Genomic DNA, 72,089 nt, shown 5'->3' with positions numbered 1-72,089 from the left:
TCAGCAGCCTCTATGCCCTATAAATAGGGGCTGCAGTCAGTTTTCTGGAATTAAGACAGAAAGTGCAGAAAACTGAGAGTCAAGGTGATAGAGAGATAAGAACTAGTCAGAGGGGTTTGAGGGATCTGCAATAAGTACTTGTAAACACCTAAATTCTTCATAGTGCTAGTGAATCTCTCAAGAGAGATCACGAAGTGGACGTAGGCTAAAGTTTTGGCTGAACCACTATAAAATCTGCTGTGTTGTTTCTGTTTTCAGTTCATCTATTATTCTGATTTTGCTTAAGTAGTAAAACACAAAGATCCTAAAGGGGGGCTTACACAATAAGTGGTATCAGAGCTTAGGCTCAAGGTGTTTTGCGATGGTGAACGGCAAAGTCATTGTCGAAGCAGGAGATGTGAAACCGTCCATTAAGCCCTTTAATGGCAAGGACAACTTCACGCTTTGGCAAAGGAAGATGAAGAACGTTCTGGTTCAGCAAGAGGTTGATGAGGCAATTGGAGATAAGCCTGCAACAATGACTGAAGCAGATTATACGAAGAAGAATAAGAAAGCAAAGAGCTCCATCGAGCTGCATCTTTGCCGATAATGTCTTGCTTCATATTGGTGAGAATATGACTGCAAAGGAAGCATGGGAGAAGCTTGAAAGCGTCTACAGGGGTAAAACTATCAGCAGCAAGTTACTCTTGAAGGAACAGCTCTTTGGCCTCAAGATGGAGGAAGGGGATGATCTTAATGATCACATATGCAAGTTTCAGAATTGCATATCAAACTTGGAGAAGGTTGGAGCAAAGATGGATGACGAAGACACGGCTGTCATGTTACTTCATTCGCTTCCTCCTTCATTCAAGCACTTCAAAACCACCATGATATTCAAAGATACTATCACACTTTCTAAAGTGTGTGAGAACTTGGAATCATATGTCAAAATGGACAAAGATGAAGAAAGTTCTCAAGCACGGGGACTTCATGTCAGAGGCAAGGAGAGAGGAAGGTCCAGGAATAGAGGTGGTGGATTTGAAGAAAGAGGCAGGTCAAAATCCAAGGGAAAAGGCAAAGAAAAGAAGAATGGTTGCTTTGAATGTGGTTCACTCGACCACTGGAAGAGGAATTGCAAACAATGGAAGGAGAAAAAGGCGCAGATGTTAGGAGAAAGCTCCAAGTCAGCCAATGTCGTTGCTGGAAATTATAGTGACGATGGAGAACTTCTCGCAGTAACAACCAGCTCCAGCGCGCTTAAATATTGGACCTTGGATACAGCCTGCACATTTCATATGTGTGCACACAAAGATTGGTACGATACATATGAAGAGAGGAACACCGGGGAAGTGTTGATGGGAGATGATTCACCTTGTAGGATTATGGGAATCGGAACAGTAAAGATCAAGATGCATGATGGAATTGTCCGAACGCTGGGAAACGTTCGACATGTCCCAAAATTGAGCAGAAATCTGATTTCATTGAGCACTTTGGATAGGGCTGGATTTTGGTATAAATCTGAAAAAGGACAGCTCAAGGTAGGAAAGGGACAAATGGTCTACATGAGGAGTGTGATGCAACCAGATAACATGTATAAACTTACGGGTTCTACGGTGGTTGGTGGAGCTGCAGTTTGTACAGAGGAAGACAAGACTGAGCTTTGGCATAAACGGCTAGGGCACATGAGTCAGAGAGGGTTGCAGGAATTACACAAAAGGGATCAGCTGGAAGGTGTAATGAGCTGCAAACTTGAATTTTGCAAGTATTGCACACTCGGAAAGCAGACCAAGGTGACGTTCAATGTGGGCAGCAGTGAGAACAAATCCAAAGGAGTATTGGACTATATTCACACAGATGTTTGGGGGCCTACACCAACAAAATCAAAGGGTGGAGCCAGATACTTTGTCTCTTTCATAGATGATTTTTCAAGGAAGGTTTGGGTATACTTTATGAAAACTAAAGACCAGGTTTTCACTAAGTTCAAGGAGTGGAAAGCTGAGGTTGAAAACCAAACAGGCAGAAAAATCAAGTGTTTGAGAAGCGACAATGGAGGTGAATATAGAGATAATCAGTTCTTACAGTTGTGCAAGGATGTAGGCATCACAAGGCACTTTACTGTTAAGAAGACTCCTCAACAAAACGGTGTTGCAGAAAGGATGAACAGAACTCTTATGGAGAGAGAAGGAAGCATGAGACTTCATGCGGGGTTGCCTGAAATTTTTTGGGCAGAAGCGGTTAATCATGCATGTTATTTGATTAATCGATCACCTTCTAGGGCTATTAACTTCAAGTGTGCAGAGGAGGTATGGTCTGGAAAGCCAGTTGATTATTCCAACTTGAGAGTGTTTGGTTGCAGTGCTTATGCACATATTCCCAGCGATGAAAGAACCAAACTGAAACCTAAGTCCCATGAGTGCTTGTTCATCGGCTTTGAGAAAGGGGTGAAAGGTTATAAGTTGTGGGATATAGTCAACGACAAAAGGGTGATCAGCAGGGATGTAATCTTTGATGAGAAGACTATGCCATTGAATGAGGAGGTTAATAGCAAGAGGGAGAAGATCGCTATTGTTGAAGAAGAAGCAATCAAGATTTCATTAGCTAAACCATCAGATGAAGATTCCAAGTTCAGGTGGAGCAAATTGAGCAAGTAGGGAATGATCAAGGAGCTATTGAAGAAACAGAGCAGCAACAACAGTCACCAGTTAGGGCTCAGGTGGAGCAATCCCCACAGAGGGGTCGAAATTCCCCTATCCCACAAGCACCTGAGTCATTTAAAAGAAGCATAGCACTTGACAAACCTAAGAGGAATCCAAGAAAGATACAAAGGTTTGGGTTCGAACCAGAAGAAGATGTGAGTCATGCTCTGAGTACAAGTCAAGGAGATCCAACTACTTATCAAGATGCCATAGAAAGCGAAGAACGGGCAGGTTGGATTGGTGCTATGATAGAAGAGATGGAATCTTTGCATAAGAATTCCGTGTGGGAGTTGGTTCCTAAACCCAAAGAAAGAAAACTTGTTGGCTGCAAGTGGGTGTTTAGGAAGAAAGAAGGAATACATGATGCTAATGCCATAAAGTATAAAGCACGTTTGGTGGCAAAAGGGTATTCGCAGAAAAAGGGAGTGGATTATGACGAGATTTTCTCTCCGGTCGTCAAACACACTTCAATTCGGTTATTGTTGTCTATAGCAGCTCAGTATGATATGGAGATTGAGCAGATGGATGTGAAAACTGCGTTTCTTCATGGGGACCTCGAAGAAGACATTTATATGTCGCAGCCGGAGGGTTTTGTCGAAACAGGAAAAGAGGATCTGGTTTGTCGGTTAAAGAAGTCTCTATATGGACTTAAGCAATCACCGAGACAGTGGTATAAGCGTTTCGACACATACATGCTGAAAATAGGCTATACAAGGTGTCTATATGACTGCTGCGTTTACTACCATGTATTCGAAGATGGGGAGATTATTCTACTACTTTTGTATGTAGATGACATGCTAATTGCATGCAAGGATATGTTGAAAATTCAAGAGCTTAAGAAGAAATTGGGAGCTGAATTCGATATGAAGGATCTAGGAGCTGCACAAAAGATCCTTGGAATTGAAATAAGACGGGATAGAAAAGCTGGTAAAATTTGGCTGTCACAAGAAAAGTACATTCTGAGGGTACTTGAATGCTTCAACATGGATGGAGCTAAGGTTGTTTCTATCCCATTAGCTGCACATTATCAGTTAAGTGCAAAGCAAAGGCCATCAAGTCAAAAAGAGATTGATGCGATGAAGGATGTTCCATATGCAAGTGCAGTAGGGTGTCTCATGTATGCGATGATTTGCACAAGACCAGATTTAGCTCAAGCATTGAGCGTTGTCTCTAAATACATGTCAAATCCGGGTAAGCCCCACTGGGAAGCAGTGAAGTGGATTTTGAGGTATTTAAAAGGGACTAGGCAGCTTGGAATCATGTTTGAGAGGAAACAAGAAGTAGCATGTGTGGCTGGTTTTGTGGATGCTGATTATGCAGGAGACTTAGATAGAAGGAGATCCACAACAGGTTATGTTTTTACTTGTGGAGGAGGACCTGTGAGCTGGAAATCAACTCTTCAAGCAGTCACAGCTCTATCTACTACTGAGGCAGAATATATGGCATTAACAGAAGCTTCAAAGGAAGCTATTTGGTTGAATGGGCTAGCAAGTGAATTTGGAATTCACCAAGAAGGCGTGGTAGTGAAGTGTGACAGTCAAAGTGCCATTCACTTGGCAAAGAATCAAGTGTTTCATGCAAGGACGAAACACATTGATGTTCGCTATCACAGGATCAGAGATTGGGTAGAATCTGGAAATATCTCTGTGGAGAAGGTTCTCACAAATGACAATGCTGCAGATTGTCTTACCAAGCCCGTTGCTGTAGAGAAGTTCAAGCATTGCTTGAACTTGCTCAGTGTCACAACATGCTGAGTTGTGGTGGAGCACCTCCTCACTTGAGGTGCGTTGAGGCAAGAAGAGTCTTGCCAAGGTGAAGGTTCTTGAAGGTTTGTTCGGGATTACTTCAAGAAGTTCAAGACATCCTGAAGGTTGCAGCAATCGTTTTGGTATCAACTCACCAAGGTGGAGATTGTTGTGTTTTTGGCTCATTGATACAATCTGAAAATTAGGATGCAGAATTCAAATCCAAGTCTGGAAAGGAAAGAGGTTTGCGCGCAGCTTTTCTATAAGTTCTAGGAAAGTTAGTCTTTCAAGTTCTATTAGGATTTGTATTAAAAGCTTAGTCTATTAGGGTTAGGAATCCTAATCCCATATTGTATCAGCAGCCTCTATGCCCTATAAATAGGGGCTGCAGTCAGTTTTCTGGAATTAAGACAGAAAGTGCAGAAAACTGAGAGTCAAGGTGATAGAGAGATAAGAACTAGTCAGAGGGGTTTGAGGGATCTGCAATAAGTACTTGTAAACACCTAAATTCTTCATAGTGCTAGTGAATCTCTCAAGAGAGATCACGAAGTGGACGTAGGCTAAAGTTTTGGCTGAACCACTATAAAATCTGCTGTGTTGTTTCTGTTTTCAGTTCATCTATTATTCTGATTTTGCTTAAGTAGTAAAACACAAAGATCCTAAAGGGGGGCTTACACAATAATTAGTTGGTAATTCTAATGGTCTTAACAAATCTTCTCATCTCCGTTTTCACTAAATTGCAGTTGCATAACCTTAATTAATGTGAATTTTACTGGTAATTTATCTGGAAAACTTTATTGTGGTAAGTGATTAAATGGTATTCATAATGTTTGGGGGGTGCCAAGGCCACTCTTGGCACTTGTGTAGCTCCACCCCCAGACTCAGCCAAATTCTCTTCCTTGTTTTATGGTATGCAACTTGATGATGATGACAAGTAATGTATTCTTGGCTGACACTATGAATCCTTTTGTAGATAGAATTGTTTTTGCTGTGTGGTTAGGTACTGCAATTTGCATTTGTGTAGGTTGTCAAACCTGCACTTGTCTTTCCCTGATTTCCATTTTTACATATTTTTCAGCTAGCTATATTCTTGGACCTTGTATTTATGTGTCAACATTTCCTAGTGTTGAGGACAGGGCCACACAGTACTACTGTCTGAAAAGTTATGAACCTTTTCTTTGCAATTGGCTCATGAATAAATTGCAGGCTTGTACAACTTTTACAAACTAGGAAGTGGTTGTACAGCCTTGTAGTACCGGAATTTCACTTATTTAGGCTAAGGACAACGTGCTCATTCTGTTGGACTTGTAATTGGCCTGCATACTTGGGAGAAGCTTGCCATTATAAATGAAGAGAGAGTCAAGTAGCTCTGTTTTTAGGTCCATTTTATATTTGCTTTCTGTTTGTTTAGTTGGCGGTAATATAGGGTTGGAAATACCTAGTTCAGATGTTTACAGCAGTCATTATAGTAGTTTAATTAGTAAGTCATGTGATTTAATTGGTCATTTAGGGATCCATATATGAATTACATAGTTAATTTTGTTTGATATGAGGCCTAATCATCCTGTCTTTATCTTGGGTCGTATATGTTGATGATTTTTTTTTTTTATGGAATTAGTAGTAGAGGACTAGCACTATAGGGAACTTGGGCCTGATAATGGGATTCTTCTTAATGTGCTGCTTCAATTTGAGTAATATAGTATTCTTTATCCTCTTAAGTGAAAAAGGTCTTAAAGATAATAAGCTCAGCTGGAAAATAGTCGGGAGATATTGCTATCAGGTGCTCATTCTCTTTGATTTCACTTTCATTATTTGTCTTTTACTGGATATTGCTCTGTGTGTGTGTGTGTGTTCTTGATGAGAGAATTTATAAGTTGATTATAGGTTCTGATGTACGTATCTACCTGGGTACTATTTCGATATTGTGAGACTGAGAAGTAAGAATTTAGGTAAATCTGATTGTTTCTCCTTTTGAATGTACTTCTGCGATTTAAATTTCTTTTGCTTCGTTTGTTTATAAACCAAAACTGGGTTCTTCGGAAGCAACAAAAACCTGAAGTTCCCGATTCGAGTAAGCTTTCAATTTCCTTGATTAAGTCCTCCTTTGCAACCTTGCCCCTATCAGAGACCGGGGAGTTTGTGTACATATTATAGTGAATTACAAAAACACTTTTGGTGTTATTTCTCTCTCGTTTACCATTTCTCTGTAATCCCCAACACCCCCCCCCCCCCCCCCCCCAACAAAAAAAAAAAAAAAAAAAAGCACCACAACAATCTCTTTAGCATCTTCTGTGCTTAATTTGATCGTTCAGCATTTATAATTAGTTGCTATTTATCAGTTTTCTTGTATTGTTGTGTTGTATATGTTGCAATTTGAACTTGTTAAATCACTCATTCTTACCTTTTTTTATTGTCACTGTTGCTAATGATAAATAGGCACTGTTTCATTGCTTGGATACTTATGAGCTGCAGACCGTTACTTGAGGCACTTGGGATCCCAAATGAGTTATCGAACCCGTTATTGGGTTCGGTGTGTGAGAAGCATGCCGAATGCTGAAAAACCCATGTGCTATGAATTTAATTTTAGAGAAAAATTAAACTTTCTAAGATTTGTGTGAACATGTGTGCGTGTTTTTTTTTTTCCTCTCTTCGGGAGTTTGAGAGCAAATTCACTGTTCACCACCGCCAGAATACCAGCTTTTGAACCCCTCCAAGTCTCTAACTAATGAGCAAGCTAGTGCCTTTACCACAAAGCTGAAGGGAAAGCGGGTGTGAGAACCCTTGTTATAGAATGTCATATGTTGCTTGAGGCTTATTATTTGACGTCTTATTTTGTATCTGTATTATTTTGGACATACTACCATCTGCACTAAATATATCTCATTAATTTTGAAATAGGGGATCGTGACGTTGTTCTGAGCAGAACTTGCTTCAAGGAAATGAAAAGCAACTAGGATGATGTAGGTATTGTTTCAATTACTTGAATGGTCATACATGGGGATATTTTTAGCATTTCGGGCATCTTAATGATATATATTATGTTCAGTTGTTGTAATATGTAGTAACATTTTGTGTATACTTCGTTTAGTTGTAATTGTAAAGCATTTGAACGAGAAACATCTCAACTAGCTTTGAGGTGGCGACACTGTTCAGATTTTTGCATATAAAGGGCGAATTGGACAATACCTTATAAAGGGCATGTAACATTGACTTAGTTTCATTGCCTAGCAATCTTTAGTTCCTTTAGTAATTTTGTCTTTTGTAACAATTATAACACATTTTTATGTCATACCATTAAAAGTTATGTTTACGGAACATTTAGTGAGTGATTGTGCATGTTAAAACACAAAAAGGTCTACTGTATGGAAGTTTCATGTCACTTACGAAGTCACAGATCATATCACTGACTAAGTCGCTCACCATGTCACAATTTATGTCACTGACTAAGTTGCTCACTATGTCAAAGATCATGCCACTTACAGTCAGAGATAATATCACTAACCAAGTCGTTGACCACATCACAGTCAAGCTTAGGATGATTAAGAAGGTTTAATTCAGTTTGAGGCCAATATTGGTGGGGAGATTCTGACAACCACAGTAAGATTCACTGGTGTACTTGGGATCATTTATATTTGCCCCAATATAATGGAGGTTTGGGATTACCTTTATGCCTTTAATCTAGCCATGGTGGCCAAACAGGCATGGAGGATCGTTCAGAATCCCAACTCCCTTGTGGGAAAGATTTACAAAGCCAGGCACTATCATTTTTCATCCCTTATGGAGGCCAAATTGAGGGCTGCTCCGTTCCTATACTTGGAGGAGTAATTTTGTTTCTAGTGTGGTGCTTGAGGCTTGGGAGGTCAGGGATGATCATCCTATTGGTATTTGGGAAGACAGTTGGATTCCTAGGGATCATGCTTTTAAGCCAGTGACTCCCCTCAGGTACCCTACTACTATCCGATATGTATATCAATTGATTGATCAGTTTTCTGGTACCTGGAATGTTCCTTTGTTGCTTTCACTTTTTTCTTCTGAGGATGTCATCTTATTCAGTCAATTTCTTCTAGTGTGAGACTTATTGCTGATTTTTGTGTTTGGCACTTTACTTCTAAGGGATTTTTTTTGCGGTGAATAGTGCTTACATAGTAGCCAGGGATGTTATACTTAATGTGAATGCTGGGCCTTCAGATTCATCCTTCTCTGGACTCTCAATTCTGGAGGAAGTTTTGGAGGACAAAGCTACCTAGTAAAGTTAAGCTGTGTATTTGGAAAGCTTTAAAGGGTTTCATTCCCACCCGTAGTAATCTCTTGTCACAGTAAGCTTATATCCCTCTTGATTGTGGTCTTTGTGATGACCCCTATCCTGAAATGATTGAACATATCTTTCGGTACTGTGCAGTATCCAGAAGAATCCTTACTCTCTTACTTGGACAATTGGTTCAGCAACAACTTCCTTTTCCAGCTTGGTTGAAGCTCAGTATGGGAGTGCTCTCCGCTACCTAATGGTCTGAGTTATTGGTTCTTCTATGGTTTATTTGGAAGGCTAGAAATGGAAAGGTCTGGCATGGTAAGGAATGTGATTCTCCTCAACTATGTGGAGGCTTATCCTTGGCTTCCGAATTATCTGTCGGTACATCCTGCTTCATATAAGGCAAATCGTTCAAAATCCAAGTGGTCGAAACCTTTACCAGGTTGGGTGAGCATCTGCTTGGATGGTGCTTTTAATCCTCCTACATTGGAGGGTGGTGTTGGGATTGTTGCTAGAGATAGCAATGGATTATGGCTGGGAGGCTGGGCTAAATACGTTCGTGAAGTTTCTTCAGCTGAACATGTTGAACTATTGGCGGCCTTTGAGGCTTTGCCATTGGCTCAATCTATGGGGTTGCAAGCAGTAACGTTTGAATCTGACCGCTCTCGGTTGGTTCCGTATCTCTACCATTGGAGTTTCAACTAAATCTTAGGTTGCTTTATTTATCTTTGAAATTGCTTCTTAATACTTTGCCTGGTTGTTATTTTAAGCATACTTTTAGGGAGAAGAATGAAGTTGCCCATCATCTAGCTGGTTGGGCTCTTCATTCTAAAGAAGATGGAATTAAATTGATGAGCCAGATGCTTAATTTCCCGAATCAAGACTTTGATACCTGAATACAGTCAATTAACATCTTCGAGTCTCTTTCCACCAAGACATTCTGATAGTGATGTAGACGGCAATCCCTCTCTGAGTGCAGTGACTTCAGCAACAAGAACACTCGCATGACCTAATTTTTATTAGCAGCTATTAAAGGATTAACATTAGAATTTCTGATAACAAAACCTATAGAGGCTTCTCCATTTTGAACCTCCGATATCTGCATGATCCCCAAATTAAAGGAGCCATCAATATTGATTTGGGTTTTTGTCCATTTACCCCATTTGTAGAGATTTTTTTCTCACTTACCCCATTAAGTTTTTTTAATTCTTTCTTACTCAAAACACTCTAAGGAGGTCTTCCATAATACTCTATTAAGATTTTTTTTTTGTTTTTAATTTTTTTAATACCATTTTATCCTCACCCCTTTGAAACTGAGAGAGAGAGAGAGAGAGAGAGAGAGAGAGAGAATGGAAGAGAGAGAAACCATAGGAGACTTCGCCGAAGTCCGGTTACCGGAATTCGGTCAACTTTCGCCGGAATCCGGTCACCAGTCGCCGGATTCCAGTCACCTACTGCCGCCCACCGGAATTTGTTGAAAATCGCACCGGAAAGTTTTTTTTGCCCCCAATAGACATCTATTGCCCTTTAATAGACGTCTAATGCCCCGATAGTCTATTGCCCCCTAATAGACGACTATCAGCCGTGTATTGCCCCCCAATAGACGCCTATTACCCCTCAATAGACGTCTATTGGAGGGCAATAGAGGTTTATGAAACCTCGCTGGAAGTCTCCAAAGAGGTTGTTGTAGATCTCATATGGGGTCGGAGAGGTTTATTGCACCCTGAATAACCTGTATTGCCCCCCAATAGACGTCTATTGCCCCCCAATAGATGTCTATTGCCCCCTAATACCCATTTATTTTTTAAAATTAGACAAATAAAACTTTGATTAAAGAAAAAAAACAAGTAAATTACATCAATTCAAAACTTGTATTGTCCCTTAATAGACGTGTATTGCTCCCCAATAGATTTTTAACAAATCTCTATTGCCCCTCAATAGCCCTTTATTGCCCCCCTCAAACTAAAGTAATTACCATTGATGATCGTAATAATTACCAACTCTTTTACATTTTGAAAAAGATGACATAAACTATTTATTCAAAAAAGAAAGAATGCTTATTAAGTTTTGCTGATAAGGGTGAAAGGAGTACTTCTCTAATTCTCTATTAAGTAAGAATTGAAGTTCAGAGTCAATAATACCATCAGCAAATATATATATATATATATATATATATATATGTATGCGAAGTTAAAAGAACAAAATATAAAAATTTCGTCAATAACTAAAAATGGAATACAAAGAAACTATCCAAGTGAGAAACTATCTATAATTGCATGCATGTAGCCATTAAGATCAATGGATACAGAGAATTGAAGTGTGGGTCATTCATTCCTCAGTGGCTTCTTTGACCATGCATTAAGAAAGCAAAGACAATGCCCAGAAAGAGTGGAGCCAAGTGTACCTAACAAGGTAATCCAAGTGCTTCTTGAGAATCTTCGAGTCAGACACAAGCTGCTTAGTGTTCTTCCCCAACGTATGCCAAATTGCATCCAATTGCCTCCTCACAATCTCCTCAAACGAAAACAGCCCATTTTCGACAGCCAAGTCCTCACACCAACCTTGGTCGTCTTCTCATTTCTTTCAAGCAAGACTTCAAACGTTTTCTAAATCCACCATGTACTTGGTCATCGGAACCCTAATATCCACCACCTCCGGCACATCCCTATCCAACTCATTTGAAACCTTCACATGAAACCTCGGCCACAGATGCAATCTCCTCAAATATAAATACTTCATGGTCCTCTCCGTCTTTGCAAACCCGAAGACCATGGCATAGGGCTTATCCGAAAATGCGCGGATGAACGCCGTTTTTTTGAGGGACCGGAAGATCTTGATGATGAAGGCCTCGATGGAGGTCTCGGAGAGGAAATCGACGGCAAGGATGATGAGGCCGACGATCTGGGAGGTGGGGATTCAGTGAGGGTGACTTGCTCAATGGAGGAATATTCCTCGCCGGAAAGAGATCGGAGAGTGGAGGGGAGGGGAGAGAGAGGACAGAGAGAGAACATTTTCTGATTTTATGTATGATTTGTTATTTCACAGTTCTTTGAAGGCTAAAATTGTCATTTGACATTTAAATGGGATAAGTGGGAATAAAAATCTGTTGGTGGTGTAAGTGGGAATACCTTGGCCCAATTTTGTGCATTGGGTAAAGAACCCTATTGATTTTTTAGAAAATTACACACAAGTGTCATTTTGAAACTTTTATTAGACATAAGGCCACCTAATTTTTTTTGTACACATAAGGCCACTTGCATTCACAAATTATTTAATTCCTGACAATTTTACCCTTCTACCTAAGCCCAATCCCATCAGTTTTACATCAATCACAAATCCATCTCTTTCTCTCTCTCTCTCCCCCCTCGATCACAGTCTCTCTCTCTCTCTCTCTCTCTCTCTCTCTCTCTCTCTCTCTCTCTCTCTCTCTCTCTCTCTCTCTCTCTCTCTCTCTCCCCTTGATCCCTGCCTTCGATTCCGGCGACCACCGGCACGACGCTCTCTTTGTCCCTCTCTCTCCTCGATCACATATCACATCGTGGTCCGCACCTCCAATTCCGGGGACGACCGGCGCGATGCTCTCTATCTCTCACTTTCATCGATCACGGATCTTCGTGGCACAGGCGTGATGGTGCTGCTCCACTCTAATTCCACCGCCTTATGTCGATTGATGACCGGGAGGACGCAGCTCCGGCGACCGGAATTGGATTGGGTTATTCGAACGTCATGCAGAAGACAATAGCGACGAAGAAGCTCTGATTGGGAGCTACCTTACTAGAGGCGAACTCAGATCTATCTGATTCCCTACTCTACTCATATCTTTCTGATCAAAAAGTTGCAAGAGGTCATTTCACTCAATTCCGACGTGCAATTGTGCTCGGACGAAGTGACGGTGTCGGAAATTAAAGGAGATGGACGGTAACAGAGCACCAATTCCAGAATTACGATTTCAGTAGACGTTTGATTTGTGCATTTGTTCTCTTAATATGTCTAGGATCATTAGTTAATTTTGTGATTTTGATGGATTAGTTTCTTAAGTTCTAAGACCATGAGGTGGAATAGAACTATCAGATGCTGGACAATTTGCAATTTTGTGATTTTGACTGGTTTGTTATTGATTTTGGACGATTTGGAAAAATTTGCGCCCAATTGGATTTGTGTTTGTTGAAATCAGGAGTAATAGTTTTCTCAGTCTTCGAGAGTAATTTTGTTCAGTTTAGTAGTACATTTTGATCCTGGTAAGAGTAGTTTTTGATATTGATTATAGTGGCTTTTGTTGTTGGTGACAGTAGTAATCTGGACAGTATCTTTTCTTGTTGGTGAGCGTAGCTTTTGCTGTTGGTGATAGTAGTTTTTCTGTTAGTGAGAGTAGCTTTTTCTGTTGGTGACAGTAACTTTTGGTGTGGGTGACAGTAGCTTTTGTGATCTCACTGGTGACCTCACCGGAATAGATTTTGTTATTAGTAAGAGTAGCTTTTGGTGTTGGTGACAATAACTTTTGTTACCTCGCCGGAGAACTCACTGGAGTAGCTTTTGGTGTTGGTGAGAGTAGATTTTAGTGTTGTTGACAGTAGCTTTTGTTTCCTCGCCAGAGAACCTACCAGAGTAGCTTTTGTTGTCTGTGAGAGTAGATTTTTGTGTCAGGAATAGTTGTTGGTGGGGATAGTAACTTTTGATTTTGGGGAGCGTAGCTTTTGTTGCTAGTGATAGCAGCTTTTGTGACCTTGCCGGAGGTTGCCGAAAATCTCATCAGAGTAACTTTTGGTATTAGTGACAGTAGCTTTTGTGGTCGCCAGAGACCCGCCGGAGTTCACTGGAGGTCGGCCGGAGACCTGCCAGAGTTGACCGGAGACCTCGCTGGAGAGGAGAGAGAGAATGAATGTTGATTTTGTACTCTAGTGGCATTTATGTAAATATATTGATTTTTAATATCCAAAATATAACACCATTTTTAATCTAGTGGCCTTATAAGGGAAAAAAACTAGTTGGTGGCCTTATGGCTAAAAAAAATTTAAATATACACTTATATGTAATTAACCCCTTGACTTTTATCCAATTAACGGGAGGAGCCTGCCAAAACACCGAAATAAAAGCAGAGGCAGAGGGGAGCAGAGGACAGTTGTCGAGAGCTCTGAAGATAGGAATTTCTGATCTAGAGGATGCTGGAGAAAAACAAATTGCAGCCGACTCCTTGAAAAGAAAAAAAAAAAAGCCTATTTTTGGCTAGAACCAGAGTAAAAGTGCATCTTCAAAACGAACTTGATTTTTCATTGTCCAAATGCCCCAAATAACATTGCAAGCAAGAATGCGCCACCGTTTTCTTGATAATGGAGACATAAAACTAGCTAGAGGACCAATGAAGAGGTGTTGTATATATGAAGAAGGAACAAAATGACAACAAAACAAAGCCGCAAGTCAATTCCAGATTTTTTTTCTTTTGGTAAATAAATGAGTATATTAAACCAAAGGGGGGAGGGCAAAGCCCAGTACAACCAAAGCCAGAGGTTCCAGATTTCAAGAACAAAAGAACAATGCATAAATATGTGAGAAACAGATTCCACATCCTTAGAACAGAAGAAGCAACAAGAAGCTATAAACATTCCACGACTCTGAATAAGATCATCAGTTAGGAGGCCTCCGAGAAGAGCTTTCCAGCTGGGTAGCAGCATTCCAGACATGCTTAGACCAATCAACTCTAGGGGGAGTCACCAATAAAGAAATGATAGGCTTCATTAGCTGACAAGTTACCTGAAGGACAGGCGGACCATATCAACCTATCATCTCTCGCACGAAGCGGAAGAAGAAGGCTCATAATTTCTTTCGTATTAGTATTGTTCTGATAACCTGTGGGATTAATATTGTTTTTAGTTGAGACTTGTATAATATGAAATGGAAGATGTTGTGACTTTGGGGAGTAGGGTGGCTCCAGAAGTTGAGGATGGTGTTTGATATTAGAAGTGTAAATGTCTTTCTACAGGTTTTGGGTAGTCCACTTTTAGAGAAAGTTCAGCCAAATTTTTGATAGAATTTCTTCTAAGGTGGGCCCCGCAGGACAACTTCGGATTTCGGATCATCTAACGGACTGTTGACGGTGAGGTTCAGCAGCTTGGTGTAATTCACGGCGTGGAAGTTCTTGGGGTGAGGAATCGAGGCGCCAGCCTCGAAGAACTCGCTGGAGACGTTGCTGCAAATCGGGAAGCAAAATGCCGCCGTATTTCCAGACTCGATCTGAGCACAAGCCATCAAGTTCCAGCCGGCTAGGTTTCAATCTGGGTTTTTGATCAAGAAGATTGATATGGGTCTCGATCTTCGAGTGCTTTTGCAAAAACAGCAAGTCTACAAATTTCTAAAATCTGGCAATCTCCTGGTAATTTTTTGATTTCTCTGACCTTTACTTGCATCCATATTCTTCATCTCACCAATTCGAAGCTGTTGGCATCGAGGAGCCGGAGGTTGAGCTTGAAGGAGGTGGGATCGATGGAGATGAGGTCGAAACTAGGTAGGTTCCTTGGGCTTCGAGGGGAGGTGAGATCGATGGAGATAAGGTCCAACTCCATTTCACCTCCCTACTGCCCATGGTGGCTCACAGTTTGGAGTGGCAAAGTTTGATGCTGGAGAGATTTGAGGGGTTAAGAAAGAAGTCCAACTTATCGAGAAAGTGAAAGAAAAAAATTTTAAATTAAAAAAAAAATTAAGGGGGAAAAAAAAGGAAATGAGGGTATAATAGACTTTTTGATGTCGATGGATTGCCACGTAAGCAACATAATGGAGTTTTTGGATCGAGAGTAATGGAATTGACCTATTGGTCCAAATTCTGAGAGTACAAGGACTAAACATGTTAAATTAAAAAGACAGGGACTGAAGTGTTTTTCGATCAAAAGCTCAAGGACTAAACAGTATTTAATCCTTATTAAATCAATAGCTATATTTCCCCGTTACAAAGTGCTTTCGTTCCTGGACGATTAATATCGGATAATACGTTGGTTGCTCCGGAGATTGCACACTTCATTAAAAAGCTCCGTAGGCAGGCATATGGTTTTTTTTCCTTAAAATTGGACATCTCTAAGGCATATGATCGGTTGGAATGGCAATACCTCGAGGCTATTTTTCTCAGATTAGGGTTTTGTCGAAGCTGGTTGTCCATTGTGCTGGCCACGGTAAAGTCTGTTAGCTATTCTATTTTGATAAATGGTTCCCCTACAGGTTTTATCATGCCTACTAGAGGTATTAGACAAGGCGACCCCTTGTCTCCATACTTATTTATCTTGTGCGCCAAGGGACTCCCAGCCTTGATTTCCTCCTCCGTTCAGAACGGAACTATTCACGGTTTAACCATGGCCCCTACTGCTCCTACCATGCATCATTTACTCTTTGCGGACGATTGTTTTCTCTTTGGGGAAGCATCAGCACGAGAATGTCAGGCTTTTAAGCGGATATTGGAAGTGTATGCTCGAGCCTCTGGACAACACATTAACTTGCAGAAGTCTAGTGTAGTGTTTAGTGGTAACGTTAGTTTGCATAGCAGGAATACTCTGGCTGCTATCCTTGGTGTGCAATGTGTTAAAGAACATGGGTTATACCTTGGGCTGCCTATTCATGTTGGACATAACAAGAAGGCCATCTTTGCTTATCTGAAAGAGCGATTGTCAAAGAAGCTCATTAGTTGGAGATCCAAGATTTTAAGCTCTGGAGGTAAGGAACTGTTAATTAAGGCGGTGGCTCAAACTCTGCCTAATTATGTTATGAATTGTTATGCTCTCCCTAAATATATGTGTGATGAATTACAGCAACTCTGTTGTCAATTTTTTTGGGGTAGTATTGACGAGAAAAAAATAATTCACTGGAGGTCTTGGGAACGAATGTGCTTGCCAAAAGACAAAGGTGGATTAGGCTTTAAACATTTATATGCTAATAATATGGCAATGCTTTCTAAGCAGGGATGGAGGTTGCCTTCTAAACCTGACTCACTTGTGGCCCAAGTATTTAAAGCCGTATACTATCCTTTTGGCTCCTTTCTTACTGCGGACATGGGTGAGCGCCCCTCCTACTCGTGGCGAAGTTTAATGGAGGCTAGGCCTGTGTTACAGGCAGGACTTGCATGGAGAATTGGAGATGGGCAGTCAGTGGATATTTGGAATGACGAGTACGTGGATTCCAAATGTCTCTCCCCACTCCATGTTTTGACCAGATGACACTATCTTTGAGCGTGTAGCGGATTTATTTCATGGTGATTCATTGACTTGGGATCATGCAGCTGTTCATACTTGTTTCGAGCCTCATGTAGCTGCTCAAGTACTTTCCATCCGTTTAAGTTCTCGTTTTGGTCATGATAGGTTGTCTTGGAAGTTTGAGAAAAGGGGTTACTTCTCTGTCAAGAGTGCATATAGAGTAGCTTGTGAATTCTCTGTTGGCAATATATTTGCTTCGTCTTCTTCTGGAGATCCTTACATTCCTATTTGGAAAGCTCTATGGAGAAAGTCCCTAGTAAAGTGGCAATCTTCGGGTGGAGAGCGGTGCATAACCTTCTACCGAGTCATGCAGCCCTATCGTCCAAAGGGTACACAGGTCCAATGCAGTGTGTAATCTGCTCTGGAGATGTGGAAACTTTAGAACATTTATTCTGTGAATGTCCTTTTATCCGGGAAATTGTGGGAGGTCCTCCGTTTTCCATTCCAAGGACTACACTCCGGTGGAAAGAATGGTTGTTGGCTCGGGCTATCTCTTTGGCCCCTGAATCTTTTGATCAGTTGCTTGTTCTCCTTTGGAGTGTATGGAAGCATAGGAATGATACTCTATGGAGAGGCCGCACTTGAACTAGTGCTCAGCTTGTAGCCACGGCTATGGCATGGTATGAAGAATATTTACAAGCAAATCAATCTACTGTCAACCCCCAGCAGGACCAGCCAAGACCCCAAAAGCAGTGTTGTCCTCCAGCAGACAGGATGTTGAAGTTGAATGTCGATGGAGCTTTCTTGCCTTCGATTCAGTATGGGGGTACAGGGGGCGTGCTTAGGAACTCCCAGGGTAAGTTCATTGCTGGTTTCTCTTGTAGAATGGAGTTTGTTAGTTCCCCACTGCACATCGAGTTACTGGCATTGAGGAATGGACTAGAGTTGCTATCTACCATGCAGATCGCAAAGGCAGTTGTGGAGAGTGATTGCTTGCTTGCGGTTCAAACTATAAACTCAGTAGCTGCAGATCTCTCTTCTTTGAGTGCTTTGATCACAGATCTACAGAACTTCCTTGCTGAGAATAGGGAAGTTACTATCTGTTTTGTCCCTCGACAGGCCAATGTTATTGCCCATAGATTAGCTAGTTATAGTTATGAGTCCAATGTCCATTGTAATTGGTTTGATAATGCTCCAGACTTTATCCTGGATGACCTTATGTACGATGTAAATCGTATTTAGTTAATAAAGCTTCTCCTATTTTCAAAAAAAAAAAACTTTAGCTAAATTTAACTAAAAAATAACTTCTATTATTTGATATATCGATTAGTCACATTGGGAATAGGACTATTCATATTTGGTACAATGACCATCTCTCAAGGGCTTCTATTTGTCGAAAATCAAATTAATCCCTTTGGAATATCCAAAGATCAAGAAATTCCTTCTGCAGCTTTTTCTTTCTTCTCCGTATTCCTAATTCCTTAGATTTTATCATTGATTCATTATTTCTGAAATGAAACCTTGTCTTATCTCACTGTGGTTTCTATTTCACTGAATACATGCATGTTCATCCTAAATACTAGTGATTTTCAATGTCTGGGCTCTCTGAATGCTTGGGATGTGGTCATGATATATATATATATATATATATATATATATATATATATATATATTAATTGTTTAAAGCCTCAAGAAACATCAGGTATGTTGTTAGAACTCGACATGTTCCGAAGAAAGTGCTTCCCTTGTCAACCACAGATGTAATTTTAGATTTTCCTTGGTAACTGTCTGCAACCATCATTCTTGAATCCTGTAAGAATAGGTGGCCCGTGGCCCCATAATAAACCAAAGTCTGTTTTTTTATTTTTATTTTTTTTCTCCCTTTTGGTCTGATAGTAAACCAAAGTCACGCCTCATGAGACATCAGAATGTTGATAACATTTCTTTTTTTAGGGTAAATGGGAGTTTTATCAACTTTTGCCCCCAAACTAGATTTTTGAAACCCTTGGTGTTTGGATTGTACTTATAAAAGATCATCAGGTTGCAATTGCATACAAGAACATGAAACTCAAGGACCAACCTAGTCCTAAGCCCAGAAATCTCACTACTCAGATTCTGCTGTTATAACATAAAAAGAAAGAAGTTGATTTGAACTTTTACTGAGCAAAGTGAGTCCATGAGAGTTATATCTGTAAGCATTGCAGCTTATGGAACTTGACAGCACTTAGAATTTATATGTTGTGTAAATGCAGTACAAGTACATGAAGTGTGGTCTGAGTTTAAAGCACATATGTATAAGCTTTGAATTAATTCTCTAGATAAGTCTATACATTATTTGAATTCAAAATTGTATTGCAGTTGATAAGAAGTTGATGGTTTGATAAAAATGTTAAGCAAATGACAGTTTCTTTATGGATGAAACTGTCATGTAAGGCTTCTATATCAATGTCAGACTGGTCCCTTCTGAAACATGAGTTCTTTCTTAATATTAGTCCCATTACTAAGAGAAAATCAATTTGGATTCAGGAGAAGACTGTCATGGACAATGCAAGTGCATCAAGTGAGTTTTCTGTATTTACGTCCATATGTTCTTGATTTTTGCGGACTTAGGATTGATACAACACCTTCAATCCTAAGCATAAATTACATTCTGTTAATATTGCAGTGATTCTGTTAACATGATCTGATCTAGTATAGGTTCTTGTTTTATGATTCAGTATGCATGTTCTAACAATCTCTATACATTGATATGATTTAAAGTGGCTTCATGCCTAACAATTACACCTTCTCTTTCCTAGTTTCCTTCACAGAGGTTGCTGACCTTCCTTGTTGCTCGTTTGGTTTGGTGCTCCATAACCATCCCATTAGATTCGGTTGGCAACACCCAGCTCACACACTGTTTGACATGAGACTACCAGTGTGGTCTAAGACTTTATCAATTCATTTGCATCTGATCTGTGACTTATATGGACTGCATTAATTCATGGTTATATGAAGTCTGGTGAAATTGAGATTTCTGCTGAGCTTTTTGATCAGCCTGAAAAGAATGCTGTTTCTTGGAGTGCACTATGATTATGGGGTATGTGCCAGTTGGGCTGTTCAGAGAGGTCTTGGAGCTTTTTGCTGTTATACAGACTAATGGTGGGTGTACTCACTTCTTGCACTTCGGTGCAGTGGATCAGGGAAGGTGGATACATGTGTATGCCAATAGGAAGATGATGAGATTAGATACAGTGCTGGGCACTGCTGTTTTCAGAACTCTTTGTGTTGTATTTGATGAGATGCCAAATAGTAATGTCTTTGCTTTTACTTGTTCGAACTTGGGCGTTGCAAATAATGGTGAAATGGAACTGCCATTTCAATGTTTGCAAGAATGAAGAATGAAAGGAGTTCTGCATACTGAAGTTACACTTGTATGCGTTTTCAGATCATGTAGTTGAGTGGGGTTGGTGCATGAGGTATTGCAAATTCTTGAAAGTATGAGGAATATTTTTGGGAATACAGCCAACGTCTAGCACTATGGTCGATTAACGTGGAGAGCTGGGAAGCTAAAAGAGGCAAAGAAGGTTGTGAGAGAGATTCCCATTGAATCAGACTCATAAGTGTTGATTGCATTGCTCAATGCGTGTAGAGTTCATGGAGATCTTGAAATTGGAAGATCAATGGTTGAGTGCTTTGTTGTAAACCATGATGCAACGCAACATTTCACAAAAGCATAGATACATACAAAACTGCATATTCACACGGATATATATATATTTACACGTCATCCTAGTAGGAATAGGAGATGACCTGCATCCATATTTTGAGCCATTGATGATCAGCAACACCAGCAAGAAAGCAACACAGCAACTCAGGGAGATAGCCTTCTGCACTTCAATACTTGCTTTCTTCAGGAACAGGGCTGAACGCTTTGCAATACAGTAGTGATCGAGCACATGAACTTTCTCCTGTTTATATAGCGGCCAAAAACTTAACTTGTTCTCATCCCATTAAGGAGTCCAAGATCAGCTTTTATCAGTTTGAAGATTTAAAGCTTAGCACATATATTTCATGTTAACCAGGTAAGCTAACAGATAGATATCCTACTCCTATTGTGAGATATACTTCAGTAGCATGCATATATGTTCTTCTTTCAAACATTTATGCCTCTGAAAACCAGTGGGACATGTCACTCTTACGGAAAGGGTGATGAAGGTGTCTAACAGAATCTCTTAGTCTATGGTCCTTTCCAAAAGTGGTATTACAATATCTTCATCTTTACTCTAGCATTTGCTTCACTTTCTGTTCACTGGTATGCATTATGTGTCAGTTCATCTAGGAAACAACTTATTGGATACATGATATATCATTTCAGGTTGATGTTTGAAATGGATGCTGCTAATGAATGGCATCCCGTATCAATGAGACCAGGGAATTGATGGCACTTATCGTTGTCAGTTACCAAGTCCCTCTGTTTTCCACAGGACAGTTGCGAGGAAGCAATTCTCAATAGAGGAGAGTACGACAGAAGACAGTGCCATACGAGATAATAAAAGGCTTGGGTTCGTTCCGGTAGAAGTAACTGATGTAATTATGGCCTTTATATTGTATATTTAGCTTTTGTTGACTACTACGTATTTGTTTTCAGAAATTGGTGGAAGCATCACACTGAGGTGTTTGGAGTTTAAATTTTCCCAAAACTTCTTGGTAATAATGAGTTTGCTTGAATATAAAATGTTTCCACATTTCATTTTGTTTGTCTGCAAATGATTTATGATCAGTCCATGGAGAATGATGATACATTGATTAAAGTTGAGTTATTAGCTGTATTGGGAATGTGTCTCCTTCATCTGTGAACACTTTTTGAATTTTTTTTTTTTTTTTGCAAGCAATTTTTTCTTGCCACAAACCGCAACATCGCGCAGGCGAGATGCCTAATTAGCTCATACTTTGTTCCAAAATTTGACTTTCTAGGGATAAAAATCAAGAAAGAGAAAGGACGAAATTGAAAACAACACGAATTTTCAGGAAACATCTTCCCGATACTCTGGATTTTCTTTCAAAATCACACCCTGCTTACCAACTCAGCAAGAGAAGACTTGAGCACTCTGGTAACTACAGCTCCTAAACTATTCTTTAGGACAGTGGGCTTGAGCCATGGTGGCCGTGGCTCTCAAGGGAACAGAATCAGTTAACAAAAGAAGGAAAACAGCCAAACGAAGTCGAAAGCTGGTTTTGATGCTAGCCAGTCCCTCAAGAAAAGGGAGGAAATATTGATACAGGTTTGTGGGCTCTAATGAACTTCGAAACTAAAATATTTTTGTAAAATATGCATAGTTAATTTAAACAAAACAAAAATTCTTTCACGGCAAACTAATATGGAACGGAGCTAAATGCACATACTCTGGAGTTTTCACTATTGGTATCAAAGTCACCCACGTACAATTTACCTCTCTAAGCAGCTCCTCTGAATTTAGAAAACACTTTACAGCCTCCAGTGAGTTCAGTCCTCCACAACATCTGATCCCACCACTTCCCAAAACTGCTGATAAAACGTTGTTAAAGAGCTATCAGGTCCCGGGGCTTCTTCTTTCTTTGATTGTTAGTTGATTAGAAATGAAATATGCTCAAATTATAATTTTAAAAAAATTATAGATAAAAATATTTGCTAAGAATATTAACTATTACATTTATACAATATTTCAAGGCAATTTGGTAGGGTTTCATTGTGTGTTTAGAATTCAATTTGACTCATGGAACTTTAAACCCAAGTCGCACATAAATTGGCCAAATTTCAAACCAACCCCTAGTGAGGCTCCAATTTGTGTACAAACGAAAAGTTAATGGTCCACTTTACATAACCTATAAAAATTGAGAGTCGACTTCGTAATTTATCAAAAGTTGGAGTAATTCACTTAAGCCCATCGTTGTCGCTCGAAAACCAGATCAGACAGTCCTCCAATCTGTAGATCCATGCATGCCCTGAATCGTGAAATGACTTCCGCCAATTGTTTGCTGTTATTCATCATTTGCCCTGACCACACACACACACACACACATATATATATATATATATATATATATAAAGAGGATTGAAGCAGGGCATTGTTCTGGGTTCATGTGAAGCCTAACCCACGCCCCAAAAACAGCCAATTACGGGGCTGAGGTTGTAAAACCATAATTACATGCTCACAATATATGCACACAATCATAAAAGGGATTAAGGCTTACCTTCAGCAATCACTGGCATAGATTCCATCTTATGCAGCTGCAAACACGATCACTGAATATGGTCTTCTGTTACTTACCAACTTGCTTCTCAATGGACAGAACTTATGCAATAGTCGTGGTAGTAATCAGGGACCAATTCATCTGTATATATATAGGTGACTTAACCCTCAAGAAGCTTCCCATTAAAGCATTACTCATCGGATTAGGTTTCCTAGTTAGATTCTTAATGTATCACAACTTGTAGCCTTCCTTGTAGACTAAGCAATGGATTACTATCCTTAATGAATTGATACACTATTCATTACGTCACTAGTATTGATTTACTGTTTGTATCCATGTTAAACTAGGATTGATATTAAGCTAATCATCAATTACTTTATGATGATATGTGTTATGTCCATATTTGATCTTACAATCTCCCCCTTGGACTCACACATATCATGCTCGATGATTTGCACCAGAGAACATCAAAACCTACTTAACTTACTGAAGTGCGCGCCAGATAACAAACTCAAATCGAAAATCCATTCCAACATGGTCAGATCACAGTTACTTATGTAGAGCAAGAAATAGTATACATTTTAACAAAATGCAGAGTTTCAAAACCACTAACAGAAGCTCCTGCAATCCACATATGTCAAACCAGAAGTGATACAATATATGTTAATGTGTATCAACAAGTAAACATATATTAGGTCCTACTTTATGTTTCTTAAACCAGAAACTCAAGCAAATTTACTGAACACTGATGGCTTAAAATTATTGCTTGAACCTCAACATCATGCTATACATGATTTAAGCCATCTGATAGCAAGTATGATATTCAAAACAAGATGATAATTTCCAAAACAAAACAATAAAGCTGCAGCAAAATCATAACTGGAAATACCTCAAATTTTATTGATAATCAAAACTGTCATTACAAATAAGTTGTGATAAACAAAAATAAAAGATCACAACTAAAACACAAGAACTCAAAAAACCTTAGAATTTTAAATGCTCCAATTGGACTAACTCTCTACTGAACCTAAGCATCTAAATTAGCTAAAATTCCAATGCTTGCTGTATATATGCTTCTGGAATGCTGCTACTGACAATGCCTTGGTGAAAGGGTCTGCTAGCTGTGAATTCGTGTCAATACTCAAAACAGCTATTTCACCATGCTTTACTCTTTCTCTAACACTGTAATACTTTAGATCAATATGTTTAGAATTATTTGATCTTTTACTGTTCTTGCTAAAGAAAACTGCAGCCTCATTGTCACAATAAATCACAAGTGTTCCAGCCACAATGTGACTCAATACTTTGGTCTGCATGAGAAAATTCCTAATCCAAAGTCCTTCACACACAGTTTCATATACTGCAATAAATTCAGCTTGCATAGTAGAAGTTGAAACAAGTGTTTGTTTCATGGTTTTCCAAGCAATAGCACCTCCTGCAAGCATGAACACATATCCACAAGTCGATTTCTTGGAGTCCGGATAATTCCCTGCAAAATCTGAGTCTGAGAATCCAATGAGTTTCAGATCCTCCACTTGTCTATAAACTAGCATATAACCCTTAGTTCTCTGCAGGTACCTCAACACTTTCTTCCCAGCTACCCAATGTTCATGGCCTGGATTAGATTGAAATCTTGACAAAATCCCTACTGCAAAAGACAAGTCAGGCCTAGTGCAGACTTGTGCATACATGAGACTTCCTACAAGTCTGGCATAAGGCTTTGACTCCATATTTTCCTTTTCAACATCACTATTGGGACTTTGCTTCTTGGTTAGTTTATCTCCTTTGGACATGGGGACTTCTCCAGTTGCACACTTCTCCATACCAAATCTCTTTAGAATTTTGGTAACATAATTTTGTTGAGACAAACCAAGTAGTCTCTGTGCCCTATCTCTTTTAATCTCAATACCTAGTACATAGGATGCTTCTCCTAAGTCTTTCATGTCAAAATTCTTTGACAGAAAACTCTTGGTATCTTTAAGCAATTTAATGTTACTGCTAGCCAAAAGTATATCATCCACATAGAGTACCAGAAAAAAAAAATTGTTCCCAACTGTCTTCAAATAAACACACTCATCAACAAGATTTTCTGTAAATCCAAAAGTAGAAATCACATAATCAAATTTCTTGTACCACTGTCTAGAAGCTTGTTTTAGGCCATAAATTGATTTTCTTAATTTGCACACTAAGTTTTCACTTCCAGCTCGCACAAAACCTTCTGGTTGCCTCATATAAATCACTTCATCTAGTTCACCATTCAAGAAAGCTGTTTTAACATCCATCTGGTGCAGCTCCATATCAAAATGAGCCACCAAAGCCATGATTATCCTAAACGAGTCTTTTGTAGAAACTGGAGAAAAAGTCTCAGTAAAATCAATGCCCTCCTTCTGTGTAAAACCTTTGGCAACTAATCTTGCTTTATGTCTCTCTACATTGCCATTTGCATCTCTTTTGGTTTTGAAAACTCATTTACAACCTATAGGCTTCTGGTTGGGGTCAGGTTCAACTAATTCCCAAACTGTATTTTGACTCATGGAATTAATTTCTGCTTCCATTGCTTGCTGCCATTGATGAGATTCATTACTTTCAATGGCCTGATTAAATGTAGTTAGATCATTGTCCTCTGCACAATCCATTTCAATTTCTGCTTCTTGCAGATAAACAATGTAGTCACTCTCTTCCCCCCATAAGTTGGTTTTCTTGCTCTCTGTGATCTTCTAGGCAGAGCCATTGAAGGATTTTGAGGTTCAGTTACATGGCCAGTTACTTGACCAGGTACAGTTACATGGTCAGTTACATGGTCAGTGACATGGGCAGTGACTTGACCAGGCACAGTTACTTGATCAGTGACATGGGCAGTGACTTGACCAGGCACAGTTACTTGGTCAGTTACATGGTCAGTGACTTGGTCAGTGACATGGTCAGTGACTTGGTCAGTGACATGGTCAGTTACTTGGCCAGTTACTCGACCAGGTACAGTTACTTGGTCAGTGACATGGTCAGTTACGTGACCAGTGACATGATCAGTTACATCTTGTTCTAAAGGTAATGCTACACTTATATTCTCATCTGACACAATTTCCTCAAAATCTGAGGTTAAATCCTCAAGGTTTGTATTGTGAACTTTTTCACTTAGAAACTTTACTTGATGTGTTTCAAAAATTCTAGGTGAATGATGAGCAGAATATAATTTATAGCCTTTAGATTTATCTGGATAACCTATAAAATAGCAACTAACAGTTTTGGGGTCAAGTTTATTCAAGCTTGGATTATAAATCCTAGCTTCTGCATGACATCCCCAAACATGACAGTGATGAAGACTAGGTTTCCTGCCACACCAAAGCTCAAAAGCAGTATTTTCTATGGCTTTGCTAGGTGTCCTATTGCAAATATAATTTGCAGTTTTTAAAGCCTCACCCCACAGTAATTTAGGCAAACCAATTGTACACATCATACATCTAACCATGTTCAAAAGAGTCCTATTCTTTCTCTCTGCAACACCATTCTGTTGTGGATTATAGGGTGTTGTGTATTGAGCTTTAATTCCATTGTCTTGCAAAAACAAGGCAAATGGACCCTTTTGTTGGCCGGATTCAGTGTACTTTCCATAGAACTCTCCCCCTCTATCTGACCTCACTGTTTTGATTTTCTTTTCCAGTTGATTTTCTACCTCAGACTTAAAGATTTGAAAGGCTTTCAATGCTTGTGCCTTTTCTGAAAGTAGATAAATATAACTGTATCTAGAAAAGTCATCAATGAATATGATAAAATACACATTCCCACAGATAGTTTGATGCCTAAATGGTCCACATATATCAGTGTGTATGAGTTCTAATAAATTTTGGCTTCTATATGCAGTCTTCTTTCTAGTATTAGTTATTTTTCCCTTAAAGCATTCAACACAGTCTGTTAGATCAGAAAAATCAAGTTCATTTAGGATGTTGTTTTTCACCAAAATTTTCAGTCTCTCTTTTGAAACATGGCCGAGTCTTCTATGCCATAAAAATGCAGACTTTTCATTTAGTTTGGTTCTTTTAACACCTGTTAAAGTGTTAGTACTGTTTGTGTTATTTTCAACAAGTAAAATTTCTTGTTGAGCCATTGAACAATTTAACTGTAAATAATCATTCATAATAACACCAGAACCAATTTGAACAGAATTTTTAGAAATAAGAATTCCATTACTATCCATAACAAGTCTACAACCAGATTTTACTAAAAGAGAAACCGAAACCAAATTCCTTCTCATGGAGGGTACATAAAAAACATTGTCCAAAACTAACAATTTTCCTAATCCTAAATCGAGCTTTAAGGTTCCAATAGCCTTGACTGCCACTCTCATGCCATTGCCTACACACAGGTTCACTTCATCACTTTTTGGGATTCTCCTCCTTATGAATCCCTGCAAAGAATTAGTAATATGAATAGGTGAGCCTGAATCTATCCACCAAGACTGTGGTTCAACATTTATAAGATTAATTTCTAAAGAAAAAACTGTATTAGAAAAAATCTTACCCTTTTTGGCTAACCAATTTTTATAGCCAGTGCAGTCCTTTTTCATGTGTCCTACTCTTTTGCAAAAGTAGCACTTGAACCTAAATGGCCTATTTTCCTTGGCCACTGCAGCTGTTGAACTCTTAGTTATGGCTTTGATAGGCTTGAGCTTATTTTGGGGCTTTTTCCTTTTAGGCTTCTCAATGAGGTTAATGGTTGTAGCAGGTTCCTTTTCTTCCTTGATCCTAGATTCTTCATCCACACAGATGGATATAAGTTCATCTAGAGTCCAGTTTCCCTTTTGAGAGTTGTAACTGGTCCTAAGATGACTAAAACTGTTAGGCAAGGAATGTAGTGCATAATGCACTACCTGCTCATCCCTAACCCCCATCAAGAGCTCCCTGAGTCTGCCATTTATATTGATCATCTTCATAATATGCTCTCTAACTCCCCCTGAACCCATGTACTTCAAATCATGAAACTCCTTGGTTAGCCTAGCAGCTTCTGCCTTTTCACTTTCTTTAAACTTAGCACCTATGAGTTCCAAAAAATCTGATGCTAGCTCAGGTTCTTCTATACTTCCTCTGACAGTCTTGGACATAGAGGTACGAATGAGGTTCTTAGCCATTCTATTGGATCTATGCCACTTCTTGTAAAGATCAGTTTCTTTCTTGAGGCTCTTTTCAGTTAACTCTTCAGGTTTGTCCTCAGTGAAGCAATAGTCTATGTTCTCATGCATTCCCATATAGTTCTCTACAGAATCTAGCCAAGCTCTATAGTTGGTTCCAGTTAGCATCAAGACACTGTTCAAGTTCATGTAAGAGTTACCTAAGGAGCAAAACAAAAATTCGTGTGAGTTCTCAATTTGTAAAGAAAATAACTTTAAGTTTTCTGTGTTTTATTTAGCTTTAAGCAACCAAAACAAGAACATACAGAAAACCTAAACAATCCATACTTGCATTCATATCAGTCCATAACCAAAAATAATGTTAAGCAACACTTTTGAGCAGAAGCATAACATCCTGGAGTTCTTTATCAATATACCATGTTCAATGAAAACAAGTTATCCAAAGAAATTTATCCACATCTTTAGACAGAAGAAAAATTTCTAAGTATCCGTATTTATTTTCATCAAGCACGCATATTGCTGTTTTGTATTCTAAAACCATACTTGACCACTTCTTTGGAAGATAAAACTGAAGCATAGTTTTAAAACACAAAACACAATTTCAGTTTTGTTACTCGATCAGATACTTGATTAGTTACCTGACCAGTTACATGGTCAGTGACCTGACCAGTTACATGGTCAGTGACCTGACCAGTTACTTGGTCAGTGACCTGACCAGTTACATGGTCAGTGACCTGATCATTGTTTTCTGCCAACATCAATGACGAATGCTTTGTGCATCATAATCACTTATGCCAACAGAAAACCACAAAACCCATGAGCTTTTAACTTTATATTCTACCCAGATTCATCCTTGTAAGAAAATAAAGCTCTCGTATCTATCAATTTTAATTGTGTAAACAAATTCTGGGAGATTTTGTTCTTCATGCAATTTTACACAATCACAGATACAATACCATATCATCAATCAATTCAACATGCATATTCAAGCATAACCAAAATTGATTTGATTCCAAGAAACCACAGAACAATCAAGAAATTGTAAATTTCATCCGGTCACCATCTACTCTGTCCGAACGCACGCCGGGAATGCAACTAGTGTTCTTGAGCACAATCAAAAACTCAATTATCATGCTATGAATCGAAATCAATTTCACAGAAAAACCTATTTTTGCTTTTTCCCCAATTTGCTGCTAAAAATCACAGCGGAAGCGTGAATTTGATAATTAACCAGATGCAGCAATCGACTTAAGTAACTTACTTTGATCAGTTACATGACCAGTTACATGGTCAGTGACTTGGTCAGTTACTTGACCCGTAAAGCAAAAACCTTTTTTTTTTTTTTTTTTTTATTATATTTGTTTTGCAAAACCCTAAAACGATTTTGATATATGTGAGCCTATGCTCTGATACCAATTGTAAAACCATAATTACATGCTCACAATATATGCACACAATCATAAAAGGGATTAAGGCTTACCTTCAGCAATCACTGGCATAGATTCCATCTTATGCAGCTGCAAACACGATCACTGAATATGGTCTTCTGTTACTTACCAACTTGCTTCTCAATGGACAGAACTTATGCAATAGTCGTGGTAGTAATCAGGGACCAATTCATCTGTATATATATAGGTGACTTAACCCTCAAGAAGCTTCCCATTAAAGCATTACTCATCGGATTAGGTTTCCTAGTTAGATTCTTAATGTATCACAACTTGTAGCCTTCCTTGTAGACTAAGCAATGGATTACTATCCTTAATGAATTGATACACTATTCATTAAGTCACTAGTATTGATTTACTGTTTGTATCCATGTTAAACTAGGATTGATATTAAGCTAATCATCAATTACTTTATGATGATATGTGTTATGTCCATATTTGATCTTACAGAGGTAACCACAAGCTCTACACACTAAACTCAACCCAACTAGCAAAAGTAGATGATTTAACTGCAATTGAAATTTTAATGCTACTAACCCCCCAAAACTCGGTTTTTACTCAAGCCAAACAGGCTATACTGCAGGAGACAGTAGAATTGGATGCCAACACTACCAGCTTCCTCTATGTTTCGATACGGACTGCCACCAGGTGCAGTATGACTAAAAGAAAAAAAAAATGAAATTACTCGAATTTCAACTGAATGCCATGTAGCTCCTATGTAATAAAGACGCTCGTGTCAATATATAGCCTACCTGTAGAACAACGGCAGCAGCTAGAATCTCTTGCGCCCATAGCAGATGGATGCAACTGGTTTCTTGGCTTCCATAAATTGTTCCACTAGTTCAATAACTTTCTTATATAGTGCCAAATATTTTGCAGCCCGACCGCCAGGGATTACAAGAGCATCATAACTGGAGGCATCTAAACCCCTTCAAAATTAGCTGTTAAAGTGAAATTATGTCCTGGCTTCTCAATGTAGGTTTGATCACCTTCAAAATCATGGACAGCAGTTGCACAAATATAACCAGCTTTCTTCTTGGGGCAAGATCCATCGACGTGGCCCCCTAGAGCTTGAAGCGACTGAAAAGGCACAGCTACCTTATAATCTTCCATAAAGTCCTACAAATATCGGGGATAGGTCAAAGTAACTTTGGGACATCTAAGACTCTAGTAATTGGCAGATATTATGTAGACAAGCAGTAATTCATATACCCCTTTTACCTTATTATAGGGTTACTCATACATTTCTGTTTTGGAAAGAGCAGCAAATCTTGAATTTGTTGAACAAGCACTAATTTGATTCAGAATAGAACCAAAAAAGAATTTACATGGATAGGACCAACAGAAGGGGCAACAAAAGGCTACAACTGGCATATACGATGAGCTGCTAGCTTCTACTTTGATAATGTCAGTGTGTTAGAGAGACAGGTTTAGGAGTACTGCAAAATCGGGCATTGAAATTTAAAATGCCAGCAGTGATCAGCAGTCACCAGTAAACCCACAATATACAAGTTTTAAGAGCAAAAGCTAACAGGGAAAGCCTATGCATATTGTACTAATTCATTTCCGTGAAATGCTCTTTCTTATCATCCTAATAAGGATTGCATCATTAGGATTTTCTAAGCGCTATCAATACTGGACAAGCCAAAACAAGAATAGGCTGGGAAGTGAAAGAAATAGCCAAAACAAATAAAATAATAATAATAATAATTTAAAAAATAACAATAATAATAGTAATACTAATACCAATAATAATAATAATATAACGTGACATACAACAGGTTAAATTAACAACATACTTTTTGATTAATTATTTTAAGAGTGACAATTAGCCAAAGCACAACAACATAAAGAACCCAAAATTAACAACTACGAATAACTAATGTCATAGAGGGGGATGCTAAATCAGCACAATGAAGAAATGAACTATTTGTCATTAGTTTTTACGATTCTTCTTTAAGGTATTTCAATGACTGTTAGGTTGTATCACAATTCCTAGTCAAAATCAAATTCAGTCAAATTGACAACGCATAAATAGGTGTTAAAGTGTGAAATGTGACGAAATAGGCTTACTATTCCATCAATTAAAAAACCACTAATATATTGATGTGGCATGCACCCATAGAACTAATCACGGAATCCAACAAATGAGATTTATGATGCATCTCATAAAGTCCAGTCAGGCTTCCTACCCTCTCTCTTTGATAGAATATGTCAAGGATAAAATATGTCAAGGCTACATCTACATCAACTCTCTTTGTTGAAATTATTTGTATGCCAAATTATGCATGTATGTTTATGGATTGCATATATTGACTGTCTAATGCACAGTATTAGCAGTCAACAAAAGAGAACTTCTAGACCACCGTATTCCTATATGCTTCTGCTGGGCTTCTTCAGCACTTTGGAGCATAACCCTTGTGTTTTAACTTGAGCCTGATCATATGTTTGTCATTGCAACAAAGGGAAATAAATCTAAATAAGGAAACTAAAACTTACTCCACAGAGAATTAGGACTCTTCTATCTGAACCAGTTATGTCGCCTCCTAGTGCCTTCAAAAAAGCCCTAAAGAACTTGGGATGGTCTTCATACGTAGCCCCTGTGATTATGTTACCATCAACAAGACACGCCACCATGGTCTCTGGTTCCACCCAGTGAGCACCTGCAGCAACAAGTACAGGTCCCGGTCTCCCAGAGAAGTTTATGCTGTGGACTTCCAACCTTTAACTGAGCCAGCAGCTGCTAGACAAATTGTCCATGGAAAATAGCATTGCTCTGTGGAGTCTGTAAATTTTTTCATCAGATCTACAACTGATGCATCAATAGCAAGATATTCAGGAGCCAGCCATCCTGGGGTTATTAATCCATCATAATTGTCAGCTTCAACGTCATTGAATGTTGGATTGAGTGTAAAAAAAAAATTTTGACAACTGATTGAGTGTAAAATTGACCACGTAATTCAGAATATGTCTGCAACAAAAGGAATACTCATGAAAACAAGAAACAGAGTAAAACAAAAAGGGAGCGGTAGGAAATAAATATAGCTTTCAAGATTCGTAGTTATATGTACAGTACTGTGATGCCCCGGAAATTCGTATTTATTTTCCAAGGATTTTCCGGAAATTAATTAGTGGTTATTGGACGATCGTGGCTCGTGGATGGAGCGAAAGTGTTTCAGGCGAATAATTATTCGAAAAGCATCATTTAGGGAGGGTTCAAGGTTGACTTTTGATATGTTGAGATTCTCTGAAAACTTCCTTCACGAAAGTTGTAGAGCGCATTGATACGAGTTCGTGGATATGTGGAACGCGGAAATCGGAGTTCGTATGTGAATGTTATGAGCGTTTGAAGATTTTGGAAAGTTACTATATATAGGGGTTTCCCTTTTGGGAACGTTACTATTTTCATTTTGGTAAGTTTCCGTTTCCGGAAACTCAGAAATCCTCCATTCTCTCTCATCAGCCACTCGACCCGACCCGGATCAGGATGATCCGACCCGGCTTTTCTGGCGAGCTCCGGCGGTCTCCGACCATGAAACTTGGTCAGCAGGTTCGTCTCCTCCGTCTGGTCGTCCGTCTGGTATCCTCTAGCGGTGATTCCCGACTGTGGCGGCGCAGCAAGGCGGCTCAGTTTGGTGTTTTCGGACCCTGTTGGAAAACGTAGCTCCGGGACGTCGTGGCTTCATGGTTCCAGTGGTGAGTTCGTAGGAGCCTCCCTGAGCGATCCATGGTGTTTGTTTGGCTCGATTCACGTCGGAATCGTATCAACTCAAGGTGAACAGTTCACGGCGGCTTGTGGCGGCAATAGGCGGCGATCTAGGCCGATTGGCCTGAACCCCAGGTATTAAAGTTGATCTATGTGATGTTCTTGACATTTTGGCCGGTTGGATTAATCTAGTTTTGAGTTTTGGCCTGTGGTGGTTGCACTGCCGACTGTGGCAGCGTTTTGGTGGCCTTCCGGCCATGGAATGGTCAGTTTCTGGTATTATAGATCATCTACTTGTCGATACGAGTGTTTTGATATATAATACGCAATTTTTGGAGATCGTATGAATATATTGTGATTTTTACGATTTCGGACTGTTTGATGCTTCGATCCATGAGGATCCGAGAGTCCGATCGACTTGTGGTTTTGGCATATCGATCATAGAAGTATTCCGGAGACATTGGGTGGTCTCGGATGTGGTTTCGCCTCGATTGGCGTCACTTTGGGGATTTTAGTTCAAAACGGGGGTTTCAGACTTAAATTGTATGTGAATTGTTACTAAGTGGAAACCGATTGTGATTAGGTACTTGACGAAGTATCCTTGGACGGTTGTTGGTGGTGTGGCTACTTTGTTCTATATTGAAAACGCAGCGGGAGTTTCGAGGTGTGATATGAGCATTTTAATGTGACGTTTTAACTGCATTTCCCTACATTTTCTGCGCCATTTCCTTGAAAAATCCCTGTTTGGGAAAGTTTCCATTCTTTGATTGGGAAAGTTCCTTATTGTAGAAAGTTTCTATTTTTGTAGTTTCCATTTCTCATTTCTGGCAAGTTTCCATTCTTAGTTTAGGAAAGTTTCTATTTCTCACTTTTAGTAAGTTTCTATTTTTCATTTTTAGAAAGTTTCTATTTTCGTTTTAGGAAAGTTTCTATTTTCAGTAATAGTTTCTATTTTCAGGACCTCGGAGCTAAAAAGTGGAAATGAATTCACGAATGGAAAGAAGAGCTTGCGAACATCAAGACGAGCGAATATGAGACGAAAAGGGCCACACAATTGAGCAGAAATGAAGAAATAAGCTTTCCTGTTTCAACCAGGAAACCCTGCGAAATGGAGGAAGGCTTACCAAGCAAGTTTCCAACGCAACCATGAAAAAGAAATGGAAAAATGAAGTGTCTTGACGTTGGAGGATGAAAAGGCTTGAAGTTGAAGCAACGAGGCCCAAGAACCCTATGGATTTGAGTTGGATTTTCGGCAAAATGGATCAAGGCCCATGAAAGCCCATGAAATTAGGGTTTGTGACGCAAAACCTAAACCCTAGGGATGCTTTGCCGTGAAAACCAAAGGGAGAAGAGAAAGATGGCGTGAAAATCAAGAGGAAAATAAAAGATTATGCCAAGAGATTTTCTAGGGTGGAGTTTAAGGAAAGAAATCAAGAAAAGAACCAAAAGGCGTCTAGATGCATTCTTAGAAACCCTAAGGATATTTTGGCCGAAATATGAGAAGAAAATCATAAATATATTCAAGGAATTTCGGCAAGAATATATTAGGGAATCATCTTGGTATTTTGTGATTGGTTGGATGACACACTAGGGCTTACTTGGCAATTTATCATTGGTGGAAGCTATGTGGAATTATTAATTTAATTCCTTGGAAAATAAACAGAAAATCCACGGCTTGGAGACCAAGTTTGGCCGTTCCCTATATATACTCTCTACCCTAGACGTCTCAACAATCCCCCTTAATTCCGAAATTACTTCAAAAGCTCTCCATTCTCTAGTTCATCTTTTGGCGTTTTCAAGCAAGGAAGGAAGAAGCAAGACCAAGCCGTGAGCATCTCCACCATTCCACCTTGAAGCCGTGAACTTTGAAGCTTGCTTTCGAGTTTCATTAGTTCATCATTCGAGTTCTTCATCACCATCTCCATTCACGGTGTAATTCAACCTTCTTTCTTGTAATCACTTTTGATTCTCCTTGTTTGATTTCGTTAAAGGTTGTTCTAGTTAACGTTTATGTTTGAACAAGGTTTAAATTCTGAAATTTTATGATTGAATAAAGGATTTCGATTCTTATGTTATGATTCCAAAGTTGCTTATGTGTGATTGTTCGATTGAATTTGCTTTATAGATATCTTTTGTATTTTAATCTTATGTGGTTCGAAACACTTAGGGTTTTGATATGAATGGTGCTAGATTTAAGAACATGATTCAACTTTTTGTGTTATGAACTTAAATCAAAAGTAGTAAAGGTTTTGGACAAAAAACGAATTCAATTGAAAAGGATTGCAATTAGGTGAACTTATTCATACTAAGTTGTACACTTGAGTTGATAGCCTTTCTATGTGTTTCATGCGTTGAATGTGTATGATTGACTAGCTTTCTAGGGCTTGATTACATGTTTGATAGGATTAGTCTATGTGTTTTCACTTAAATTAATTAGCGTTGAAAGTAAAATATGGGAAATCGTTTGCTTTCTAATGTTTCACATGATCAACTCCTTTCACATGACTTGGAAGAACAATGTAGGATTCATTCGAATTTAATCATGAACTTGGTTTTAATCTTTGTTTCTTACATTTCATTTTTGTATTTGTGTTTTTGTTTATACTTAGTTTTATTCTTTCTTTTAATTTTCGAAAAAACCAAAAATCTAAAATCCCCCCCTAAAATCGTAAATAGTGTTTATGTGTGAATATGATACTTTGTTTTTATTTTAATTGTTTAAATTGTCTTACATTGACAGGTGTACCCTCAATCCCCGGAATAGAACGATCCCTATTTGCTTATACTACTAATGATGTTTAAAGGGTTAAATTATATGCTTGCTTTGAGCGTATCAAGGTGAGTAATCTCACAACGTTCATTTACGAACGGAATTACCATTATTGTTTTGGCGTTGTTTATTTAACCGCAAACTATAGTTGATATTAGTGGTATTCCTAAGTGAATGACCACGTATATATATATTTACGTGAAATATGTATATTCTTGTGGGTTGATGGGTGATTTATGCAATAGGGATTGATGGGTTTCATTCTATTGCTTTGAGGCTTGACTTTTCAGGAGACATTGTGTTAGAAATTGAGAATTTCTATTTGTTTGAAAAATGTCAAGATTGGTGTGAGTTGTTTAATGTTTTGATCTGGCGACCAGGGAGGTCTGATGATCAGAGGTCACGGGGTGGCATCTCCTTTAGAGAGTTGAGTAACATTTTGGTCATGAGCGACTGCTTTTAAATGTTTTGAATCTGACGACCTGGGAAGGTCTGAGGATTCGGGGTTGCTAGTAGTGACCTGTGTAGTGATTTGTGTGATGATCTGTGTGGTGACCTGTGTAGTGATCTGTGTGATGACCTGTGTAGTAATTTGTGTGATGATTTGTGTGATGACCTGTGTGGTGATCTGTGTGACGATCGGGACTTCACGCCTTTGGCCTGGTGAGTGGATACGATCAGTTAGAGCTCTAGTCTGTTGCCATTGTACATCATGGGGGGTAGCGGGGAGCTATCTGATGCTCATGAGTACGTGTCTTTAAAAGGGAGTTTCGGGGATTCTTTCTTGGAGCCCTGACCAAATACCCAAATTTGAGCAAATATGAACCCACTTACTCCAGTAAGAGATTAGTGTGTCCACTTACCCCATTTAAAAGTAAAAAGACTATTTTGGACAAACTCTCATTATAAAATTAAAAGCATGCCACACTCTCTCTTTCATCTGCTTCCCGAGCCCGTCGTCGGAGGTCTGCACACTTGCCACAGCCGTTGGTCCTCCTCATCATCCCAGTCAGCGATAGATCTGCTCCTCCGCCGCCGACTCCCTAGTCACGCAACCTCCTCGTGGTCCGATTGCGGTCGCTCTTGACGATCACGAAGCAAAAATCGCCGTTGTTGTCGTCGAAGTAGTTGAGGGAGGCGCCGCTGCCGAAGTCCTTGGGAGGCGTTTGAGGAGTAGAGGGAGGGTGGAGGAGTCGTCGTCTTCGTCGCGAGCATACGGGTCGGGTTCTTTGTCCGTGGAGATCTTGAAATTGTCGCATCGCTATTGTTTCTGGTCTCACTCGGATTTAAAGTTGGAATCATCGTCGTTGTGGACGACTACGATGGAGTAGAGGTTGGGCTTTAGCTGGATACTTCATGTTCGGTGAGGAGTGCCGGTCGAATCCATTTCAGAGTGGGTAAAGGATCAAGTCTGTGAGTTAGATGTTAAAGAAGAAGAAAAAGAAGAAGGACATTAGGTACGAGTGTGCTGAAGTTGAAGCCAGCTGTAGAGCACGATGATGATGATGATGATGATGATGATGATGATACTTGTTCCGTAGTACTGGGCTCTGCATATTTTGGTGGGATGAAGACAATGGAGTTGGAAATTAACAAAGAAGAAAACTCATAGGGCCATTAAGTCATACGTGGTAGAAGATCATTGTTGTATGTTTCTCTAGTGCATATTATATGCTTGGTTTGGTGATTTTTGACTTTTGCCCAGCAAACTTTTTCAAAATTGACTTGGAAATTATGATTTCAGTTGGTATAAATGTATAAACAAATGATTATTGGGTGGTGTATGGTTCAGTGTTTACTAGAATAGATTTTGCCAGTAGTGATTGTTTTTTTTATTATGATTTGGTTGGTAATAATAAGATTATTGGGAGGGAATAATAAGATTACTGAGGGGCAGTAAAATGTTTGTTGGGGCAATAATAAGATTATTGGGTGGCAATAATAAGATTATTTATTTGAATAAACCTCCGAAAGCTTTCAAAATTCAAAACATCTTCATTTTTCACAAATTATTGATCCACAATAAACTTGTTATTGGGGAGCAATAATATGTTTATTGGGGGGCAATAATATGATTATTGGGGGGCAATAATATGATTACTAGGTATTATTGGGGAGTAATAAATCAGACGCCAGAATCCGGTCACCGGTCCGGTAGCCGGATTCAGGATTCCGGTGACCGGTCGCCGGAGTCCGGCAAGGACTCCGATGACTTCTCTCTCTAAGTGACAAAGAAGGAGAGGGCAAAATTGTCTTAAAAATAAATAAAAAGGAATAAAAAAAATACTTAATTAGGTATTAGGGAAATGATCTCTTAGAGTGTTTGGGTAAGTGGGCAATCTCTTAGAGTGTTTGGGTAAGTGGGCAATTTTTAAGCTAAAATTGGGTAAATGATCATTTCCCGTTCTTTCTTTTAAATGTCCGGGGAGGACTTATGAATCATATTCTATTTGTTAGGTTAACGATAGATATGATTAAGGTATGTTGATGTTTGTCCAGGTTGGACCGATGTGTTGTTTGTCCAGGTTGGACCGATTGGTTGTTTGTCCAGGTTGGACTGATGTGTTGTTTGTCCAGGTTGGACCGATTGGTTGCTTGTCCAGGTTGGACCGATGTGTTGCTTGTCCAAGTTGGACCGATTGGTTGTTGTCCAAGTTGGACCGATTGGTTGTTTATCCAGGTGGGATTGATTAATCATATTTCAATTGTTAGGTTAACGATTTATATGATTTTCGTCACGGGGTGATTGTGTTGTGTTCTTTTGGTAAAAGAATGTGTTTGTTTTGGGAAAAAAGGGTGTGTGTTTCTCTTTACGAGATGATGGGTTTCCTCGTTGGACGAGTTATGCATGTGTGGTTTGAATTACTCATACGGGCTTGCAAAAGCTTACTGGGTTTGTTGTGTGGCAACCCGGTGCACCATTCAAAAGGTGTAGGGGTTAATTCTGCAGGTCAGGATAATCGTGGCTGATGCTGAGGTAGCGTGCTTGCAGCTTAACAGTAGGAAGTCAGTCTGTGATTTTACCGTTATTAAGACTTCCGCTTGTAGTGAGCTCTGAGGAGTATTTACATTTTATTTTGTTGTTGACAATTTAATTCGTAAGCTTGTGTAATATATAACTATGTGGAGCGAGTGTATATTAATTTTGAAGGTTCAGGGCATCAATATGTGTTAGTTTAATGGAAAAAATTTCCATGTATTTTGTATTGGTGGCTGAACGATCACGCATATATAAGTATGAGATTATATATCGATTTTTAATTGTGTTAAAAATCAGGGGCGTGACAAGTACAAAGCCAGATCATCCGTTAGAAAACCTAGTTGGCTAATTATTAGTGTATTGTCAAGTAGGGATGGAACTTATGGTGATTTCTTTGCAAAGATATTCTACTGGTTCTGTTGCAAATTTCTTGTCCGTGAGAATGCAAAGAATGTACTGTGGTTGTAAATTCCTATTTTGTGGACCTTGGGGTCAAGTTGAGTACACTGTTAGTCACTCTAGAACTAGACCAAAAAAACAAACAAAAACATCTCCAGATTAGTTCTAATTGTTTTGATATTAGAGCAATTATTTCACTTAGCCATGATCTTGTGCTCTGACCACAAGTCCATTACTGCTCATGGCCAGCCTCGATGTATCACAACAAAGAGAAAGTAGATACTGGAAGAATCTGTATGACCTGAACAAAAACCTGGTGGAAACATAACCGTCATCCCTGATAAGCGATAATCTTCTTCATCATCATCTGATCCATCTTTGTCCTTATCCACATCTCTCTCTCCCAGTATTTCGGTTGTTTCACATGATAAGGATTCAGTTACTCAAGCTAATCATGTTAGATGTATCTCTGCCACAGTCACCTGAAGCCTCTTAGATAGATAATTGTTCAGTTATACATAGTTTATCTCTTTGTATCCTGTTATCACTTTGTTGTTTGAGTTCTATCTCTATTGTAACTCGTGTACATATCAATATAAATACATCACATAACCCACAAGCTTTCTGTGTGGTTTTGAGCTCAATCATATGTTTTTCATGGTATCAAGAGCACAAAACGTCTAACGACATAAACAGAAAGAAAACATACCAAACCTCTCTTTTCCAATGGCCCCCTCCTCCACTTCCTCCTCCTCCTCTGACTCCTCTCCCAATATCTCTCATTCCCTTTACATCAGGCTAGACAGAAACAACTATCCCTTATGGCTTGCTCAAATCTCCCCCCTTCTCAAAGGCCGCAAGCTAATGGGTATTGCTGATGGTACTGAACCCTGCCCTCCCTGCTTTCTCTCAGACAAAGAAGGCAAGTTGACGGAGACGGTTAATCCATGTTATGAAAACTGGATGGAAAAAGATCAAATGGTGTTAGGTTGGATTAATGGCTCTCTGACCCCCACCGTGCTCTCCACCGTTGCCCGTTCTACTTCTTCCGCTGCTACTTGGGATTCCTTGGCTACCAGATATGCCTCCAAGTCTCACAATAGGATCCTCCAGCTGCGTAGTGATCTTCTCCGTACTATTCGTGGTACTTTGTCAATTTCTGATTTTCTTGACAAAATTAATGCTATTGCTGATAACTTAGCCCTTGCTGGAGATGCTGTGTCTGATAATGATCTTGTGAGCATAATCATGAATAATGTTGGTCCTCTTTATGAGACCACCGTCAGCTCTGCCCAAGCCCGAGACACCCCCATAACCTATGACTCGCTTGAAGCTCTTCTACTCAATGCCGAGCGCCGTTATGCTGAACATAGTCTTCCTTCCCTTGATCTTGGTGGTCAAGCTTCCGCTCTTCATGCTTCCTGATCTCGCGGTCGTGGCCGTAGTGGTCCTTCCTCCCTCATTGGGCCTGGTCGCGGTGGTTCTTATGGTTCTTGGGGTAACAGTTTTGCTAGTCGCGGGTCCTCATTGTTCGGTCGTGGTCTTCCTGGTTCTCGTGGCACTAATAACAATTTTGGTCAACGTGGCTCTTCTTCTCTTCTTGGTCCTGCACCTACAGCTCCAGCTTCTACGACAAGTCCATCCATTTTTCATTCCGGAGGTCGCATCCATTGCCAAATTTGTGGCCGTCCTGGACACTCTGCACTTGATTGTTACAATCGCATGAATATGGCTTTTGAAGGGCGTGTTCCCTCATCTCGACTCACTGCAATGGCTGCTTATAATACTCCCTCTTCGGGTGATGGTGTGACTTGGCTTGCTGATAGTGGTGCCAATACTCATGTGACTCCTAATCTAGGTAACATTGCTTCTCCTCAGCCATATCACGATATCGACAATCTTGGTGGTATTGGTAATGATTCTAGCCTTTCCATTAAACACATTGGTTCTTCTCTTCTTCACACATGTTCCTCCACCTTTCCCTTACATGATATTCTTCATTGTCCATCTGCTTCTGCCAACTTACTTTCCATCAACAAGTTTCCAGCAGCAGCTGCAGATGCATTGCAGTCTAGAGTAATCGAGGAAAGAGTTAAATCTTTGAATTCCAGTGACATAGAAGCCCACGAAGCAGACCAGAACCAAACTCTCTCCCAAATTTCATCCGGCCCCAACCCCTATGTAGTCTTTGCTCCTTTGCTTTTGGAGATTCCTCCATTCTAGGCTAATAAACGATATTCAGAAAACTCATTGGTGTCTAACAGTTAATTATATGAATCATATAGCTCGTAAACTTTAACTCCTTGATACATCATGGAAGACGTAGACTGCCTTAATCAAAACTACATACACTTGCGTATTACCCATTCAAAAAAGCCAATCTAATTGGATTCCCAATTGTACATGCAACTCCCATACTAATGCAGCAGCCATAAGTTGGTTGGAAAAGAAATATCCTCTTTGGAAGCCTAAGACTAAGCCCAACCCTTTTTTGGTCCAAAGGAAACTCTCTGTGGTGGTTTAAGGGTCTTGCAAGTCAAACAGAGTATTTATGAGTCTAGTGCTTTAAGCGTATATATTTAAGTCTGTAAGTATTCAAGGGTCTTATTATTAATAAGTCTTTAATAGAGTCATCTGATGTTCTAGGAGTCTAAGGGTTGTGTTTGAAGCCTATAAATATGGCTACCTTTTGTAAACCCAAATCAGATAGGAATGAATTAAAATGAAATCTTATTGAAGGCTTGGAGCCTTGGCTTTTCTCCCCTAACCTCCCTCATTCTATTTCTCCCTTCTACAGCTAAGAACCCTCTGTTTCTTCTAAAACCATCCTGTTTTCTTCATCGCTCAACAGTCCCCAACCCACCCTAACCATACTCTCACTAATTGTTGCTCTCTGCTGCATCACATACTCTCAATCCTGGTGAAATGGGATTATATAGGCAATATAACACCGTCATGCTATTGTTATTGCATCTAATATTGTCAGTCCCACCATGCAAGAGGGTGCATAACTGGGATCCACACACTACAAGGCGGAGAGGCTCTGATTCCTGAATGTAACTCAATTTGTGTTACAGACTTACAAGGATGAAACAGATAGAAATTTTTATGGATGTGTATCTACAGTGGCTCGGCCTCCCCACCTTTGGAGTGGACAAAAAATGATAGATGGCGTCAGAGAGAGTCCCCCTTGAGTGGGTCTCCCCCTATATGCCCCCTGAGAAGTTGTGGGCAGACTCTCGATCGAACAGGAGGACAATGTCAGTGGTGGCAGCCTGCAACGAACAAGAACAAAATAAGAATATAAAATACTAAAGAGAAATTTGTGTTGAGCTAGACAATGCCATGGTGCATATGCAGAAACTAGACCCAATCGTACAGTAGAACTGCAGTCAAATAAAGATGGACCAGGTGCCAAGAGTAAGCACCACCTCGAAACATAGGGAGACAGAGTAAACCGGCCTTATCCATGTACCTTAATTTTTGGCACTGCCATCAGAAGCAAGCACAGTTCCTACACCTAGACTTCAGGCATGGAAAACCTTCGTTTTCTTGGACATAGAAAAAAGAAACTCAATGAGGACTATTACAAGCCGACTATTACAAGCCTAACTTTGTGATCTCAGTGCATCCAGTCTTGTGGAAATTTTGGAGGTGAGGTCCAAGCCCTTGGAAAAGGCATACCCAGTTGGACAGACTAGATTCAATGGATGATAGTAACTGGATAAAAAGTTACCTAGAGGACACATGAGATAGGTAGCTGCATCTTTCCAAAGAGCATCAACCAAGTGATTCAATTCAGGTTATTGTCCCTATCGCCATGTATACTTAGATATATGTCCACTTAGTCACTGCAGATTTCATGAAGCTTGCACTAAGCCACTGTTAGGATCAATAAATCATGCTTTGGATATCCATTTAGCCTGATTTATACCCAAGAAGTGACAAAAATCTCGGGTCAATAGATTCCAATAGATGCACTCAACCATTTCGCCGTAATTAGGCGTGGCTTCCTCCAAGGTCCCATTACAGGTTGGTTATCGATCTCATAACGCATGAGAAAGCACTGTAAATACCATTCCTGCTTTACTTTTCCATATAGCTTTCCTCACAAACTAGAGTTAGTGCCATTTTATTAGTAATATATGCAAGGATCAATCTTCTCCATTTGACTTTCACCAATTCAACTTAGGTTGCTATCAAAAGATCATACAACAGCATTCGTACATAAACACAGTCATGTACACCTGGTCACCTGGTGACTAGGGAATTTGTGGTCATCCTCTGGATTTATGTTTAAAGACTGAAATTTGTGGTCATCCCAGCCTTTGAAATTAAAGTGTGGGCGAACACAAATTACCTGGTCACCAAGCGATCAGGTGAATGCTACTGTCAATAAAAAATATAATATAGTGGACTGAATTAAGAATACTAGCGGAAGGCAAAGTTAAATATTTCCTATTGAAATTTGTCAAATCAAAGGAAAAGCTATGCATGAGTATGAAGTCCACTAGATCTAAAGCACAACCATTAGCTAAACTCCGTAATAATATTTATTGCCCTTCTCTGTAAAAATCATAAGCAAACATCTATTGGCTGATGCAAAGTCCAAGGGGCAAATCAAACATGGAAAGGATGCTATCTCACAGACTTCAAGATATTTATTTCCATTCTAGATACTCTCAAATCTTGCACAGGCAACATCTCCCATATCTAAAAATTGTAAGCATTGACGTTTTATGTTCCTCTTCACACAAACACAGCAAGTATGACAAACTAGGAATTATGTTAACAATAATGTCGTCCGTTTTTGAGATACATACATTTATTACATAGATAGCAATAGTTTGGTCATGAAAATAACTTACTACAATCAAACTTAAAAGACTGCCTCCTCAATGAATCTGAAAACTATATTTTACAGTGTCAAGTATAGCTTTGAAATAAAAACTACTTGAACTCTAAGTTGCAAGGCCAAGAGCTTTAAAATTTAGACCTTCAATATATAAAAATCGCTCTAAGTTTGACAATACCAGAGGAATACAAGTATGAGTACAATAATATCACATCATAAATATCCTGGTACTTAATCTGTAGGAAAATCTGTTATAGGTCTAATTTCAATGAGATGCTTCTACCTTAAATTGAAAAACCACAATTTGTACATAGGTTGGGTTTCTTAGAAATATAAGTAGTTTAGAAATTATATTTCTAGAATATTTACCAGATCTCATAAAATGATAGATGGTGCTTTATAAAATAGTGGAATAGCAACCAATCTGATTTAACTATATATGTTCAAGACCAAAAACAAAACCAGTTTTTAGCTTTTAAAACTCCATAGAACTCATTTGTTATACAAATGTCATTCAAAATCATAAGCAACGGATAGCATATGTATATAAGTATACTGTATACAGCAGACCAAACCAGCCGGTTGTAGTTATAAGTAGAAAACTGAAAGTATGGTTGTGTGGCTCCATTAGGTTTAGCTCTTAAAAACATCCAACCACATCAAATTTCAGCAACAAAGAGGTCAAGTACTTAGAAGAGAAGTGATCAGCAAGTTTTCTTTTTTCAAGAAACAGTTGAACCTAACATGGGCTTCAAACATTCTTTTGTTTCTTTCTATCCATACCAACAAGTATAAATACTATGAAACAGTTGGGTATCAAGTACAGTTGAAAGATCTCTCACAGGAATTTAATCAAACTCGTAGGGTATAAGACTTGAATCAAATAAGAGAAAATAACAGAAGTGGATCAGATAACTTACCAAAAGAGGAAAATGAAAATGGGTCTGTGCAATAGTTAGGCAGACGACAAGAAAAAGTTGGAGAGAAAAAAAAAATCGGCAGTCTTCATCTTAAAGACGAGGTGAGCTGTGATACAATAGTAGTAAGACACCGGCTCTCCCAACTACCTTCGATCATCATTCCTCAGGTTTTAAACTTACATAACTATGCACAGATAAGTATATAAGGGTGCTGAGTGAGCATGCCTCCTACTCCTGTACGTCCTAGCTACTAGAGTGTTTAGAAAGCAGTTCTCTCTGATCTTTCAATCAACCCAAGAAATAGAATGGTAAACATCCAAGTGTCACTGTATGCAAGTATCACAGAACTAGTAATAAGATAAACTTACATTACGTGCAGCCAAAACAATTATATCATTAGGCAAACCAAGACTTAAAAAAGAGTATTATTAGGTAAAGTAGAAAAGATTTTGTTTTTGTCAATGTAAAGTAACATAATAATTAATATCTATATAATGAACAAAAATACAGGTCCTTAAATTTCCAGCTAGGAGTTTACGAATGCATGTGAAGTAGTATCCGATCATTTCAGTGTTAATTATAATCTAAATAACTGCAGACAATTACAAACAACAGAAAAGGCCAGTTGATGGTTTGGTTCAAACATTGCCGAATGGTCAATATAGCTTTAGAATGTACCCATCTATTATTGCATATGTAGATTACTTAATTCAAGAGAAGAAGTCAATATACGTTTCATAGCTTCTGTATGAACCTAACATATCACTTCAAAGCTTTCCAGCCTTGGCTTTTAGGAAATAGGGTGGAAGAGGGGGGCTAGAGCCCACCCTCATGATCCTTGTGCATGATGTGTTGTCCAAGACCTTCCAGGAGGTATGCACACTTGTTTAATGCATGACTTGAATTGGATTAGTCTTTCTGGTGGGTATCCTTAATCTCTCATCTCTTGAACCTATTCGTTCTAGATCCAAAATGAAATGACCCCTCCCTCCAAATTCCTTCAGGTTGGGAGACATTAAAGAAAAAAAAAATAAGGAAGTGCGGCAGACGTCGCCGGCTTTCTCTTCCCAAATATGCAAATAATGAAGAGGTGAACCTGGTGAGTAAGAGAGAACTGATGAATGGTAGTGCGGCAGACGTCGCCGGCTTTCTTTCCCGGACAGACGGCATCGACGGCGAGTCAAGCCTGCAATGCTTATAAACTCCTGATCTTCCATGTAGTCCCCGCACAGCAACAATACGGTCAATACCCTGTGCTTCATTTCTGTGAGAGAGAGAGAGAGAGAGAGTCAACTAGTCTCAAAATATCTCAAAAAGTCTGAGAGATCACACGGGGACTAAACTTTTAGTGTTTTATTTATCTAACTCATCCTACTAAGTTTTTTTTTTTATTTTTTGAAAAAAAGGACGACAAACTTTATTGATAATACCTAATTGTTACAAAGGATTTCATCAAATGCTGGAGGGACATCCCCACTCCAAGAAACTTGCAACCCTGAAATCATAGCACTATGAGCAATCTTATTAGATTCCCTATAAACATGACAAAAGAAAGAACCCGCCAAAGAGGTCAAAGCCAGAGAGATATCATCAATAACTCTCCCAAACACAGAAGTATCCTCACCCTCTGCCTAAATAGCCTTAACCAACTGTAAGCAATCAGTCTCAATAGTAATAGGTGACAAATGAAACTCTAAGGCTATCTGGCAAGCCAAGCGACCAGCCAAAGCCTCCACCATATAGGGAGAAGTTACATTATCACATCGGCAACAAGCACCAGCAACAAAAATACCCAAGGAATCACGGACTACAACACCTAGTCCTCCCCTGTGCAGATTCTCGTCAAAAGCACCATCAACATTGACTTTTAGCCAACCAGCTGAAAGAGGTGACCAAGGTTTGATCTGCCTAACCAATTTGAATATGCGCTTCACACTAACTGCCTTGAAGCTATGAAATAAAGACAACACTTTGAATTGAACTTGAGCTAGAGAATGAGACTTCCCAGACCAAACTCTCTGATTTCTTTCCTTCCAAACTCCCCAAATAAGCATAAGCAATAATTCAAAGTCCTCATGCGACAAGCAAGACAGACAGAAGCTCAACCAATCAATAATAGAACTCACCGGTGCCACCATAACTGGCTGTAGAGATGGAAATAGACCGAACAGGTCTTTCACAAATGCACACTCCCTGCTGATATGTGCAACAGACTCCTCTGCGTCATTACAAAAATAACAGCCATCCTGGAGGTAAACTCTACGATCTCGAAGCTGAGAAACAGTAGGTAAAATTGAAGCACAAGCTTTCCAAATGTGAACTTTAATTTTACCTGGAATCTTGGCTGCCCAAATTGATTTCCAGGTAGGAGTGGACTCTACAGAACTAGAGCTAGCCGCGACATTAGGGTGCAACAAACTGACGGCCAGTTTATAGGCACTTTTGATTGTAAACCTTCCTTTCATGTCATAATGCCAAACCAATCTATCTGCTACATGATTAGAGCTAAGAGGAATAGAAAGAATGAGAGAAGCATCACCCTCATCAAAATTAGCCGCAATCAAATCGCTATCCCACTGTCCATGACGCAATAGCTCACTAACCAAAATCAAGGCAGAGTTGACATACCGTATAGGACGAAATAGAGCTGGTCTAGGGAGCCATGCATCCTTCCAAATCCTGATCATAGCACCATCACCAACCTGCCACCTCACACCACGCCTGAGAGTTGACTGGGCAGTACAAATTCCCCTCTAGCAAGCCGAAGGAGAACGAGCTAACAGAGCAGATAAAAAATCACTATGAGGAAAATAACGAGCTTTAAACAACCTTCCAACCAGAGAATTAGGGTTACGCAAAATTCTCCAGCCCTGCTTGGCTAGTAGAGCCAAATTATGCGCATACAAGTCTCAAAACCCCATCCCTCCTTCATCCTTGGGCCTACACAAGCGTTCCCAAGACATCCAGTGAATTTTCTGGTTATCTGCTTTACTCCCCCACCAAAACCAGGCACACATCTGATGAAGAGAATCACAAAAGTCCTTTGGTAACAAAAAACAACTCATAGCATAAGAGGGAAGAGCCTGAGCCACAACCCTTATCAGCAAATCCTTACCAAAACCGCTTAGTAATTGACCTTGCCAACCTGCCAACTTCTTACTCAAACTTTCTTTGATATAAGAGAAAGGTTCAGTTCTGTTGCGCCCCAAATAGGTAGGGAGGCCCAAATATTTATCATGTTTAGCTTCAATAGGAACTCCCAAAAAGCCAGCCATAGCATGTTTGTCTGCCTCTGGAACTTTCTTGCTGAAAACAATGCTGCTTTTAGAAAAATTAATCTGTTGTCCGAATGCCAACTCATAATCCTCCAACACCTTCTTAATATGAAAACACTCAGTTATACTAGCTCTGCCAAATAATAAGCTATCATCTGCAAATAATAGATGATGAATAACAGGCGCATCTTCGCAGACACTAATACCTTGCAACTCCCCATTCAATACTTGACGCTCTAGTAAAGCAGAAAATACTTCAGCACAGAGTAAGAAAAGCTAAGGTGATAGCGGATCCCCTTGACGAAGTCCCCTAGTAGGAGTGAGATACCCTCTAGGTTGCCCATTCAGCAAGAACGCATATCTAACTGTGGTAACACATTGCATAATCAAAGCAACCCAAGATTCATCAAAACCCAAACGGAGTAAAACAGATTCAAGAAAACTCCACTCCATACGATCATATGCTTTGCTCATATCCAATTTCAGCGAGAAAACACCATCTGTACTAGAATGACAATTATGAATGTAGTGGGATACCTCATTTGCCACCAAAGTATTATCTGTAATCAGCCTCCCAGGAATGAAAGCACTCTGAAAGGGACTGATAATCTGAGATAAAATCTTCTTAAGTCTATTAGCGATAGCTTTAGAACATATTTTATACACAACATTGCACAAGGAAATGGGACGAAGATCAGAAACAGACTGAGGATTCTTAACCTTAGGAATCAAGCAGATATTAGTGAAATTGACCTCACCTAGCAGCTGCCCAGAATGAAGAAAATTCTGCACCGCATCAACAACGTCTCCCCCAACAACATCCAACAGAGGAGGCATACCGTCCAGACCCGGTGCTTTGGTAAGGTACATCTAGAACAATGCAGCCTTGATTTCCACCGCCATATAAGGAGCACAAAGGTCGGCATTCATATTTGCCGTAACTCTAGGTTGCAAAAGATCAATAACAGAATGCATATGCCCGTAATCAATGTCACCTGCCTTGAACATTTTAGAAAAATAATGAAGCACAACAGACTCCATCCCTTCTGCTGACTCTTGCCACAAACCATTGTGGTCAAAAAGCCCTTGCAATCGATTCTTCACTCTCCTGTTTGAAGCTTTTCGATGAAAGTACTTCGTATTTCTATCCCCCTCCACTAACCAAGTCACCTTAGAGCGTTGACGCCAATAAGCATTTTCCTCTTCGAGCAAAGCATCCAACTTTGAATCTTGTTGATTTGACTCAGATAGAGGCTGAGAAAGTAGGAATTGCAACCTATCCCTTAACATCCCAATTTCCCACTTGCGAACTCCAAAGACCCGTCTCTGCCAGTCATTCAGAAATAACCGGGTATGTGTAATCTTCTTACAGACCTGGAACATAGGAAAACCAGGGACATCAGCCATCCACCCCTCTTGCACGACATCCAGGCAGTCTGGACGCTGCGTCCAGCAGCTCTCAAAGGGGAACCGGTACTTCTGCCTCACCACCTGCCTCGGCTGAACTTGGAAAGCACCCAACAAGAGCGGAACATGGTCGCCATGGATAGGGGCCAGATGACGCACACGCGCCACCGTGAAGATGTTAGACCAGGTGGTCGTGGCCACTGCACGATCCAGTCTGCTTCTCATCCCTGGCCCCTTCCAGGTGAAAGGAGAACCAGTGAACCCTAGATCAATCAGATCACATTCAGTCAACACGTCCCGGAAAGGCTGCATCTGGTTTTCACGTCGCACCACCCCACCCTCCTTCTCCGATGCATGTAACAATTCATTCATGTCACCGATCACCACCCACGGTAGGGCAGACTCCTCACCCAAAGAGCGAAGCAAATTACACGTGAGATGACGGGAAGCCGTCACCGAATGTCCATAAAAACCAGTCAATCTCCAGGCTATACCCGAACCGTCAGTAGCCCTAATCTCCACATCGATGTGGTGGGCAGACTTCGAGCGAAGAACAACATCCAAATCATCCGCCCAAAACATAACAATCCCCCCTGATTGCCCCTCACTCCAGACCGCTTCGCAATTGCGAAACCCTAGCTGCAGTCGCAGACTGTTCATGTACTCCCAATCATCCACTTTGGTCTTAGAGATGAAGATAATGGAAGGACGCTGCTGTTGAATGAGAACCTTCAACGCCTGAACCGCCGCCGGGTTGTTTAATCCACAGCAATTCCATGCTAAAACCTCCATATTAGGGTTTTGGGTGCCGCGTTCGTCAGAGAGAGAACGCCTCTAATGTTGTGATAACTCTATTAAGTTTTCTTAATTACCCTTGTCCATAAAAATTCTAATAAAGTCTTCTTGTTTTTCTTTTTAGACTATTTTACCCTCATTTCTTTGTTACATAGAGATAGAGAAGCTATAGGAGACTTCATCAGAGTCCGATCACGGGTCGTAAAATTCCGGTCACCGGCCGCCACCCACTGAATTTATTTGAAAACCTCACTGGAGGTCCCGAAAGAAGTCATCGGAGATCTCATAGGTCGCCGGAAAAATTTATTGCCCTCAAATAGACCTTTATTGCCCCCTAATAAACCTCTATTACCCCTCAATAGACATTTATTGGGGGGCAATTAATGTTTATGAAACTTTATTGAAAGTCCCTTGATCTCATATGGGGCCAAAGAGGTCTATTGCCACCCTCAAGAAACCTCTATTACCCCTCGGTAGACCTTTCGATCGTCGGAATAAGAACTAGTCTCTCTAAAATTAGATAAATAAAACTTTTATTAAAGAAAAAATGAGGAGATTACATCAATTCAAAACATTTATTGCCCACCAATAGACCTTTAACAGACCTCTATCGCCCCCAATAGTCCTTCATTGCCCCCATTCTATTAAAAAAAAAAAGAACAAATGTATAATGAAAACAAGACCAAATTGTATAAAACTTTTTTTTTCTTTTCATTTTTCTTTCATTCTCGGAGCCCACAAAAAAAATTGATTTAAAAAATTGATTTAGGCACCCAGAGCACCCAGAGATGCTCTGGGCACCCGAGTTGGATGCCTCGCTGGTGCTTTGGAGCTCTGACTCCGAGATTGCCTACCAGGTCTGATTTCAAAGGCATGCCGAAGGCGGTGGAGAGGTTCAAGGTGACGTACCAGAGCTGCCCAACTCCGAACTCGCTCAAGCTTCTCGGCTGCAACGATTTACCAAGCAAGGTTCTCCACAGCTTCACGGAACCGGAATCAGATTTGGAGGTGAGAGGCGTCGTGCTAGAGAGAGAGCGAAGAGAGACGACGGTGTTCATATCGACCGGCTTGGCTACCAGAATCGAAGAAACGACGATGTGAATGAGAGAGAGAGAGAGAGAGAGAGAGAGAGAGAGAGAGAGAGAGAGAGAATGAGCCGTAATTCATTAATTGAGTTGGGGGTAAAATGGCCATTTGCTATTAAATTGTGTATGTGAGAACAAAAATCTGTTGCTGGGTTAAGTGGAATAATTTTTGCTCATTTTAGTACTTTTAGTCAAGACCCAAAATTTCATGGATCGGAAGAATTTCTGGACTGAACTAGTACACTACCTTTGGCCGAAATAACAATATTAAATATAGAAAGAAATCGCACTATTTGTCATGTGTGTGCTGCGGCAGGCCGATAGGCAATAGATTAATAGAAACTAGAAATGCTTGCCCGCGCATTGCCGCGGGAGTTAGAATTGTTAGAGTTTGAATAGAAATCGGTTTCTATTGAGGAGGATTAGATTTGTCTCAAAGGGATCTGTCAAGGATTTTCTTCCTCACTCGGATCCATCTCAAGGGGATATTACCTCTCTAAGATTGTCTTCCTCACTCGGATCCATCTCAAGGGGATTTTCACCTCACTTGGATCTTCCTCAATGAGATTTCCAAACGGTGGTGGAATAGAATTCAGTTTTTGAACGGTTGAATTCAAAAGCACAAGTCTGATCAACTTACTTTTTGAATTTGAACTAAAGAGGTTATTGAAAGGCAACTTACCTCTTCAATTTAAACTGAAGTGGTGTCTCAAACATTATATAAACCCAACAGGTCTTCCTCTCACATACACAGATTTATTTTTCCTTCCTTTCCTTCAGAGAGAAAAACACTTAGTACGTTCGCTAGAATCTAAGGTCTGGTGCTAGGCTCTTGGATTATCGATAGTTGTATCCTGGTGGATAGAAGCCTAACGAACTACAAGCACTGAGTAGGGGTGAAATTCTGTCTAAAGGACATTGCCAATCTGCAAGCCTCTATCGAATCACAAGTCAGTTTCTCTTGCAATTACAATTCCTTTATCTCAGATACATGTTGTGTATTGTAATCCATATACTATTGTATAAATTATTGTTGTAATTACTTATACATTGTAGAAGCATATTTTCAATTCATTGATACAAATCCAACAAGAATTGTGAGTGAATTGTTTACAGAAGTGAAGAGAGGGACGTTGGCCTCACTTTCTATGATTCAAGTAACAGCATTTTAGTTCATTAGCACAAATAATAGATCAAGAACTCTTCAGGCCTTTAAGAGCAAATTATGGTTGTCTCTCAATCTTTACTGTCTAACCGGAGAGAGCATATATAAAGAGAGAGCAAACGTATTTTCAAGCTTCTTGATAACCAAGCAAAGGCATTCAGATCTTTGACAGATGCTCCAAGTATCATCGTATATTCAAGTGGCCTGTATTTTAAAGAAAGGCATGTAGATTAGAGTTCTTAACATACCTCGTTAATAAATCCTCCTAAAATATACTATACAATAGCAATCATTAGAAAAGGAGTACATCCTGTACTATTAATGCCAAAGTTTACAAATCTATAGACAACTTCTATTTGCATAGGATGAATGGTGTAGGAAGGTTCTGGAAACTCATGTAAAATGTGCAATCTGGATAAGCACACTTTACCTCTGTATTTCTCAAGTCTTCCTCTTTGTGTCTCAGTCATGACAATTGGAAGTGAATGGATCCCTGCAAACACAGACGATGAAAATCATGAAATTAATCCATGATTTTCTCCCATTTGAAATGATGCTATTAGTACTAAGGTAATCAAGCTCAAGCTTATTCACCGGCAAAGAGAAAATGTTGCCCTAACGCGTGCAAGGTACTTTCTATAAGATTTCATTCTAGTTATGCTATATGATGCATCTCAGACATGTCTGATTTCTGCAATTGTTTCTGTGTAGGTGTTGCCTTTGGATATTGGGGAATGGTTCAACTTTGATTACTAGCGACTCTGTTTGGAAGAAGCTAGCCCTTTATGCCAAGAAACGGAACTGTTTTTATATTGCTGATGAAGACAGCAACTTGGCTCAGGCTATTACAGCTGCCCTGCTGGAGCTTGACCAACTTCATTCTCTGCTTAATATCGACTCTATGCTGTTCAAAAACGCTATATGGAAGGTGAGCTGCTACTTTCCCAAATTTTTCCCTATTGTAAACTTGACATTGTCATAGCATACAACAATCAGCCCTTTATTGAGAGTATCGGTCTATTAACATTATACTAAAAGAAGGGAGAAAATCGTTAAGTAAACAGGATAGATTAATGGGGAGTTACATAGCTAAATGGAATTCACCGTACCTGTGTATTCTCTAATAAAATGCAGTATGCTGTTCAGTTGTTGAAATAGGATCAATGTTCCTCATCAGATTGCCAAAAAAATAAATATATTTCTCATCAATAGTTTCACGACCTATAATTATTTCTCATTTCTTTCCCACATAGGTTCGCTTCACCGATGACTTATTGAATTCCATAACAAAAATTAAAGACATTGATTCTTCTGGAAGTGCTTGCGTTATTAACCAAGCTTTCGAGTGGATGACACCAACCTCAGAAGGATAAAGGAAATTTAGTGTATGATGGGACTTCTGCTCAACTGTTAGAGAAGTATAAAATCAAAGGGCACTTGAATCTCATTTGGACTGTAGATATGGGTGAGCATCTATTCCAATTTTTTTAATCAAATAAAAGTAAATTTGAACTAAATGATACATAACTCTATTTGCTATAAATATTGGTTTTGGCAAATAGGAATCAACTACCATGTAGAAAAATGGATGAATAATTTTGAGCATGAAATCTTTTCCTCGTCTTTACTGTAGGTGCTCATGTCGTTTAGTGATGCTGAAGTTTATTAGGCCTTAATTTAATTTTTAATAATCATAAACTTAAAACTCCAAATGTTTAATGCTGGAGGTTATTCTCAGCAGCACCATGTCATCATGTAGGTCATGCTTTTGGTCACACATATTATTCGCTTTCACTTGTTCATGTCGATAGGTGATGTTGAAGTTCATGTTCTGAAAAAGGGGCATTAGTTTTCAATAGAAAAGATGGTCATATTCATATTCATTACCGGATATATTTTGGAAGCATATATATGAGTTAATGTACCACTTGCTTCAATAGGGAGACAGCGAAAGCAGTAAAACTGATTATTCGTTCGAAAAGCAACGTCAATCAAACAGAAAGATTGTTATGGAAAATAAAGGCTGAAGACAAAGTGAAGGATTTCAGCACTTGCCTTGAAGCTGACCGTGTGGAGTTCTTTTCAAAACCATCATCATTACTAAAATAAGCCAGAAGCATCTACTTCCACTGACATGTGAGTCATACCTACCTATTCTGAATTTCTGATATGCATTTTGGAAGTCACTCCGCGGTTTGCTGGTCCTTTTGAGGTTTCGGATGTAGTTGGTGAACATTCTTATCGAGTAGCTCTTCCAGCTAAACTATCCGGTGTCCGTGATGTATTCCATATCTCTGTTTTGAAGAAAAACCATGAAGATGCTTCACATGTTTTGAATTGGAAAGATTTGAAAATTCACAAAGATCTATCCTATGACGAGAGGATGGTTAGAATTGTTGATGAAAAAGAACAAATTCTTCCTGGTAGGAGCATTCGCTTGGTGAAAGTGTTCTGGCAGTATCATGGGATCGAGGAAGCAACATGCGAGTTGGAGACTCAAGTCATGGCTAAATATCCAGATTTGTTTGTGCTTTAGCTAATGCATATAGTTTTTTACTATTTTGGCTAGGAAAATGTGAACTGTTTAATCCAAAACTTCGTGCTGTGTTAGTACTTTAATGAAGTTTCTTATCTATGAAGTTTGTTGTATTTCTAATTTAGATCCTTTGTCCAAAAGAAAAAGAAAAAACTAAAAGAGACATTGAAAATCCGTGGCATATTCCGGCTTAAATACAAAACAAACGAACTACTTTCCAGATCTCAGTCTCTTCAGTTTTTTTTCTAACAGAGACAGAAATATGTGAGTGATGCATTCTCAGCATGGTTCGATCAAATTCAAGGATACGTCCAAAGGCAAGTTCGGCCATGAATCCTGCGGTACATAATGCCTATGTATAATTTAGAGGTGTGGTCGTTTAACCATATCACCAACTGATGCATCACTGGTCCATGGTCCTCTACCCTTATATAATAATTGTCCAAAGATATGCAAAAATCTGAACATAGTGTCGCATCTCAATTACTCCTTCTAATGCTTTACAATTGCAACTAATCGAAGTATACACAAAATGTAACTACATATTATAACAACTGAACATGATATATATCATTAACAGATCCGTATAAAGAAGCATGAAATGCTAAAAATATCCCCTTGTATGACCATTCAAGCTACAAACTATACCTACATCATCCCAGATGCTTTTCATGTCCTTGAAGCAAGTTCTACTCGGGACAACATCACGGTCCCCTATTTCACAATTAATGAGCAGATGGAAGTCCAAAATATACAGACAAAATAAGACTACAAATAATAAGCTTCAAGCAACAAGGGTTCTCACACCCGCTTTCCCTTCAGCTTTATGGTAGGCATGGCTTGCTCATTAGTTGGTATTCTGGTGGTGGTGAACAGTGAATTTGCTCTCAAACTCCCAAAAAAAAAAACGCACGCACATGTTCACACAGATCTTAGAAAGTCTAATTTTCTCTAATATTGGTGTGTTATAGCACATGGGGTTTTCAGCATTCGGTATATGCTTCTCACACAGCGGACCCTGATTGGGTCCCCCATATCTCATTTAGGATCCCAAGTGCCTCAAGTAACGGTCAGCAGCTCATAAATATCTAAGCTAAAAAAGAGTGCCTATTTATCATTAGCAACAGTGATAATAAAACAAGTAAGAATGAGTGATTACACAAGTTCAAATCGCAAGTATACACAGCAATACAAGAGAGCTGATAAATAGCCGCTAAATATAAATGTTGAACAATCAAATTAAGCACAGAAGATGCTAAATTGGAGAGGGGGGAATACAGTGAAATGCTAAACGAAAAATAAATAGCAACGAAAAGTTGCTGAGGTATCTTGAATTTTGTTGCATAGGGTTCATCTAGCAATCAGGATTCTCTCCTGCATTGGTAATTCACTATAATATATGTACAGAAACTCCCTGCTTTCAGATTGGGGCAGAGGTTGCAAAGGAGGAGTTAATCAAGGAAATTGGGAAGCATAATCGAATAGGGAACTTCATATTTTTGTTACTTCCAAAGAATCAAGTTTTGGTTTATAACCAGAAGAAGAAAAAGAAATTTAGAAAATAAATACAGCAGAAGTACATTCAAAAGGAGAAACAATCAGATTCACCTAAATTCTCAGTTCTCGATCAGTCTCACTCTCACAATATCGACATAGTACCCAGGTAGACACGTATACCATACAAGTTGAGTCTCTGGAATCAGCCTATAATCAGGGAATCTCACCTCAACATTATCTCCATACAAGTTGAGTCTGTGGTTTTCATTATTAAAACTTGGGCAGGGTACTTGTTTCTAGCATTACAGGCTATGTCACCTGCCAGCATAAGTATTATCCTCTCATCAGGTATTCCAAGTGGCTAACCGTCCTTTAAATCAAAAGAAAACATAACTATTTACATGAGAAAAGAAAAAAAGATCATCTAGGAGGAGAAGATCTGTGTGCTTACCTGTACAGGGATAAAGTATTGGCCATGTGTCGATAATTAAACCTGACAAAAAAAAAAAAAAATTTGGAATCAAAAGGTCAAATTGCCATTCAACAGAACTATTACAACTCAAGATTTTTGCACTACCTCAGTATGATTCTTAAAGAATATAGTAGTGACAGAATGAACCCTTCAGATGTAACTACTTGTCTTAGTACCCTTTTGTAATGATGCAAACAAAGTCATGAGGCAGAACAAAAGATGAAATGTCTGTGGTTTCTTACATCCGACAACACTAAATTATGTGGATACAGAAGCTTCATTCAGCTCTGCCCAGCCGCAAAGTAGCTGTCTATTACACAAGTTTAAACTGATTCCTAAGCCGAAGTTAACTTAGAATACTGGTACTACTTTGCTTCCAAAACCAGAAAATGGTTATGGTCACATGAAGCATATCTTCCAACTTCTCTTCTTTTGCATTGTTGATAGTGCACAACTTAAGCAACTAAACATGAATGTATTCAAATGCACGTAAGTCCAAGAAGTCAAAACTAAGACCTTATAAGTTTCATATGAAGCACACCCCAAGTTTTGCAAATTTCACATCTTCTCAGAGAAGATCAACAATTAAAGCAAGCAACTTTTTACAGGGGTATGATTCAGGACCAAAAGTGACAACATGGGTATCAATTTTTTAAACAAAAAACTGTTAATACAGATTGATCAAACTAAAATGAAGCTTTGAATTATAGTTTGAAACAAGATGTGAAACCTGAAGAGGCAATGACCAGTTGTAAAGCATAAGTGTAGAAAAGATTATAATTTCAGCAAATTAAACAGCACTAGACTGTGACAATAGAAGAAGAAACTAAACTAGCAATTGCAAATAAATGAAGAGGCATACTGGGGCTCAACAGGGTTGAGGAGGCACTTCCTCCACCAGAGTTGGCATTGGGTAGCGGCAGAGGGGACACATGTGACTGATCTCCAGTGACTGGACAATGCAATGTTCATGATAATAGTGCGAACAGGGCAAGTGGATAACCATTTGATCAACACTGAAATCCTCCAAACAAATAACACATGGATCTTCAAAAGGCAACGTATGATCGAAGTTCACTCTCTCCAGGGCTTCAATCGATGACCTTGTCGCGGGAACAAGATTGGGCTTATACATGTCCATGGATTCAGATACGGCATCGCTGCCGAATAGAAAAGTCATGTCCCATATGGCCACGTCAATAGGCAGCTCGGTGGAGACTGTGGCGTCAAGCACCTCCAGTAACTTGTTGATGGCATTGGGATGTTCCTCCTCGGGGACACGCATGAGTGACAGAGATTCTGCGATTAATTGTGTGCACCTAGTCCTGTAGGGGGATGAAACATTCTGGACAGATCGGAGGTTGACCCAAAATTGTCTCAAATCTAGGAGCGCTCCTCCCAAATAACTGGGTAATCAAGGCTACTGCGGCTCCCAATTGCCCTCGAAAACCTTACTTTCAATATAATCCTCGCTCACCTCCCCCCGATCTGGGTATGGGCTACTTTCTTGTTTCACTTTGGTGGATAACCGAAGCACCACCATCTCCTCCATCAGCTTCGAACAACTTCGTCACCTTGATCTATCTAGGGTAGACACCAGGATTTTATTTATACGCTATAATTGGTCGGTCTTCCACACCCATAAGGAAACAAATTCTCATGTAATCTGGATTCCAGGCATATTCCAGGAAAAACAAAAATAATTATATGAAAACATTTACTCTTATAAATTAATTTGAGTATAAGTGTATATTTGAATGTTATTTTAGCTATAAGGTCACCAATTAATTTTTTCTCTCATAAAACCACTAGATTAAAAATGGTGTTATATTTTGGATATAAAAAACCAACATATTTACATAAATGCCACTAGAGTAAAAAGTCAACAACCATTCTCTCTTTCTCCTCTCTGGCGAGGTCTCCGGTCAACTCCGGCAGACCTCTGACTGGTCTCTGGTCAACTTTCAGCGACTACAAAAACTACTGTCACTAACAAAAAGTCAACAACCATTCTCTCTTTCATCAACTTTCAGCGACTACAAAAACTAGAGTAAAAAGTCAACAACCATTCTCTCTCTCTCCTCTTTGGCGAGGTCTCCGGTCAACTCCGGCCGACCTCCGACTGGTCTCTGGCCAACTTTCAGCGACTACAAAACCTACTGTCACTAACACCAAAAGCTACTGTCACTAGCAATAAAAACTACTCTGATGAGATTTTAGGCAACCTCCGGTGAGGTCACAAAAGCTACTATCACTAGCAATAAAAGCTACTGTCACTAGCAACAAAAGCTATGCTGGTGAGATTTCTGGCGATGTCACAAAATTTATTATCACCAACAACAAAAGCTACTATCACAAACAAAAGGTACGCTGGTGAGATTTCCAACGAGGTCACAAAAGCTACTGTCACCAACAACAAAAGCTATTGTCACCGACACAAAAAGATACTCTCACCAACAACAAATGGCTATTGTCATCATCACCAGCAACAAAAGCTACTCTCATCAATGCCAAAAGTTATAACCAAGCAGGACAAAAACTACTATCACACAGAACAAAAGCTACTCCAAGAGATTGAGAGAGCTATTCTCAACGACTAACAAATCTATGGAAATGTAAAAGATACAACCAAAACAAAAATGCTACTGCAATCGAGTAAAGAAAACATATTCAATGATATAAAAAGTATGCAACATTCAACAATGATATCACAATGTAAAAATTAACTTCCATAGTTGTCAAAAGTCACTACCATAGTGGTGAAAATCTATTACAATAGTTGTATAAAACTACCGTCAATATTGTAATGCTATTATCATTTTTCAATGGTGATGCTCTAAACCCATAGGCATAATTTTGCCACCTTCAGCACGTTCAACATTTTTTGGTTGGCCAAATAATCTCTTGGTCCATGGAGGCTTCAATATCCAAATTCACATGATTTTCGAAATTGACTACTACATATGCAAAAGAATTCTGCAATAACAGAGATACAACAAGATATTAGTATTTGAAATGAAAACTAAAAACAACAATGTATCGTTGTGCTGCAAACGTGGCACTCTTTATGTTTGAACCCAAAATGAGCATCTTGGCCTGACAAGACGTGTTTTGGAGAAATTGAGCCAATGTCAGTGGCTCAAGCTATATATTGTCGACAAGTTCAAAATATATTATTTAGAGGCTAAATAAAGCCTACCTGCAGAATTATGGAAGATTATGCAAGCTGCAAGAAAAGGCACGCCCATGCAAATATTCATACTCCATTCAATGAAGGAATATGGCAGGCACGTGGGGAAACATTCCACTACATTTCATGGTGGCCAATAGGGAAAACCTATCATGATTTCATTAGTGCTTAAGTGTTTAAACCACCATGATTCAATTAGTGTTTAAGTGTTTAAACCACCATGATTCCATTAGTGTTTAAGTGTTTAAACCACCATGATTCCATTAGTGCTTAAGTGCTTAACCCATCATGATTTGTTTAAGGCCAACCACTATGGCTTGGTAGCCTATATATAGAGGCTACAACGAAGTAACAAGACACACAATTCATCAATTAATCTCTACGATTATTCAAGCCTCTCCGGAGCAATCCCTTTCCTTCTCTCACCGGTGACCACACTCCAGTCCCAGAATCCTCAGGAGTCGACTGTCAGTGCCACCAAACCCTCTGTCAACGTGCTTCGGTCCTAGTCTCCTAGGGAGCCGACTGTAGTACCACGACCACAACGGTTACAGAACCAGCCAAGCAAGGGTAACACCCTCGCAAACCAGCCAAGCTAAAGTCACGCTTTAGCAAGTTCTCCCCACTTCCCAGTGATTTTCGCTCTGCTCGATCTATGACGTCGAGTATCGATTGTGTGATTTTGAAGAAGCTCAGCAAAAGTCCTCACCATAAGGCACAAAGAATCCTGCGACGAGGTTGGTACTCTCCTCATCCACAATCGCTCAAAAGAAGTCAGGTCAATGGACACCCCCGACGACCGCACCCAAATGGTGCTGGCAGGCCAGCGCAGAAAAGAGACTGTTGACCAGCTGCAACAAAACTGGAGCCAAACACTTTATCAACTAGATAATGAAAAATAAGCAATCTAAAAAACTACTTTCATAGGTACAAAAATCTACTATAGCACATGTACAAAGCTACTAAACCAGTAATAAAAAAAACTATTGACACAGGTATAGAAAACTACTGTAAAACATGTACAAAGCTACTGGACCAGTAAAAAAAGCTACTAACTAGGTATATAAAGCTATTGTAAAACATGTACAAAACTATTGGACTAGTAATAAAAAGCTATTGACACATGTACAAAAAACTACTATAACATATACAAAGTTACTGGACCAATAATAAAAAGCTACTGACATAGATACTGATTGCACAAAACCAACTTATTATACATGTTAATAGTGTAACACAAATTCCAACAAGAAATGGTAGAGATATGGGTCCGGCCCATATAGAAGAAGGATTTTCAAAATGTCACCATAAATCTTGAGCTGTCTCGCTAAAACCTCTTGAGCTGCTTGGTTTAATTATGACAGATGGTTGTTTACTGTGTATCAATGTGTAATTGTTTGTGCACTCACTAGTTATGGAAGGGTCCCTTACTTTTGTACACACTCACTACACATTTCTGTGCATCCTCTAAATAAACATTTCATCTATCAGCACAAAGATTCCAAACTAAAGAAATATGTATAGACCTCTAAAATGAATCAATGGACTTCAAAGGATGCAATCATTTATACACACTGATACACACAAAGGATGCAATCATTTATTTATTCGATAGATAAACAATGAAGCACCAAGGCATTGTTTTGAAAACCGAGACAATATATTTGTCAGACCTGTGCACCCTGTTCGTTATTACGTCTCCATCCTAAAGAACATATTGAAGCAAACCAGACTCCATAATTAAACTTAGAGATAATGATTAATTATACACTACAGAATTTTTATGTGAAGGCATTCTTTTCATGTTTAATAGCATGTAGTAGTATGCAAAGCCAAGCAAGCACAATCGAAGCTTATAGTCAAAATTTTATTAATAGTATTCTATAAAACTTCACAAATGTCAATCAACCAATATTGCTCCCATCAATTAATGAATATACATGAATCCAATGCCCTAATTGAATCCAATTTCAAATTAACCCCAAAAATTTCAACTCAAAACCCTAACATAGAAAGAATAGGGATTGACCGTGATGGCTGGACATTAGGCGCCGGTAGAGCATTGACAAAATTCACCAGCAAGAAGAAAGAGGTAAAAAGATGAGTGGCGCCACCGGAGATGAGCCGATAAGCCGGATCAACAACGTTGGACAACCAACGCTTCCCTTGCTCGGCTTTGTTCGGAGGCGGACGAGAGTAAGGAGTCGTCAGCGACTTGCGGGACGGTAGCTTGCGACTTGAGATCGTCGAGTTCGACATTCCAGATCGGCAACGCCAGGGCGAGAGAGAGCGAGAGAGAGAGAGAGAGAGAGAGAGAGAGAGAGAGAGAGAGAGAGAGAGAGAGAGAGAGTGAGAGAGAGTGATCTGTTTTCGAAAAACAGCTCTATCAAAGAAAGGGGGGAGAGAGAGAGAGAGAGAGTTGAGGGCAAAATTGGTGTAACAAAAAAGAAACTGATGCTTTTGAGCATTAAACTGGCCTGATGTGTGCAAAAAAAATTTAAGTGGCCTTATGACTAATATAAGTTTTAAAATGACACTTATATGTAACTGACGAAACACATTATGTTCCTTCGTCAAAGTAACTAATGAAGAGGGAATCAAGGAATTACGATTACAGCTCAATCAGCATTTACTATCATTATTGTAATTGATATTTCCATTGTAATTTTATCCTTTTATAAAGGGACTATCAAATGAAATGAAATAAGAGGTCAGGAGTTTGAGCCCCATCAAGGGTGGGAATGGGGTGGGGGTTTTTTTTTAAAAAAAAAAAAAAAAAAAAAAAAAATAGACCAATTCTCATTTACTTTTATACATTATTAGCACGAGTCTCTAGCCCTAGCTTCGAAGAGAAAAAAAAAAAAAAAAAAAAACCCAAACCCTAGAAAAAAAAAACTTTCTCTTCTTTCTACCGCCACCCTTAAAAAAAAAAAATTGTCCCTCTCAAGATCGGCTTCAGCTTTCCAAATCGCGGTCATCTTTTCAGAACAAGGTTTTTCAGTTCCTGGTGTCGTTGCCCAGTTCCCAATATCACTGCAAAGCACTCATACCGGCTTCCTCGGTTCAGACGACCCAGATCGTCAGCTTCATTTGTGAAGATCGCCGTCCTCAACTTCGGGTCTTGCTTCACGTCGCTCCACCTCCTTCGCGTTGCTCCCAGGTCCTCAACTTACCTAATTAATTTTTTTTTTCTTTTTTTGAGAGAAAGGAGGTCAGAATTTTATTGAACTTTGGAATAAACTAGGAAATGTAAGCCCACGCGATGCTCCGGGTTTTTTTTTCTAAAATTCTTCACTTTATCGGAGATATATTACAAATATCGTAGACCAGTGAGCGACTTTTTAACCACCTAGAGTATTTTTTTTGTTTTTATAAACCTATTATAACTTGTGATGTATAGGTTGAAGACAAACTTATTAAAAAAAATTATAAAAAATTAAAGAAACAAGAAAAAAAAAACAGATTTTATTTTATTTTATTTATAATGTGGAGCTCAAAATTACCCTTTCACCCCCTAAAAGAGGCCCACATAACATATTTAACGGCCAATTTGGACGGAGGTCCAAAAATTGGACACGGCTGATGAATTTGGAGAGTTCAAGAGTGTTACTGATTAAATTGAAACTAGAAGGACTAACATGATGACGACCCCTAACCTCAAGGGGGTAAACTGAAATTAGTCCTTACATAAAAGTAACATCTGTTGCTATTGCAGCAACCAAAAATGAAGGAGAGGAAGAAAAGTAATAATGTTTCTGTGCCCCATTAAGTATCCTCCTTAGTCCTTACTCATAAAGACTCTAATAAAGCTCTTTCATAATACCCAATTAAGTTTTTTTTTTTTTTTTTTTTTTTTGAGACTATTTTACCCTCAATCCTTTGTTACACAGAGAGAGAGAGAGAGAGAGAGAGAAGCCATTGGAGACTTTGCGTCTTCGCGAGAGTCCGGTCACTGGCCGCAACCCACCAAACTTCTTTGAAAACCTCGCCAGAGGTCCCTAAAGAGGTCATCAGAGATCTCATAGGTCGCTGGAAAAGTTTAATTAAACCCCAAATAGACCTTTACTGCCCCCTAATAGAAGAATAGTAAACCTCTATTACCCTCCAATAGACCTTTATTGGGGGGCAACATAGGTTTATGAAACCTCGCTGAAAATCCTTAAAAGTTGTCGAAGATCTCATATGGGGCCGGAGAGGTTTATTATCTCCGACTCCCCGCTAATAAATTTGTATTGCTCCCCAATAGACATTTCGGTCGCCGGAATGAGAACTTTTCTCCCTAAAATTAGACAAATAAAACTTTGATTAAGAAAAAAAAAGATTACATCGATTCAAAACATTTATTGCCCCCAATAAACCTTTAACAGACTTTTATTGCCCTCCATTAGCTCTCTATTTCCCCCCAAATATGTATATTAATATTTGATTTCTTTTTTGTCCTATATAACAAATATGTATATTAATTAAACCTACAAAATTTTTGACCCAAAAAAAAAATTGATTTGGGCACCCAGAAAAAAAAAATTGATTTGGGACCTAGAAAAAATAATTGACTTGGCAGAAACGTATAATTGAGAAACACAACAATAATTGACATTGCTAGCTTCAGTTTCACCTTCCTCACCAGTTTTATCATCCAGACTTCCGAGCACAGAAGAAGAAGAAGAGTCCAAACTCATCTGGGCATTCTCTTTTTGTGCTTTCAAATAATATATTCATATACAAGCTACATAATAGAAACAAGTTGCCATTACCTCAATACAAACTAGAGACTGTTGTTGCATAATCAAATCCAATGAAAAAAATTAGACTAAATATACGCTAATACCAATTGTAAGTGTAGTGTTGATCGAACTATAATGAATTACATTACATATTGCTCCAACCGTGGTTAATTGTTCTCATATTTTTGTTTTTTTTTTATTCTCAATATGTATTTCAATTTATAACCTTCGTATATTCACTATGCCAAAAAAGCTATCAGACGATAGAAGGTTGATTTTCTGTCATCTGATTTTTCAGACAACAGATAATGTTTGAATACATAGAAAACCATAATTGTTTCATTTTGAAGATATGAGTAGATTTAGACAACAATTAAATGTCGTTTAAAAAATATTGAAATTTCCTATATTGAACCCTAGCAGAAATTTCCGAATTCCCTCCAACAAGTTTTAGCCTTTTCCCTCTCAAATGCCCAAACATTATAGCTGACAGGTCAATGGGGTGTTATTCAAACAACATAATTTCTTATTTGTGTTTTTTTTTTTTTTTTTTAAAAGGGTATTGGAACCCAGCCTAGTCAGCCTCACGCCCGGTTCCATTTATTGAAATAGTAGTAAAATTTTGCATCGGGGGGACATTAAACCTAAACCCCTAGCTACATTTGAATTATAACAAGCATCCTCATAGAGAACATCCTGAATAATAGCAGGTGTCTCAACTAACCAAATATCATCAACATACGATAAACTAGCAAGGTGTGCTAATCGATTTGCAACACCATTTGCTTCACGGTAGACATGCCTACACTGTAGAGATATTATACCATGCATATAATGCTTACAATCATCTAAAATCCTCCCCATAGTAGACAAATCAGTAACATCACTAGTCAGATAACTTACCAATAATGAGCAATCCGACTCCAAATCAACCTCAGTCGAACCTTGATGGATGGCTAACAATAGGCTAGCACGGTAAGCTTCAACCTCCATTTGAAATGCAGAACCCGCGTGAGAGAAAGGCCTTGCCAAAGCTGCCACAAATCTCCCATGCTCGTCTCTAATGATCACCCCAACTCCACCTTGCCCGGACTCCTCTTGAAAAGTACCATCGATATTTAATTTTAGCCGCCCACAGGGGGACACCTCCAACGTTCCTTAGGACGTTGTTTTTGCACCAAGCTACTTTGATGTAGCCTCTGATATTCCTCCAAAGTAGTACTTGCCCAGCTCACCATGTGCATGGGGTTAAAGTCCCCACCTCTCCACAATATATTATTCCTTTCCATCCAAATAATCCATAAACTGACAAAAAACAAATCAACTTCTGGCTTACCAAGTGTAGAGATCACTTCTTGCATCCATTCAAATAAATTATTGCCGCAGAAGCTTCTAGGTTTCAAATTTAGGCCACCTACTCTCCATAAACACTCTAGAGCTTCACAGTATTTGTAGATATGAAAGTCAAATTCGACAGTGGTTTGGCAGAAAAGACAATTAGGATTTTCAATGGGCACCCTTTTTGACAATGCAACGCGCGTAGGCAAGATGCCACGCATCAATCTCCATGCAAATGTTCTGATTTTCGGAGGAACATTAGCCCTCCAAACTGCTTTCCAGTGCCACACCGGAGGAGATGATGTCGATGCTCTATCAGTTCTGCCTTCAGTATTACATGCAACTCGGTATCCACTTTTAACGCTATACACCCCTTTTTTATCAAAGTGCCACATCCAACGATAATCAATTTGTCACAAACTTAATGGAATACCCAAAATCAAATCACTCTCCATCTTAGTGAATAGTTCGTCAACCAATGGCTCAATCCACTCACTGTTCTCCGCATCGATGAGATCTACAACTCTCCACTCAGAGGTCCCCTCCATTGGCCGTGAAAAGGGTCTGAAGGAATAAGGCAAAGGCAGCCAAGGATCCCTTCATATATTAACCCTAGTTCCACTGCCAATTTGGTATCTCATTTCTTTTTCAAGTACTTCTCTGCCCGCAAGTATACTACGCCAAGTGAAGGACATGTTTTTCACAGGGGAAGCATGTAGAAAGTCAGAATTTGGGTAATACCTCGTCTTGAAGACTCTGGCTGCCAAGGAATCCGGGTTTGTTAGGAGCCTCTAGCCTTGCTTCGCCAAGAGAGACAGGTTGAATAACATCAAATTTCGAAACCCTAGTCCCCCCTCCTCCTTAGAAGCACATAGCTTTTCCCAAGCAACCCAATGGATTTTGTGAGCCTCCCCCTTATCTCCCCACCAAAACCTAGCCATGAGTTGGTGCATGTCATGACACAATTGCTTTGGGATTTCAAAACAACTCATCACATAGGTTGGGATAGATTGGATGACTGATTTGAGAAGTACTTCCTTCCCCGCTGCACTTAACGTTTTCTCCCTCCATCTTTGGAGTCTTTTTTCCACCTTTTCTTTTAGGAAACCAAATGCGTCAATTTTGGCATAACACTCGTTCACTATTTCCCATCCGTGCTCACTCATTCCTCCTCTCTCTTTTTCTCCTTCAGTGACATAATCCCCCTTATGATCAATTTCTCTCAGTGCTTGTTCAAATCCAATCATAATCAATGGAGCCAACGTCGTCCTTCTCCTTGCTTTCCATCTATGAGAAGAAGACCACCCAAATCTATCTCTACCGCCATCTCCTAAATACTCTCTCTCTCTCAAACCCTGTTCCTATCTTAACCTAAATTTCCCCATTCTCTCTCTCGACCTCAGTAGTGCCTTAAACCCATATCTCATCTCTCAAAAGATTAATTATAATTGGAAGGACCAAAGGATGTAGAAAGGGGATCTTGGTAGCAAAGGGGATCTCGCTCCATTCCTAGCATCTGCCAATCCCGACGGTCAGTTCGCTCTCTCCAACTCCAAGGACGGTGAGCTTAGTCTCCAGAAGATGGAAGCCTTCACCGAATCTCTCGATTTCTTCTTCAATCCAAGATAAACTCAAAGGCAGAGAAATTATGCAGTTCCGCGGCTCTTCTGGTACTGCCTGTACATACTAGGGAAGTCTTCACTAGGTTTGGCACTATCGGTGGGGGCCTTTCGGTACTCCCAGGCACTATGCCATGGGCCGGGTTCACGACCCACCATGGCGGGCCTCATATGGGATGTCACCCCGGCCATCCAGGGCTCGGGGCAAGGCCAGCACAGCCCATCTAATTACACAACAGGAGAGCTGATATGGCATCAGAAGAACAACCTGTGTCCCACCTCGAAGATAGAGGAAACTCCTTTACCATGTTCGAGTATTAAAGCATCAGTACAACTATCTTTTACGGGTAATAACTCCTTTATCCACTATTTACTTGATTCACTTATATATTAGTGTCTCACTCAAGCATCGGAGAGGCGTAAACCGTCCGGTACGGTTTACCCCTCTAATGCTGTGTTATTGGTTCAGGATCCGGGAGTTGAATCGGTACCCCAGACGGTATATCATTCTGTGTGAGGTACCCAGAGGAAGCCACCAGAAACACTGCCAAACCCAAAGATGACGAGGCTACTTGAGATGGCGACGAGCCCAGTTGTTGAAAGCATGTGGACGAGGCCAAGGTACCGGATCAATGAATCAATGCTTGATTCGATTTGATTTGAGTTTGTAATTTTGTGATATAATTTACACATTTTTGTTAAATTGTACTTGGTTTCCTCTGTTGTGTGTTTTCAGATTTGGTGTCTGTTGCATTTCATTTAACTTTTAGGTGAGGCTTCTTGACGTTTTTGATGGTCGCAATGGCTGGTTCTCGAAAGAAGCCTGATGGACTCTATACTTATGGAGTTATGGGTAAGATTGGTATGTCTATGTCACTGAAAATGGTGAGTTGTTTTGTTGATAAGCTTTTGGATTTGAGAATCGTGTGAGTTGTGATTTCCTTTTATTCTTTAAATTAGGTGCAAGAAGCTTGAAGTTTTATCAGCTTTTACTAATGCTGTAAGTATTTCACATTTTCTTTCTCTTGCCCTCCACTTTTCCAATAATTTTGGGAACTTTGTTTTTGCAATGTAGTTTCTCCAGTTTAGGTAATGATGCGTCTATTAGTATTTGAATAATATGGTTTGATTAGTTTCGATCACTCCCGTCTTACTATATTCTTGACATTGGCAGTTGTCCTCTTGTCTTTATTTCAATTTTCTTTCTATTGTTTCTTGCTTTCAAGTCAAACTAATTTTCTTTGTTCTAGGTGGTTAAAGCTTTGTTATTTTCATTTATTTTGTGCTACTATATCTTTGTGTTCTGTGTGTTTAATTGTCTACCTTTATGTTTTTATTTTTTTTGTTTTGGGGAGCAGTGAGGTGTGTAGAGTTGAGTCGGTTAAATTAATGGCAGATTTGGTAGGGCCTGGATTGTACAGCTGCTGCAATTGGTGAAACCATGTTCACTTCATGATGATATAGTTCCTAAATCTTTTCAGGTGAGCCACAACAACATTAAAGTTGACTTGTTTGATGTTTTTGTTGTTGTTATTAGTTCATCTCAATATTGATCATTGATTGTTGAGAAGGTTAACTTATGGGTTTAAGAATCAAGTGGTTTTGAAATAGGGTAAATTTTCGTAAGAAAAATGATCTTGTGTAGAAGAATTACAGTTGGGGGTGGCAACTTTATGTGTGTAGGTTTGTTTGCGTGATCAATATAAGATGATAAACTTTATGTCTTGATAATAGATTCATATCTGACAAACATAAAGCGAAACCTGAATTAGATAGAAATAAGAATTCTGATTGTGTATACATAGTCATTTGATTATAATTAATCTTCTATAGATTCTGATGATAGCTTTGGGTATAGTAGTAGAAAAGAATACTTCAATTCAGGGTTAATTCGATAAATCTATTCATCCCACAATGGAGATATATATATACAAATACAAAGGAGTAGTCTAACTCTAATAGGAAACAATCTTTCCATAATTACAGGATATTCTAATTAAATAAAATCCTAATTACATTCAGATTTACAGCGATTCTACACTCCCCCTCAAGTTGGTGCATAGATGTCTATCATGCCCAACTTGTCAACCGAGCTGTCAAATACCTTCCTGGACACTCCTTTAGTAAGAACATCAGCTAATTGCTCCTCTGAGTTTACAAATGGAAAGCGAATAACCTTTCTATCAAGATTTTCTTTAATAAAATGACGGTCAACCTCCACATGCTTTGTTCTATCATGCTGAACTGGATTATGTGCAATCTCAATGGCAGCTGTATTATCACAATGCAAATCCATAGGCTTTTTAAGCTTGTAACCCAGGTCCTTCAAGACATTACGAATCCACAATATTTCACATACTCCATGTGCCATACCTCGGAACTCAGCTTATGCACTTGATCTGGCAACGACTTTTTGTTTTTTGCTACGCCAAGTGACAAGGTTCCCTCCAACAAAAGTGAAGTACCCAGATGTAGAACATCTGTCTGTTTTATCACCAGCCCAATCTGCATCTGTGTACCCAACAACTTCCAATTCATCTTTTTTCTGAAACAGTAACCCTTTACCTGGCGCCCTCTTCAAGTACCTCAAAATATGAAAGACTGCATCCATATGCTCTTCACTAGGACAATGCATAAATTGACTAACAACACTCACAGCATAAGCAATATCAGGTCTAGTATGTGAAAGATAAATCAACCTTCCTACAAGACGTTGATACATTCATGCCAAACAAGGAAGCACGAACAACTTCCATCAACTGCATGTTCTTCCGTTCTGCTAAACCATTCTATTGAGGAGTATAAGAATTGGAGGTTTGATGACGAATTCCATGTGACCGGCAAAACTCAATCATAGGGCCATTCACAAACTCTCCACCATTGTCAGACTGAAACACTCTGATGGATTGTTGATACTGAGTTGCCACCATTTTGTGAAATTCGGTAAACATTCCAAATACATCACACTCTTATTCTTCAATAATGACACCCATGTCATGCGAGTGCAATCATCAATAAATGTTACAAAATACCGAGCTCCAGAAAGAGAAGGAATTTTCGCAGGACCCCAGACATCGGAGTGAATCTTCATAAAAGGAACAGGACTTTTATTAAGACTTGGTGAATATGAAATACGGTGACTCTTGGCCAGTTCACAGATGTCACAGTGGAAATCCAAATCACTAACAACTGAAAACAATTGAGGTTGCAGCTTCTTAAGATAACAAAAGGATAGATGACCTAAACGGCGATGCCATAACCATACAGCTTCCTTCGCATTCTCTACCCCGTTGATCTGATTAGCTTGTCCCAAAAGATGCTTCTGTTTCTTTCCAATCTCTGTCAGATCCAGATAGTATAATTTCCCCCTTCTAACACCATAACCAAGAATCCGTCGAGTCAGAATGTCCTGAAACACACAGAAAGACGGATAGAAGGTCACAATACATGCAAGAGCTAAAATAACTTGACCAACATACAAGAGATTATAAGCTAGTGATGGAACAACTAAGACAGATTCAAGGGTTAAGGTATCAGATAAAGCAATAGAACCTTCTCCGATGACCGGAGTTGGAGTACCATCAGCAGTAGAGACAACGTCTTGAGGGGAAAGTCTAAGGTTTTTCACAAGACTTGGGTCATTGGTCATATGGTCGGATGCACCTGTATCAATTATCCATGTACTATTAAAAGTAACCTTACCCTTCATACCTGACTGCGCTACATTAGCGGAGGCATT

The 72,089-nt window shown here is 39.3% G+C and overlaps 1 protein-coding gene, 1 long non-coding RNA gene and 1 pseudogene across 2 annotated transcripts; 1 reads left to right on the top strand and 2 right to left on the bottom strand.

The window, feature by feature from the left end:
• Nucleotides 1-30,225: 30,225 nt before the first annotated feature.
• On the bottom strand, nt 30,226-46,717 carry LOC112194500 (annotated as a pseudogene).
• A 7,718-nt stretch (nt 46,718-54,435) lies between these two features.
• Nucleotides 54,436-55,510, top strand: LOC112194499. The gene is made up of 2 exons (XM_024334731.1): nt 54,436-54,439; nt 55,158-55,510. Exons 1-2 carry the CDS (start codon nt 54,436-54,438, stop codon nt 55,508-55,510), a joined length of 357 nt encoding a protein of 118 aa, XP_024190499.1.
• A 1,239-nt stretch (nt 55,511-56,749) lies between these two features.
• Nucleotides 56,750-59,154, bottom strand: LOC112191496. Its single transcript, XR_002932969.2, has 3 exons — nt 58,342-59,154; nt 57,459-57,500; nt 56,750-57,325 (listed from the first exon to the last, which is right to left on the bottom strand). It is a non-coding gene; the product is annotated as an uncharacterized LOC112191496 (long non-coding RNA).
• Nucleotides 59,155-72,089: the final 12,935 nt, after the last annotated feature.

The sequence above is a fragment of the Rosa chinensis genome, chromosome 3 (genome assembly GCF_002994745.2).
Source record: "Rosa chinensis cultivar Old Blush chromosome 3, RchiOBHm-V2, whole genome shotgun sequence".
In the NCBI taxonomy this organism is placed as follows: domain Eukaryota; kingdom Viridiplantae; phylum Streptophyta; class Magnoliopsida; order Rosales; family Rosaceae; genus Rosa; species Rosa chinensis.
This window is presented reverse-complemented; position numbering and strand designations above follow the sequence as displayed.